We start from the raw sequence: 72,089 nt of genomic DNA, 5'->3' as shown, positions 1-72,089 counted from the left end.
GACCCTATGGCTGGCAGCAGATGAAAGTGTGAAGTCCAGAGTTTCAAATCATGTCAGATGAAGAATCAACAGTGCAAGCTTTTGTAGAATGGGTGATAACTTTCAGGTACTCTTCCTTAAAAATTACAGTAAAAGAAACCTGATTATCATTGGATATTCAAGTAAGGTTGTATAAGAAATATTTGTGTTTGTTTCTGCTTACTGAAACTTAAAACACCAGGGATTTCATTATAATTTGCCTAATTCCTCATTCTGTTTGATAATAATACCCAGAAACAACTTTTGTTAATATTTCTGTCAATTATGCAGACAGTGGTAACCATGTATTATCATATTTCTCCAGTTAATTCACTTTATGAGAGAGAAAACATCCACTAGACATTTAATTTTCAGAAGTTCTTCCCAGTTAATATTGAAGGTTCTTATACTAATTAAATGCTGAACATATACCATGGTAGTTCTTTTATGCCAAAGGCACGAAAATTCTCAAAAGCTACCAGGATGTTAAAACTGTTTATTTTTTTTTCCAATACTTGTATTTTGTAGATCAGGACAAGCCACCACCTTTAGTACGTGTTACCTGACACTTAAAAAATGTCCCTCAGTGCTCTGGGAAAATAATAACTAAATATTTTTAAAAATCTTAAAACCTCCCCCAAAATCTTCTTGTGGCCCATCTTATTAATTTTTTAAATAGATGATCATACTATCCTGAGGCAAAATATTTTCTAGTTTTTTTTTGCTAAAGTGCATACTGTTTAAATAGTATGCACTTCCTAAAAACACAGCAAGCAGATTGTTGTTTCTATAGCAGTAACAGTACTATTACAAGTAAAATAAAAACTAAATGTGTCTAAATGATAGGGCACAACTTTCTTTTAAGTGGCTTGACTCTCAAGGTGTATGATGAGACTCATTAAGGCTAGGCTTCCAAAGATACAGTTATTTAAAGGAAACTGGTTAGATGGAGACAATGTTCAAAAAAGCTCAGCATTATGTACTCATTCACTCATTCCTTCATTCATTCAATCAGTTAGGCCTTCAGTTATTCTTCTAAGAGTGGGTGGAGGCTTTTTCTTCTTGATTCTTACATTCTAGTAAGGAAGACAGAAAAAATAAAAAGTCCAAGAAACAAATTCATAAATATATAATGCCAAGTAGCAATAAATAGTAGGAAGAACAGATAATGAATAAGAAGAGTGAATAGAGATTAAACATAAGTGACTATTTGTGACCAAATGGATAAGGAAAGAAGTCGCTATGTGAGCAGAGACATACATGTGGCAAGAAGGTGAAACATGTTTCTCTAAGGAAAAATAAGTTGAAAATATGCTTAACATATTTGAGAAAAAGCAAAGAGGCCAACATGGTTAAAACATGTCAAGAAAAAAGAGAAAAATAAGGCATAAAGTTTGAAGGGAGCAAAAACCAGATCATATAGAAGAGAGTAGTTCATGGAAAGGAGTTGGAACAATTTAAGAGATTTAGAAACAAGACTTTTATATTAAAATAATCACACTGACTATTGTATGGAAGAATATACTGTGGGTAGAAACAAATATGGCAGAAGTGGGACAAACTAGGAGATGATTACATAATCAAGGCAAGAGATGAGGGATGGTGGCTTGATCAGAGGTAGTAGTAGTGAAGTAAAGAAAATATATTTAGGATATGTTTTCAATGCAGTGTCATTTTCTAAAATTGAAAACACTTGGAAAATAACAGAGATGAGTGCAAATGTCAAACTTTAGGCAAAAGCCATCTTAAGGTTATGATAGTTAAGATAGATGCCTATTAGACATTTGAGCAAGAATGTAAATAGATGGATAGATATGTAAGTATAGAAGATAATTCCATGCAATAAATTAAAATTTTGAAGTCTTGGATATTTTTAAAGCCACACATCTCAGGAAAATGAATGAAAAGAGACAGAAAGATGTCTAAGTTGTGAGCCCTGGAGCACTGCAACATTCAAAGGCTGCAGAGAGAAGGAGGGCTCTTCAAAGGATATTGATACAGAGGAGTCAGTGAGATTGGAGGAAAGCTATGAGAATGTGGTGAACCTAAAGTCAAGTTTAAAAAAGTCAGTGTTTAAAGAAGGATAGCCTGATTAACTGCTGAAGAAATGTCAAGTAACATGTCCTGTGAATTGGTCCCTGGGTCACTGGGCTTGGCAGCATGGAGGCACCATAAACATTAATAAGGTGATTTTTCTTGGAGTTTAGTGGTAAGAAAAATCAGACGTAAGCAGACATTAAAAAAGCTGAAGAGTGAAACATTCAAAGTTCATTTGTATTTTGAAACATTAGACTGTTCAAAGTATGTCTGAAACACAGCAATTACAAATAGTATGTTATCATTAAAAACATAAGCCTTTAATATTGCATAAAACAGTTTGTGTTTTTTAAGTTTTCAGTAGTGAACCAGAAAATGGATTATACTATTAAATACATTATGATGATTTTGACCAAGAAAAATAAGCTCATATGAAATTGTAATTGATTTTAGGAATGCCAAATTCGATTTTTAATCATGAAATAAGATAACACAGAGATGAAAGTTTAATTTAAGAATATTTTGAATAACTTTTATACATCATACATGACCAGATCCTTTAGGGAATGAACTATATGAACAGCCTCTTTCCTTTTTCAATAATGTCTTCACTGCCTTCAAAAGTTCAGTCTTTATGTTTCTTGTGGTTGAAATATAAAGACTTTTAAATTTAAAATTACTTAGGCTTGGACTTGGCTTTTTTCATGGCCTAACCCAACAAAGGTTTTAATATTTTTCTCAAAATGTATATACTTCTTGATCAAACTAGCCCTTCTTTCTGGGCTAGTGTGAGTGTCTTTCCTACCATAATATTCGTGGGGACATGGATTTTGTCTGCAGAATTCAAACTCAGATTTCTTCTTCCTGAAAGTTTCCCTAACATTCATAGTCAGGAGCTTGTGCTTCTGTTCTATTGAGCTTCACAGTACCGTTCTTCGTATTGTCCTGCCACATTGCTCTATCTACATGCCAGCATGCCTTGCTTCCCACCAGGGTGACAGTCCTTCACTATAGAAGTCTACGTTCTGTTCAACCTTGTAACTTGATATTACTGCTGACCCAATAGCCTACTTAGTACATAAGTACCTGAAAATGTTGTAAGAAGTATTTAATTAGTTATTTATCTTGTGAATTCCTCAAGTGGCAGAAAAATCAATGTGCCTATTCATAATTTATTTGTTTCAATGGTCATAATAAATTTAGTAGTTTATTTTCAATTTAATACTATTTAATTGTTATTTATATATTTTTGGAGTATTTCTATAATAGCCCAGAACAATATTGATAAAGTTTATTAAATGGAGAAATTGTGGAGTCTCTGCTTTTGCTGATTTTCTTAGTATTTAAATATTTGTTGTTTCTTAATCTATATTTTCACATGTAGTTTTCTTATTTTCTCAGATAGATATTAAAACGTTTAAGATATCTGTTTATTCAATAGCAATAGTAGTGATTAAAAACAGATTATTTCCAATTTAATATCTGTCAGATAAATTAAGAATCATGTAAGGAAATAGCTGAAGTCACAATTAAACTACTCTGCCATAGGTTTGTACAAATGCAATTCCAAAAAACATGTATGCCTGCCCTCACAAAGCATACATTTATGTTGGAAAATTAAAATTTATACTGTAGTTGGACAGCAAATTTGTTCATAAAACTCAGATAAACAATTAAAATACAACATTTTTATCTTCAGTAATTTAATCTTCCTAATTGCTGGGAGGCAGTAAGCTAGAATAATATTTTAAGAATCAATTAATGATATCTCAATTTTTCCTGATTTACATAGCATCATTTGAATAAATGTCCTGTCTCTTCAAAGGCAAATTTCATGATGTGGCTGAAGCTGTCCCCTGCTTTCTCTTTTCTTCTGGAAGATGGATTCTGGACCCAAGAGAAAATATGGTTGTCAGGGATTTAAAGAGCAGAGTTCAGGGGATGGAGGAGAGGCCTCTTTCTGATACTAGCCCTTATGTGAGCCAGTCAGCTCTTCAGTGAAACTCTTTTGATCCTCCTATGCGTGTGTGAGATAACTCCCAGAGTCTGTCACTGGCCTTCTTGATGGCTGACGCGCTGACGTTCACTCTGGTGACATGCAACCCATGATCTTCATGGGGAGAGAACGACCCAGTGCAGGTCCCACCTCCCCTTGCTGACTGATTTCATCTCAGCTCTCGCTGGCACTGTATCACTTCAAGGTCTGACCGTGGTTCCCATTAAATCTTAAACCTTGATGGCTCACCCTACAGCTTTAGGACAAAAGCTTGCTTTGTCTCTCTGCAAACATTTTCCTTCTGGACACCGACACCTCTCAACTACTCATTAATCAGTTACTTTACACTTTCCCCATCTCTCTGCAAACTTATCCCTTCCGAACCCCCACACCCCTCAACTACCCATTAATCAGCTACTTTACACTTCCCCCACGGGGAATGTGGATATTGTGGTTTCCTTCCACGCACATAGGAACCATCGTAGGGCAAGAAATGGTACCTCAGTCTATCTCATCACTCAAACATGCCTGCACTCTTTGTGCTGGTAGGTTGCCGCACAGCTTCCCATAGAGCGGGATTATCTTCAGATTTCAAAATAGAACTCGGGGCAAAATCTCCCATGTTTTTCAAACAACAGAGCTAACACATCTCTTCTTCAGAAGTTTAAAACCAAAGAAGTGAAATCAAATGTGCCTCACGGTTGCTTCTTCAACCTCTATTCTATTTGTTTCTCACTGTTCGCTGTGGCTGGAGGGCAGGCTTTATATATTTTCCCTGATCTGGAAGAAAATTTTGATACATTATACTCATTCACCCTTTCCTGGGTGGCCTTTACTTTCTTCTCCTGTAGGAATGCTGGTCAGGATGCTGGAGAAATACAAGCTCCCCAAATGAAGAAAAAACAAAAGCAATGTTTCTCTATATAACAAGACTATATGATTAGAATGAATTCAAGAACATAACATATCTTCAGGGTATGATATTCCGAATTGAATATATTTATATATCGTTTATTATGCTTAAATTTTTATTATATTTTATTTGTTTACATTTGCTATTTCTTGCCATACATCTGGATTTTACCTTTTTTTTTTTTTTTTTTTTTTTTTGAGGCGGAGTCTTGCTCTGTCGCCCAGGCTGGAGTGCAGTGGCGCGATCTGAGCTCACTGCAAGCTCCGCCTCCTGGGTTCACGCCATTCTCCTGCCTCAGCCTCCCGAGTGGCTGGGACTACAGGCGCCAGCCACCATACCCAGCTAATTTTTTTGTATTTTTAGTAGAGACGGGATTTCACCATGTTAGCCAGGATGGTCTCGATCTCCTGACCTCGTGATCCGCCCACCTCGGTCTCCCAAAGTGCTGGGATTACAGGTGTGAGCCACCGTACCCGGCCTTTTTTTTTTTTTTCCTTTTCGTTTAATCTCTGATTGCTAGGATATCTTTCTGAAAAAAAAAAAAAAAACAAATAGAGTCAAACCAAAAGACTTCAAGGTTCTTTTATAGACCTGTTAATCTAAAGCTATACTGTGAATAATTTTATGGCTATAGTACTATTTTCCTAGGTGTGTTCTATGGACCTATCTGTTATAAATATTTAATTTGAGATTAATTTTAGCCACCTTTGACAAGGCCATGGTATTTACGTTTTCCACTAGGAATTATTAAGATTTATATACATAGAGTAACAACTATTATATTTTAGCTTGTTTTATAGACTAATTAGAGGGTGGAAGCAACATCATTTTAAAATGGAATATTGGCAGGTTAATATTTTTATTCTGTTATTAAATACTTATTGTACTTAATTTAAACAGTATGTTTAAAAATACTGAGTAGAGCTGCTGAACTGTGCATCATACAGAAAAGAAAAATTTGCTAGTTTTTCTTCTAAATTCAACATAATTATGTCTTTACTCATCATTCAGCTACAAAGCTAAATGTCAGGTTTCCAAAAGACAAAAATAGCTAATTTATTCTGCACTTAAAAGTTTTGGATTTTTCTGAAATATGAAAAAAGTATATTAATTATTAGAATTACTTGAAGGTGAAGGAATTGAATTCTTTCCAGTTTTATGATTTTATGAGATTGCAAAATCATTTGATTGACTGTGGTTTCTTTAAGAGTTTGTAATATCCAAAGTCATTCATATCCATAGAGTATCTTCTATTTAGGAGGAGGGCATTATTTTTCATATCATTATTACCATCTGTAATACTACACTGCCATTTTTTTTCAGTTCTCTGCTAGGCATTGTATTAAGGTTATTATATCAAGTTCTAGCAACATCCTTATCAAGGTTTTAAAAATGTATCTTCCAGTTCTATAGATTAGAAAAGTGAATCTCAGAGAAATTAAATGATATAAGATTCTTAATTTAGTAAACAACAACTAGTTAAGATTTCAATCTACATGCCTGACTTGAAAACCTATGTTCTCCTAGATATACGTTGTCATATGGCTAGAATAATCCACGAAAACATTTTTCAAGGGTATATGATAACGTTTTAGACATTCTATATTAAACCAGTTAATAGGCCTAGTCTATAAAAATGAACTTCTCCATTGAAAAAGTTTGGGAACGTATGTGTATTTCAAAGACAACAAACCAAGAGGACCCTTGGTAGGTTGAGGGTTTAAATAAATCCAAACAAAGAGTGATGAAATCAGCAGATCTTACTGGGCATTCACTCTTGGTCTAGGAAGCCTTCTCTGAACACTACCTCCTCCCTTAACCCCATGAACAGCTGATCCCCCTTTAGTGTGTGCCAATTATTTGTTTCTCTTTTTTCACTTTTGTTTAGCTCTTGTCTCTCTCCATTGCAGTTCCTTGTGTTGTAATAACATAACTAAATTATTAGGCAATTGCTATTTACTTCTCCTACTATTTACTTTTATTTCTTGGCCCTGCCCTTTATCCTTCAACCCTAATTAAAAGCTAGTTTCTTTCTGGAGTTTGAGTATCATAAACCAAATCCTAAATGTGCCCAAGAGGAACATATAATGAGCAGAGAAAGATGCTTTATCAAATTTGGGCCATTGAAAACAAGAAAGGTGTGCAATTTAATAAAATCTGTGTTGATGAATTTTCATACTGGATAGGAATAAATGTTTCCTCAATGACCTGTGGGGCTAGATGAACAACAGAGTAATTGATTAATCTGCCTCCTTCCAACCTATTAGCACTGTTTAAGTTTCCCAAAGCAAGACAGTCACAACTCCAGGTAAAGCTATGATTTGGTGGAGCTAGGTAAATAAGCACTATTGATACAGAGCAGGTTCTTGGCTTCACTCAGGAAGGAATTCAAAACTAAGCCAGTGGTGGACGAAAGCAGTTTTATTAAAGTGGCATAGTTACAGTTCTGTGACTGCTCCTTGCAGAGCAGGGTTAGCCTATAGTCAGTGCACTGAGGGTAGCAGCCCATGGGTTATTGGGTAGCTGGATTTATATCCACTTGCAATTACATCTAAATTAAGGGGCAGATTATTCAGAAATCTCTAGAAAATGGGCAGTAACTTCCACATGTTGCATGGTATTTGTAAACTGTCCTGATGCTGGTGGGAATGTCTTATGCTGATTGGTGGTGAGAGCAACTAGAGATTGCTTTCAGCACCACTTGCCAGTTCTGGCTGGTTTCCAATCTGGTAGGGAGCTGAGTCCTGCCAGTCTCAGACCTCATTCCCCACTCAGAAATTGGATACACCTCCTTAATTTTAAAGGGGTTGGAAAAAGATGGAGGTCCATCTTCTGTAACTGCTTCCTAATGATTTTATGGCTGTAGGCTCTGCCTAGCATTAGATGAGTAAAAATCTCTGGACATCTGATCCAAGGGAGTCAAATACAGGATGCTTTTTATTCTCCAGATCAGAAGGTAGGATGGGTTGGAAGGCTTCTACCACTATTGTTTTTACATGGAATTATATTATATGGAAGACACAAACTTTACTAAGAAGTTAAACAGGCAAGGGCCAAAAATTAATAGTAATAAGATATATAGTAAAGGTACTAGGAAAGGTTAAAAACCAGGTGAGACTTAGGACAGCATTTATAATAGTCGATCAGATATAGTTGGGATCAGTGACCTGGTTATATCTATGTAAACAGGTAGCTTGTTTGTATATTTTTTGGATATTAATCTCAACTTACCCAGAAATACTAATAAATAAGCATCAAATTTTATTAATAACTGCACAGACTCCACCTTATTCAGCTAGTAAGTAATCCAATGCTAGTCTGTTATCAAGGATTACATTTGCCAGCAGGTGTAGGGACTCTTGAATTCTTTTTAATGCCTGATCTGTGTTGGTAGTCAATGATTCTAGGATTTGAATCAAGTTTTTTAATGTTTACTCATGGATAGCAAATCTACCCCAAGGAGGTTGCTAGTACTATTGCCACCCAGATTCCCGTCAGAATTAATTATGACAAGACTGGGTGTGCTCAGGGTGGGATGGCCATAGACCTGCCAGAATGAATTATATTGCTTAATTTTTTCTGATACTCCTGGGTCTTATGGGGTTATAGAGGGTGAATTCCAATGGAGCAAAGGTGGCCAATGTACATTCACTCCTGTTCCGATTTTGATATGCAAGGGAAAGCTATCCCTAAAAGAATAGGTGGTTCCTCAGGAATTCAGTAGTAGTTATAGAGTGGGACTTCTTCCCACTCATGGCCACAAACAAAAATGAGCCCTATTAGGGCACAAATTGAGGCCCTACAGAAATGTGATGTCCATCCTTTGCTACCAAGTTGGGTCTATAGAAGTATTTTTTCCTTGCTCCAATGAGGTGGTTAAACAGTCCTTGTTTTCCAGAGAGGGCTGTATTCTCACATTGCCAGATTAGGCGGTTGTTTTGTTCTTGAACTTTCTGATGCAGCAGAAGGCATCACATATAGTTTCCTCTCTTACAAATGGAATCCCATTTACCTCACTGTGGTTTGGGAACTTGTTGACTAGAGCTGGATCACAGCATCACAGGGAAAACTTCCTTTTTGCATTATCAGCACAATAATGGGTGCAAAAAATTGTATCATTAGTACACTGGAGGTATGGATACCCAACTTCTCATGTGGAATCCATTAAGTTGGAGAGAGCTCCACCTAACAAGTAGTGGGGTCTAAATACTTTGAGATCACTATGGTTTGTTAGGAAGTCTGGACACATGACTGTAGACTTTTTCTGGATGTGCCAGATGGTGGAACTCTCTATCCTGGGGATGTTGATGACAAATACAGCAACCATTAAGGTGATTCCCTGACACTATAATTTTTGAAATATTTACTATGAAGTTTTGTTTTCACTTACACTGGATTATGTTAATCAGGGGAACAAACAGTAGTCACAAGTGGCAGCATGGTGTCTGGTTGGGCCTTAAAGTGGCCTCTATACCCAACAAAGATAAAGGAGGTTTTTCCAAGGAGAAAGCACTTGGCCAAAGCTATAGAAAAGAAGTATTAGGGAGAAGAGAAAATTCACATTTCACAGCACCAGGTTACCACTTCTGGCTGAATGTTCTTTCTTTTAAATGAGTAGCGGTGGCCCTCCAAAAGTTTACAGGTGTAGGTCATAGGTCCTCCTTTTGTGCCTGCAGGTACTCAGAAGGAACAGGTTGAATCCTGGAGAGGGGTATCCAGCTAGTAATTTCCTGGAGTTTAACAGCAGTGGGGGTGCTCAACAACATTCAATAAGGGCCCTTCCATTTTGGTTGTAATTGTTCGTCAGAGAATACATTTTTCCACGTTTTTAGTAAAACTAAGTCTCCTGCTTGAACAAGGGAGCTATTCTGTCCCTTTGAGTGAGGAAGTAACACTTCATTTCCATATGCCTGAAAGGCCTCTTGAAGCTGGCCTGAATTGATAATATGAGTGAGTATTCTGTGGGTGTCTTCATCAAGTAGCAGGTCTAAAGTTAAAAAGGGTCTTCCATAAGTCATTTCAATGGATGAAGCTTTAAGTTTCCCTTTGAAGCCATCTTCTTCCTCAAAAGTGCTATGGGTAGGAGGAAACGTCAGGCCTCTGACATCTTTTGCCGGAGTTTTGCTAATGTCCTTTTTAGAACATGAATGGCTTTTTCTACCTTACCTAAGGATTGAGACCTCCAGAAGGAGTGAAGATGGTAGGTAATGCCTAAGGCTGAGGAATCCCGCTGGGTCACGTCAGCTGTGAAGGAGCGTTCCTTATCACTTTGCAAACTTTTTGGTAATCCTAAACTTGAGACAATTTTTTTAAAGTAAGAATTTGGATACTTCCAGTGTTTTTTCCGCCCCTATGGGGAAAGCTTCTAGCCACCCAGTGACAGTGTCTATAAATACTAGCAAATATTTTAGTCCACTGTAAGGTGGCATTTGAGTGAAATCTATTTGCCAGTCTTCTCCAGGATACGTTCCTTGGTGTGTAAGTTTGAGTAGTAGGGGGTGGGGTATGGGGTGGCTTCCTTGCTTGTTATAGGCACAGGGTTCACAGGCCTTGGTGAACCTTCTTATAGTCTGGAATAGTTACTTCTCCAAGAATATTTGAGAATCTCATCCCAAATATGAAGAATCGTGAAAATGCCTAATTATTTCCCACTGCTCAGCTTTGGGGAGAGTTTGTTGTTTCTAGCAACCACTCTGAGGGATCATTTTGTAAGCCTTTCTGTTCTGCCCGTTTAATTTCCTCAAGTGTATAGCATGGTGCCACTGGCGTGGTCGGAGTTCCTGGTGTTAGTGCAGTAGCCTGGAATGCCAGTGTTTCTTCAGCTGTGGCCTTGGCTGCCAGGACAATTATTGGAGGACAATTCCTCTAATAATAGAGGGGTCTCCCTGTTAGTGTTCCCTGCAGCGAATAATTGCTACCTCCTTTTGGAGTTGGAAATGTCTAAAAGTTACAACATCTTAGAGTGATGTTGTATGAGGGATCTGTTGGCTGTTAATAATCCCCTTTTCTTCCATATCACTGCTTGAACATGGAGCACCAGGAATCCATATTTGGAGTTAGTAAATATATTGACTCTTAAATCTTGTCCCAGTTGGAGGGCCCTAATTAGAGCAATTTTTCTACTTTTTGGGCAGAAGTCTGGGTAGGTAAAGTGTTGGCCTCAGTGACTTCTTACTGGCTAACCACAGCATAACCTGCCTTTCTAACGCCCTCATGAATAAAGCTACTTCTGTCTGTAAACCACTCAACACCAGGGTTAGGCAGGGGTTAATCTTTGAGGTCAGGCCTGCTAGAGGAGGAGGTCCATTCTATGGTTTCCACACAAGAGTGAATGAATTGAGGATCTGTTTCTTGGGATGTGAAATCTGGCAGCAGGGTAGCAGAGTAGACATACTTTAAGAATAACATCTGGGGTGTTAAGCAGAATGGCTTGATATTTGAGTAACCGGCCCCCTGTTAGACATTGATGTCCTTTTGCCTCTAGGATACCATGTACTTGATTTTCCAGGCTACTGCACAATTTAAATTGTTGTCCCAAGATAAACTTACAGGCTACTTCTACTAATAAAGCAGTGGTGGCCACAACTCACAAGCATCCTGGCCATCTAGCCACCACTTGGTTTAGCTGTTTAGAAAAGTAAGCCACTTGTCTGGGATTATACCTGAGTCTTTGAGCTATAATATCCAAAGCTCTCCCTTGTTTTTCAGCCACATAGAGGGTGAAAGGCTTTTCTAAATTTGGAAGTCCCAAAGCAGGGGCTGTTCCCAACTTTTCTTTTAGGGTTAAAAATACCTATTGACAGGTATTATCCCAATTCAAAGGCTCGTGATCACTGCTTTGTAGAGCTTCATAGAGTGGTTTTGGCATGAGCCCAAACCCAGGAATTCAAATTCATTGAATACAGTCATTTCCAAAAAGGCTCTTAACTATTTCTTCATCTGAAGGGGCTAGAGTGCCAGGACAGTCTCTTTTCATTTTTGGGCCAAGGTCCTTGTCCCAGGAATGAGCATAAACCCCAAATATTTAACTTTCTTTATAGAAATTTGAGTCTTGTGTGGGGATAATTAATACCCTTATTTTCCAAGAACATTAAGGACCTGCACTGTGTTCCTGTCACAGTCTTCCCTAATAGTGCTGGAAATTAATAGGTCATTCACATATTGCAACAGGGATCCATTACTTAACAGTAGTTCCCTCAACCCTTTTGCCAATGCATTGCCAAAGAGTTGGAAACTGTCCCTAAAACCCTGGGGAAGGACTGTCAAGGTATGCTGAGATGCAGCATGAATGTCTGGATCAGTCCATTCAAAAACAAAAATATCCTGGGATTCTGGAAGTAAGAGTATGCAAAAGAATGTGTCCTTCAAGTCTAATACTGAGAACCAATTAGCGTCTTCAAGGACTTGGGTCAATATTGTGTAAGGATTAGGAACTATTGGGTGGACTAGCACTGCTGCCTCCTTAACTTCCCTCAGATCTTGAACAAATCTATAATCCCAATATGGTTTCTTTACAAAAAAAAAATGGGAGTGATACATGGGGGCTGACAGGATTGTAGTAATCTGTACTTTAGAAAATTTGTTATTGGGGGCTGGATATCCTCTTTGTCTCAGGTCTCAAAGGATTTTTTTTTCATGGATAATTAACATTGAGTTTTAAAATAATCTGGACTGGGGGTACATTAACAGCTCTACCAGTACCTTTCATATTCCAAACAGAGCTGTTTAGTTGAGAAGCAATATGTCATGGGAGAGTCTTTGTGTGTGTATATGTGTGTGTGTTAAGGCAAGCACTTAGAGCTAGAAGAAGTGCCACTTCCTGCCCTGTTGTCTTCTCATGAGGCTCTCCAGATCGAACTATGACCTGTAATTGGGAAAATAAGTCTGTTTTCAGAAAGGGGATAGGTCACTCAGGCATAAGCAGAAAACTATGAGAAAATGTATGGTCATCCATGGTGAAATGAAGGGGATAAGCGAATGTCCTAAATTTTGGCTGGCCATCAATCCCTGTTATGGTCAAGGACTGGGAAGACAGTGGCCCTAAGTAGTGGGTTAGAACTGTGAAGCCTGCTCCCATATTCAATAACTCAGTATTTTTGCCTCCCATGTCAAGTGTCACTTGAGGCTCCTCTGTGGAGATGGTAATGTGTACAGTGAGAGGTGTAGAGGACCTCAGGCTCTGTCAGTCCTCTGTTCTCTTGGTTATTATGGATCTGGGTGGCTCAGACTCCCTTTTAAGCCAGGGATAGTCCTTCCTCCAGTGGCCTTCTTCCTCACAGAAGGCACATTGATTTTGGCCCAGGGCCCGGTGAGTCAGGGGCTCTTGTCTGGGCATTCCAGATGCCAATCTCGAAACATATCCTCAGTATAGGTAAATTTGAGGTAGCAGAGCGCTTAAAGCAACTGCTAACAATTGCACTTTTGGGTTATTTATTTTGGTTTTTATCTCTTCCTCCCCCCTACCCCTATTGTTGTAAACTCCAAAGGCCATGCTTAAGAGTTGGCTCATGGGGGTTTGGGGATCCACTGCTGCCTTTTGTAATTTCCTCCTAATGTCAGGGGCAGATTGAGTATTAAAATATGTGTCCAGGAGAGCTCATCCCTCTGGGCAGTCAAGGTCTACATTAGAATACTTCCTGAGTGCCTTAACCAAGCAGCCCAGAAACACAGCAGGATTTTCATTTCTCCCCTGACTTCTCTAACTGTCATAATTAATTGCTTATCCACACAATTTTTCATACATTCTACTAAACAAGTTAGCATGTAATTTCTGTGGTTTGAGATCTTGGGAAACCCTCTGGTAATCCCACTGACCTACATCTCCCCAGTATGATAAATGTCATGGCCTTGGTTGTGAGTGGCCACTCCATCTGCACTTTTATGGCCAGTACCTAGAATTTTTTTTTTTCTCTTCTTGGTACAGCAGGTGGATAATAATATTTGCAACCCATGCCAAGGTAAATCAAAGGACATGGTCAACTTAATAAACTCCTCTGTAAATTTCCCTGAATCCTTTGAAAACCAGCCAAATTTCCCCTTGCATAAAGCCAAATTGGACATGGAAAAAGATGCGTACACTCTGTGTTCCCCCATCTCCACTGGCTACCTCCCACAATGAACACAACTTCAATTTTAAGGGCTGATATGGGACCCACTCCTGGTGGTACTGGTTGGGCTGATTTCCTCAGGCAGTGGGAGCTATAGGCTAGGGCTAGTTATATAAGGGAGATGGGTGCCTGATCACCTTGGGTTGGAATCCTGTGCAAGATAACCTGTGGGTCCTCTCTCAGAACTAGGGGACTGAGGAAGCTTTGAAGGGAGTGTAGACCTTCTGGGGAAGCAGCTAGGAGACAGTCATCTAGGATATCTGAGACAAATTCTAGGTGCCTGGGAGTACCATGAGCCAGACACATCATACAGCTATCCTGTAAGTCAGAATCCCAGTAGAAAGTCATTAAAGCCTGCACATAAGGAACTTCTCCCAATTTTCCTTATCCTTTTACAGAGTAAGTCTAATTGTAAAATAGCATTATAACTTTAAAAACCTTGTTTAGGCCAACCTCTTGTGCTCTAATTTGTATTGGACCCAAACAGTGTTGCAATAGAAAATGTTTTTGTTTTTTTTTCCTCTTTAGACCATCTAATTTGAATTTGCTCCAGTTGCCTCAAAGACTCACTAGTGGCAAATCCTCTAAGATGCTCGCTGTTGTATCCATATGAAATAAGGTTCTCTACAGAAATTGTTTTTAGTTTGCCTAAGTCTAATGAAAGCCTAGTTATTTTCCATTTTAAATTCCCATCTTCTGCAAAGAAAGTGTAAGTATAAGTAACAAAGCTTTACAAAAATGGATTATGCACTATGAGTGGGCAGTAGAATGATGAATCTAAATGCTGCAGAGAGAAAAGCAAGCATCTTAGTTTTCACAAAGAGGGACCAAAAGAAACAGAAGATGATTGTGGAAGGCAGAAAGGGAAGGGGTGAACAACATTATTCAAGGGGAGACGTTGAAGACCCTGACTTGCCATGGAATTCTCCCAGTAGCAGAGAAACTGAAAAGAAAACCAAAAACCCTGGCCCCTTTAACCAAGATGGGCTTGAACAAGGCAGTTTATTGGACAGAAAGGAAGACAGCACAAGGGAGGGGCCCACAACTGGCTATTAGAGAAAATAACAACTTCTAACTTCAGGCCAAAAAAGGTGACACCAAGATTCCCCAAAGGGAATGGGGAAATTCCCCTCAATTCTAGAGGGAATGTCAGTGCTGAAAATCCTGGAGCATCCAGCAGGGTGGACAACAGTACCACTGTCAAAAAACCCAGAGCAACCAAGTAAGAGCCAATGAGTGTCTCCTCACCAAAGGCTGAAAACTCCAGAACATCCAGTGGGGGCTAACAGTGAGCCCCAAATGCCAAGTTGGGGTCACAAAACAACATAACTCCAGTGTCCTGGAGTCAATAAACTGGGGCACCTCTCACAAATAAAGGTCCTGCCTTAAACGTTTGTCAAAATATAGCTTGCAGGGGGTGAAAACAAAATTACTGCAAATGAAATACATATCCAGGGCAGAAAATAAAATGGCTGGCGGAATAATAAAATGGCATTAGAGAATAAAGGATTGAGGGATGGGGCAAAATATGCCTCTGTCCAGGGCACCCAAATGATGGGGGACTTTAAATTGATCACCTAGACAGAGGTTCTGTTTCCTGGTTCACCTGATATTGAAGGGGGTGGCAGAGAGGACACTCACCTGCAAGAGCCAAAATTGTGTCAACCAGTCTCCAACATGAGAACTGGGTGATGGTCTCCTCAGGTACCCCCCAGCTTGGATAGGCTCAGCTGCCACGGGTAGACCACAGTGCAGACCCATCACTCACCAGCCAGAACAGTGAGTCCTCCACAAGGCAGCAGTAGTGTGGCCACTTGCCCTTTAGCTTGGCTCCACCACCTGCCAGGAAAGATGACAGCCCTGAAAAGAGCCTTTGGTTAGTGTTCCAGCTCTTCAGTATTAGCAGCTCTTTGATGTTACAGACTCAATACTACAACCCTCAGAGCTTGGGTTGCCAGTTGCCTTCCTGCTTTGCTGACCATCTCCTATTGCTGACATCTCATCATTTGTCCACTCTCCCTACCTCGCTGCCTTTCGCCACCTCTTCTCAAGCTACTGGTTGACATGCCAGTGATGTAGGGCAGCTTCTTGGCTTCACTTGGGAGTGAATTCAAGAGCAAGCTCGTGGTAGAAGTAAGCAGCTTTATTGAAGTGGCAGTGTTACAGTTCTGTGACTGCTCATTGCAGAACAGGGCTAGCTCATAGGCACTGCACTGAGAAAAGGAGCCTAGGGGTACTTCTATGGCTTTTCGGTAGCTGTAATTATGCCCACTTTTATTTACATGCAAATTAAGACATGGGTTATTCAGAAATCTCTAGAAAATGGCCGGTAACTTCTGGGTGTTGCCATGGAATTTGTCAACTGTTGCGGCGCTGGTGGGAAGGTCTTATGCTGATGGGCAGCAACAAGAAGCAGGCGTTGCTTTCAGGGCCCCTTGTCAGTTTTAGCCAGTTTTCAATCTGGTCCGGGAGTTAAGTCCTACTGGTCCCCTACCTCACTATGACATCACCATCGCCACAGAGGAAATAAATGTTAAATTACATTTTAATTAAAATCAGAAAAATATATTTTATGGTGTGTGACTGGCCAGAAAATGTCATAACGGCATTTGCTTACATCTCTATCCCATTCTATAGCCTGAAATCTACTCTAAAACAGGCACTGAAGCAATCCCAGCACTTACCATTTGCCCTACATCAGGGTAAGGGCCCATTAACTATTTTAGAATAAATATGTAGCCAACCTACTGTCTTATCCCCACATTTACTAAAGAATCATAGTTTTCTGCTTTTATTTAAAAAATTCAAATGAAGTCTCACTCAGAATAATAAAAGGCTGAGAAGAGTGAGTTATTTATTTTGGGGATAAGCACACAACTTCTTTTTTTTCAACAATTTTTTGGGAGGACTTTCTCGTAAAAAACAGAAAGCCCACTAGACAAATTATAAAAGAGCTATAACACTCAAAATTTCTTTCAAATTTTCATTGACCTGTAAAAGCAAATGAATGTATGCTTTTTTTCTACTATCACATGCATCTTTGTTTTAATAGAACAATTTTCAAATACTTTTCAATAATTTTTTCACAATGAAATCCTGGAATGAAATTCTAATATGTATAAGTAATGAAAGCAATTCAGAAACTCAACAGAGAATTTGATTTACTGAGGGAAAATACTTCTTTATTTGCAGAAGGCTTGGAGTAAATATTTAAAAGTACAAAAGTTTTAGTGAGTATTGTTTGAAAATAAATGCTTTTATCTGAAAAAACGATTGGATAATATTTATTGTAGAAAATGTAATGCCTCAGGAGAATAGCATTTTTCTATTATGCCTCAATCTTTCCTTTGGCTCATTTTACCATGAAGGTAGAAAGAAATAGATAATATTTTACCCAGACCCCAGTTTGAAGAGCAAGAAAAGGTAATAATGATCTGTTTAGTCTAAATCATCAGTTCATCAGTACCATGAGTGATGCATAGTGTGCTTGATTTCCCATGAATGTATTGCCAGAAATAATAAATCAAGTACTCAGTACAGTAAACATACTCATTTTTGGCAGAAATAATAATAATTTTAATAATATTCTATTAGGTAGTCTATTTTGTAATATATATACTATAAAAATATTCTGGTATATACTATAGTGTATATACTATAAAATATACTAGTTATAAGTTTCTCTCAAGACTTTTCACCCATGTTCTTAATGAACATACATATAAGCTGTTGTCCATTTCTTTATCACTGGGGGGAAGCAAATACGGCAACTCTAGAAACAAGACCCAGTAAGAGAAAGCATTTGCTTTTTGCAACAATTGTGTAGCCCTGTCTAGATTAAACACTCAACATTTTCCCATTCAATCTCTTCAAAGCTACTTGCTCTCTTGTTTCCTCAGGTTAAGTGTGATGAGAAACAGACCCATGGGTTGTGACCTTTTCTGGGATGAAAGATGCCATGTGACTAAAATATTCTGTGATTAATGTACATTCATTTTGCTTTTGATAGTACTCAGTGTTGATTCACGTTTTTGAGATAATTAAAAAACCTGACTTGGTGAGTTACTGCTATGTGTAGCTTGAACTGCTGTGATCTCTGGAATATTTTGTGCCCATATGAATTATGGAGTTGGCTTGAGGTACATGACTTCAGCTCTTTTTCTGTCTCTTATTCCAAAGTTCAGCTAATAAAGAACACCCTGTTTGAGCTTAAGCATAAGACTTTTCTATTCAGGGACTTCTTAAAAAGACATAAGGCAAGAACAGATGGAGACTAGCTGTTGCCTGGGAGAGGGAGCAGCTCCAATGGTCATCACATGGGTGCAAGGACTTATTTGAGCTCTTACTGTGTGTGCACATCAGAGCCCATCTCTGTGTGGGTGTAAGTTCCCTCACACCTGTCTTTAAAATCCCTACCTCTGCTCTCCATCCCCAACCCTCCTAGCACCTCCACATGTTCTGCAACCCATAAGCTCTCTACACTCCCTTCAACTTACAGATTTTCATGGAGACTTCATCACATAGGCATAATCTATTATTAACTAAATCTCCAGCCTCTCTCTTCTTCCAAAAGCGCATGAAAAGTGGGGCTGAAAATTCCCAACTTCTAATTATGGCTTGGCCTTTCTGGTGATGAGCTCCCATCTAAGAGCCCACCAAGAGTCATCAAGAACCATTAGAACAAAAGACACTCCTATCAATCCAGAAATTCAAAAAAATTCTGTAACTCTGTAACAGAAACCCAGGATCAAAGATGAAAAATTTTATCAATGGATTCTTCCCACACCACTATCTGGAAGAGTTTTAAAAGCTATGTTTCAGGAAGCAAGGGCAAAGATCTATCTATCTGCCTATTTATCTATCTATCATCTATTATCTCTCTCTCTCTCTAAAGAATATATATATATATATATATAATTTCACAGTTACATAGTTTGATATTAATGTAGCCACTCCAGCATGATTTTAATTTATTTTAATTAGTATTAGCTACGGTATATATATTTAAATTCCTTTACCATTTACTTATTTTATCTTTATATTTAAAATGGATTTCTTTTAGGCAGCATATAGTTAGGTTTTTCTTTTGTATTCAATCTAAAATTATCTTCCTTTTAATCATGACACACTATTTTCACTTACTGTCAAGATTAATATGGTTAAGCATAAAACTGCTATCTTACTATTTGGTTTTTACTTGTCCCACATAATCTTTTTAAAATGTTTTAAATTTTTTGGCAATGCTCGGTGGCTCACGCCTGTAATCCCAGCACTTTGGGAGGCCAAGGCAGGCGGATCATGAGATCAAGAGATCGAGACCATCTTGCCCAACATGGTGTAACCCCGTCTCTACTAAAAATACAAAAATTAGCTGGGTGTAATGGTGGGCGCCTGTAGTCCCAGCTACTCAGGAGGCTGAGATAGGAGAATCGACTGAACCTGGAGGCAGAGGTTGCAGTGAGCCAAGATCACGCCACTGCACTCCAGCCTGGGTGACAGACCGAGACTCTGTCTCAAAAAAAAAAACAATGTTTAAAATTTTTTAAACATAAACTTTATTGTGTATGTTAAGGTGTACAACAAGATGTTACAAGAGACAGATAGACAGTAAAATGATTACTAAAATGAAGCAGATTAACATATCCATTATCTCACATAGCTGTCCTTTTTTGTGGGAAGAGCAGCTAAAATCTACTTATTTAGCAGAAATTGCTAGTACAGTACAATTTTATTAACTATTGTCCTCATGTTACGCATTAGATCTCTAGACTTGGTGACCCTATATGATTTTTGTTCCTTTGTTTTTCTCTACTTCTGTCACCTTTAGGATTAATTAAATATTTTTATGATTCAATATTTTCTTCTACTAGTTAGTAGTTGTAAATTTTTGTCATGGTACTTTAGTGTTGCTTCATGGTTTATAGTATATCTCTTGAATTCATCACAATCTCCTTTTACAGAATTTTGCATCTTTTTATATAGAGTGTAAAAAACTTACAACGGGACAAGTTGTAGTCCCCTTTATGACATCTGTGCTATTTTTCTCACAATTTTACTTCTACGTGTCTTACAAACATTACAATACATTCCTATTTTCTCTTTCAACAGTTAGTTATTACATAGAAATTAAAATTTTATGTCTGTATCTGTATCTATCATTTCTGGTGTTCTTTAATCTTTTATGCAGATTCAGATTTCCATTTGATATTATTTTTTCTTCTAAATAGACTTTCTTAATATTGCTTATAATTGATACTATTAAATATTAATCTTTAATATTAATAATAACATTAAATTATTTCAGCTTTGATACGATTACATTATTTCAGTTTTTTAAATATGTTTTTTCTTTCTACCTTTACTTTTGAAAGCTATTTTTACTGGGTATAGGATTCTACATTGTCAGTTTTGCTCTCTCATTACTTTAAAGATGTTTCTCCATTGTATTCTAGCTTATATTGTTTCTGCCAAGAAGTATGCTATCATTCTTATCTTTGATACTCTAGATAATGTATTTTTTCCTGTTTGTTTTTAAGATTTTTTCTTCATTACTGGTTTTAAGTAACTTCATTAGGGTTGCTTTGTGGTTTTCTTCTTGTTTTACAGACTTGGAGATCATTGAGCTTAAATCTGTGGGTTTATGGTTTTCATCAAATTTGGGAAATTTTCGGTGAGTGTATCTTCGTATTTTTTTCTGTTCCTCTTCTCTCTTACCTCCTTCGGGGATTCCAATTACTATATTAGCTTAATTAAAGTTTTCCTAGAACTTACTAATATTCAATTTATTTTTCTGTTTTATTTTGCATAATATCTGGCATGTTTTCAATTTCAATAACCTTTTCTTTTCCAGTGCTTCATCAGGTGTGATTCTATTCAATATATTTTCCATCTCATATATTTTAGGTTTCATCCTAGAAGCTTAATTTTTATGTTTTATGTCTTCCATTCCTCTGCTTAAACTTTTCTTTATATTCTTGAACATATCTTACATACTTCTAATAAATATTTTAGTGCCCTTGCCTATTAATGATATTGCCTATAAAATTCATGTCTGTTTCTATTAATTGCTATATTTTTTCTCATAGTGAGCTGTATTTCCTGCTTCTTTGCACTCCTGGCAATTTTTGTATTTGATGACAGACATTGGAATCTTACATCGTTGGCTGTTAGATATTTTTCTTTTCTATAAATATTCTTGAACTCTATTCTGGGATAGAGTTAAGTTATTTGGGAACACTTTGATCCTTTTAATGCTTGATATAAGCTTTCTTAGGTAGACTCAGAGTAGCCCTTACCCTAAGGCTATTTTTCTGCTCTAATGAGGCTATACCCATCTGAGTATTCTTACTAACATCTCAGGAATTCACAGGTATTTTTACACCTATGGCAGGTGAGAACACAGACTACTCTCAGTCCAGTGTTCTTTCTGTGGAATTGGGCCTCTCATCCTTTCAGTTGTTTCATTTTCTGAACTCAGTCTCCATATATCCATCTATTAATCTGTATTCAGCCAAAGACTAATGAGGATCACTCTGAAGATTTCTATAACATTCTCTTTGCGGAATGTTTTCTGCAATACTCTATCTTATGAATTCTACCTGCCTTGACCTCCCAGGACTTAAAACTCTATCTTATTCACTTTGGGTAACTGCTAGGACCTCTCTCTCTCTCTCTCTCTCTCTCTCTCTCTGTGTGTGTGTGTGTGTGTGTGTGTGTGTGTGTGTGTTGTGTGTTGTGTGTTTCCTCTCTCTGAACTGTGAATTGAAAACACTTTCTAGCCATTAGCCTAGGATAAATGATCCACATAACTTAATTTCCCTTCTCTTGGGAATTATTATCTTGCACCAGTTATTTTCACATGTATAAAAACCATTGTTTCATAATTTCTTCTGTATCGTTTTTTAGTTTTTTATTTCAGGCAAAGAGGTAAATTTGTTTCCTGTTACTCCAGCTTGCTTGGATGTGTAAGTTTAATTATTTTTTAAGATCAGAAGCATATTTTTGGGAAATAATTCAATAAGAAATGCATATTAAAGTTTTTTCCTTTATCTATTTGTTATAATACTAGATCTTTATTCTAATAGAGAATGCAATATGTTTCATAAATCCCCACTTTTTATCTTGCACTATGGGGGTTGTCATGGAAACAACAATGAAAAATTGTAAAACATGACTACTAGTCCCAAGCTGCTTGCAGATTTTATATAGATACATGGGGAATAATTAGTTACTGTAAAGTCTTCACAAATTAGTCATTAATTTAAAAATTCTAACCCATCTATGGGTCAGCAGTAAAACACGATATCATTTCTGCCTCTAAAGCTAAAAATCTATTATAAAGTATTGCCTGAATGATAAGAATTATAACTATTAAAAATCATGTGCTATGGACCAAATATTTGTGTCCCCACAAAATTCCTATATTGAAATAATAACTCCCATTGTGATGAATTAGGAAATGGGGACTTTGAGAGGTGATTACGTCATAGGGACAGAGCCCTCAACAATGAGTTTAGTGCCCTTATGAAGAGAAACATGAGAGAGATGATAACTTTCTAGACAAAATGGGAATACAAGGTGAAGATAGCCACCTGCAAACTATGATGTAGGCCCTCACCAGACACTGAATCTTCCTGGCCTTGATTTTGGACTTCCTAGCCTCTAGAATTGTGAGAAACAATTTTATATTGTTTAAGTCACTGTTCTATTGTTAATCTATGGTATTCTGTCATAGCAGCCCAGAATAACATATATGATTATATACTTGTAAAGGCTGTTATTGACTTCCAAATGGCAACTAATAGCTTATTAGAACAGTCTAGAAAAGAAAAAGAAGAAAATTTGTTAAACTGAAGTTCTGATGATAATTAATGCTTAATCTCATTTTTTTTCTGAAATAAGATATATCTCTTCATGTATCTAATAGTAGATACATGAGTTACATAGCATTAACAAATGAAACTGTGAATGTTGTTTGGTCTCTGTGCCATGTACATTCAGGTTTGATTTTTTTCTGGGGTTCCTGATTTCCTAAGGTTCAATGATTACTGAACTTCTCATCCTTTTCCTTTGATCTGATTTTCCTTCTCCACCCCTTTCTTTTTGTAATATACAGGAAAGACTCAAGCTTTTGAAATCATTAGTTCTGTTTCACAGAATATCAAAATGGAGCAATTTCAGTGATGTCTCAGTGTCTAGGATTATGGGTTTTCTTCCATAAAAAGTGCTAATTTTTTAAAAATTTGCTCTTACTTGGTTCAAATCTTTTATCCACTAAACTTTACAGAGCCAATGCTCTTAGGTAACTTATTCTCTCTTATCTCTTCCTTCTCTCTCTTTCTCTCTTTCTCTTTCTCTTTCACACACATACACACACACTCACACACACACTTTCTTACTCTCATTCTCTCCTCTATTTCTTACTTTAATTTAGGCTAATATATAAAATGTTATCTTTTCTTAAATTTCTGCCTATTTTGTGCATCTAACACAAATCTGTTACATGTTATTTATACTGCCAAAATGGATCCTTTGCAAAGGGACTAATTTAACCTCAATTCTATTTCATTTTAATTACTTTACATACAGACTCTGGCATGTTTGAGTTATAGGTCACAAATAGAAATAAAAGAATTGGATACTGGATTATTGAATGTTGTGTGGAGAAGAATTTGTTTCATCACTTGGAGAAGGACTGCCTAGTGCATATACCTGATGTGAACTGGTGTTATTTATAAGTGCAGAGCAATCTGAAAATGTCATTATGGTAGGAATGTACTCCTGCTTTAAGGGAGGCAAAGCCTAATTTTCTCTTTCACCTTTAAGTCAGTCAGTTCAATGTCTGCTATTCCCCAACTACAGGAGGACATTATAAATGTGATTAAAATATGATTTTGTTGGATGTCTGACAGAAGAGTTCCTACTGAGAAGGCAGGCACAGTAAAAAGAAAAGGAGTTAAAGATACATCATATTAATGGAAAATACACTTAGAAAGAAGTCTCTTGAATCATTTTGAGAATCATGAACAAACTGGAAACCTGCGTTGCTGTGAACTGAAAACACTCTTGAAACTGCATGGTGATGGCAATTGGGGCTAACAGCTAAGAAGGTTACATGGCAATCAGATTCTCATAATTTTTCTCACCACTACTGAGTTACTGAATACTGGTAATCCCCCAGAGGAGGGTGTTCTTGGTTCATTTCCAAAATAAAGAAGTTAGAATAAGCATACAAGATCTTGCATACTTACTTATGCTAAGCTTCGGACCTGTTGTGGCTCATCCATTCTATTATTACTAAATTTTGCTCATGCTGAGAAGCTCCCTAGCACTAAGAGTCTCACACTTTATTTTAAACCTCAGAGCTTTAAATCAAATACATGATTTAGTATATTCATGGCCCCTCAAAAATAAAAAAGTCTCAGCTGTCCAAGCCCCAGACAACCCCTGGGGAAGGTAAAAGTTCAAAATGCCTGAAACTTCATCCACGTTAGTGAATAGCAAAGCAAAATTGTCAAAAGATGTTGGATTAAAGTATTTTTTTAAGCATATAAAAATTTAAAAGTATAAAAATGATATAAAGTTGTAGCATCACATCCTAACACCTGTAAAATCACAGCACTGGAGGTAAATATTTGTGTGCCAGAGCTATCAGCCTTTTCAGCTACATAATTTATATTGGAATCACATGATCATAAGAAAAATATTAACCCAAATATTTAATAGTTCTATTGAACCATTAGACTTGTACACCAGCAAAATTTTAACTATTCTTAAATGTTATCAATTATTTCCTTCCTAAGGCATTTACTTTTTGGTACAATATAGGAAAACAACTAGTGTTAGGTGGAGTCATGCCAACAACGCTTGTAAAGAGGAAACATTTAGTCTAATTTCTCACTTGCAGGGAAGGACAATTTTATTAATATATTTTGTTCCATTTCTTTCTTTATCCAGAGAATGTTCCCTACGTTTGGCTTCTGTTGTTCTCAGGAATATTTTTACGTGCCGTTTAATAGCTATCTATGATTTTAGTTATTCTACTCCATAGAGGCTAAAAAGGAAATCATAGATAGCCACGCCTTATTTTGTTCTTATTCAACCTTGAACCAACTACTTAACTACTGTTTTTAAATTAATCTTTAGGTATTGCTTCTTGAGAAGAAAAAAATAAATTCCTTTAGCTATTTCGTCAATAACAGCGTACCATATATTTCAAGAGTGATCTTATCTCTTGACTATTTGTTATATTTTGTAATATAATTTTGTAACAGAACATCAGATAACTATTAGTATATATAATATACTAATATCATATGTTATATACCATAATAGATTTTCAATGTGTGATTTTTGAGTGATTAATTAAACTTATGCTATAGGTAGTGTATATAGGCATGAGTAAGTAAGCCTGACTAATCTTTAAGACTTGGTCAACCTGCCGGGCTTCAGTGTGGATGGAATAGCCCGGTGAACACATGCCGTGTAGTATAGTTTAGATATGTATCCCCCGCCAAATCTCATGTCAAATTGTAATCTCCAATGTAAGAGGTGGGGGCTGGTGGGAGGTGATTGGGTCATGTGGGTGGCTTTTCATGAATGGTTTAGTACCATCCTTTTGGTGCTGTTCTCACAATAGTGAGAGAATTCTCATGGGATATGGTCATTTAAAAGTTGGTGGCATCTCCCTTTTTGCTCTCTTGCTCCTGTTCTGGCCAGGTGACTGTGCCTTCTACCCTTTTGCTTTCCACCATGATTGTAAGTTTGCTGAAACCTCCCCAGAAGGTGCACAGATGCCAGCATCATGCTTTAGTAGAGCCTGCAGAACTATGAGCCAATTAAAACCTCTTTGCATTTTAAATTACACAATCTCATGTATTTCTTTCTTTTTTTAAAAACAGGGTCTTGCTCTGTCGTCCAGGCTGAAGTGCACTGGCATGATCTCAGCTCATTGCAACCTCCACCTTCTGGGCTCAAGCAATCCTCTTACCTTAGCCTCCTGAGTAACTGAGACCACAAGCATGCACCACCATACCAGGTTAATTTTTAATTTGTCTTTTGTAGAGATGAGTTCTCACTATGTTGCTCAGGTTGTTCTCAAACTCCTGTGCCAAGCAATCCCCCTGCCTTGGCCTCCAACAATGCAAGAAGAACCTAACACACCATGGCACGTCAAGCAGCTTCCTTCAACATGAATTTGAGCAAAATACTCTACACAGATTATAGATACTATATCTTAGTGTTTTATAGAAATTTTCTTTTATTCCTCATTAGAGAATTAGTAAATTCTAAGCCAGATATGGCTGGGAATTTTTTACACTAATTTCAGCATTTGTACGTAAGATTAGAGTAAATGTAGTTTCCAGGAGAAACAGTATTGTTGTTGCTTTAATGTAGACTTCTAGATTCGGCTTTGAAAGGAGGCTGATTTACTAGGTCTGCAAAGAGTTCTAAGCATCTTTAATTTTAATCGTCAGTCCAGATGATTTTGATATAGGGGGCCATGGCCTGTGATCCCCACTGATTTTGATGGCTATTACTTATGTTGAAGACCTTGTTATCAGCTGCCGAAATTTCTCAATTTCAGTCATTTTAGGCTCACTTATTTTTTTCTATCATTACAAGATTATCAGACACTGAATTTCAAAAAGCACATTGTACAAAAGTCTCTCTTGACTCTTCTCTAGGTAAGAAGAAAAAGTTAGCACTACAATGCTATAGTCACATTTATGTTTTTGTTTTCACACGCACTTCATATCTAAGACTCAGTGGGCCTCACCAAGAAACAAAGGTAAGTTACATAAAAACTATTTCTTAGAAAAATAAAAATAATTCAAACATTCTTTTATGGTCTAATAAAATATACATGTTATATATTTATAATATATATATGTAATGACTAGTTTTAACTGGAATGGATTATGTTTTTTGGAAAGGCTTAAATTACTCAAAATCATCTCATATTATTAATCATGCCTTTCAATAGAAATAATATTTCCCCCAGGGGGACAAAAATTGGTTTATGAGAATTAAAAATATCTTACTATTTTTATAAACTGTATATAAATATATATACACATATATTTATATACATATATATTTATACACATATATTTATATACATATATATTTATATACATATATATTTATATACATATGTATATATACACACATATTACATGGTTTGGCTCTGTGGCCCCACTCAAATCTCATCTCAAATTGAAATCTCCACATGTCAAGGGAGGGACCTGGTGGGAGGTGATTGGATCACGGGAGCTGTTTCCTCCTTGCTGTTCTTGTAATAGTGAATGTGTTGTCACTATAAAACTAGAGCTGATGGTTTTAAAGTGTGGCACTACTTTCTCACTCTCTCTCTCCTGCCACCATGTAAAACATGCTTGCTTCTCCTTTGCCTTCTGCCATGTTAAAAGTTTTCTGTGGCCTCCCAGCCATGTAGAACTGTGAGTCAATTAAACTCTTACTTATACATTACCGAGTCTCAGGTAGTATTTTTATAGTAGAGTGAAAGCAAACTAATAGAGAAAATTGGTACCACAAATGGGGTGCTGATCTATAGGTAACCTGAATAAGTGGAAGTGACTTTGGAACTAAGTAATGGGCAGGGATTGCAAGAGGTTGGAGGGCTTAAACAAGACAAGAAGATGTGGCAAAGTTTGGAACTTTCTAGACACTTGTTGAATACTTCTGACCAAAATTCTAACAGTGATATGGACAATGAACTCCAGGCTGAGGAGGTCTCAGATGGAGATGAGAAACTTACTGGGAACTCGAGCAAAGGTGATCCTTGCCATAATTTAGCAAGGAGATCGGTGGCCTTTTTATCCTGTCCTAGAGATCTGTGGAACTTTGAACTTGAGAGAGATGATTTAGGGTATCTGGCATGATATGGTTTTGCTGTGTCCCCACCCAAGTGTCATCTCAAATTGTACTCCCATAATTCCCACATGTTGTGGGAGGAGGAACCTGGTGGGAACAGTATGATGGTTTCACCCATACTGTCCTCATAGTGAATCAGTCTCACGAGATCTGATGGTTTTATCAGGGGTTTCTGCTTTTGTATCTCTCTCATTTTTCTCTTGCTTCCACCATGTACGAAGTGCTTTTCACCTCCCACCGTAATTCTGAGGCCTCCCAGCCATGTGGAACTGTAAGTCCAATAAAACCTCTTTTTCTTCCCAGTCTCGGATGTGTATTTATCAGCAGCATGAAAACAGACTAATGCAGTAAATTGGTACCAGTACAGTAGGGCATTGCTGGAAAGATACCTGAAAATGTGGAAGCAACTTTAGAACTGGGTAACAGGCAGAGGTTGGAACAGTTTGGAGGGCTCAGAAGAAGACAGAAAATGTGGGAAAGTTTGGTACTTCCTAGAGACTTCTTGAATGGCTTTGACCAAAAGCCTGATAGCAATATGTACAATAAATCCAGGCTGCGGTGGTCTCAGATGGAGATGAGGAACTTGCTTGGGAACTGAAGCAAAAGTGACTCTTGTTATGTTTTAGTAAAGAGATTAGCTGCATGTTGCCCTGTCCTAGAGATGTGTGGAACTTTGAACTTGAGAGAGATGATTTAGTGTATCTGGTGAAAGAAATTTCTAAGCAGCAAAGCATTCAAGAGGTGACTTGGGTACTGTTAAAGGTATTCAGTTTTATGAGGGAAGCAGAGCACAAAAGTTTGGGAAATTTGCAGCCTGATAATGTCATAGAAAAGAAAAAACCATTTTCTGAGGAGAAATTCAAGCCACCATCTGCAGAAATTTACACAAGTAACAAGGAGCCAAATGTTAATCCCCAAAACATTGAGAAAAATATCAGAGGTCTTCACAGCAGCCCCTCCCATCACAGGCCTGGAGGCCTAGGAAAAAATGGTTTCATGGACGGGGCCCAGGGTCCCTATGCTGTGTGCAGCCTAGGGACTTGTTGCCCTGCATCCCAGCCACTCCAGCCATGGCTAAAAGGGGCCAACCTAGAGCTCAGGCTGTGGCTTCAGAGGATGCAAGTCTATTTTCTTTTTTAACTTTACTTTCTATTACTACCTTTTTAATTGCTTTTTAGATTTGTAAGTTCAGGGTTTTTTTTTTTAATTTATTTAATTAGAAAATCACGTATATTTTCACAGGTTTTTAAGTATACTATTTATTGAGATTATTTTGATCTAATTACTTTCTAAGCTCTAGAACAGCAACAATATTTGGCTTCCTGTAAATATACTACTGAGATAGGCAGCATGCTTTGGCATCAGGGCAATTTCAAACTCATTAATAGGTTGATAAACCTCTCCTCTTCTATATTTAAAAAGATACCATGTAGGATTAGCATTATTTCTTCCATAAATCTGAAAGAATTAATGAGTGAAGTCATCTGGGCCTAAAATCTTTGTGGGAATGTTGAAATTAAACATTCACATTTTTCATTTGATACAACTCTATTCAAATTTTTCATTTCTTTTTGAGTCACTTTTGGTAATTTATGGTTGTCATAAAATATGAAAATTTCATCTAACTTTATTAGCATACAGTTGCTCATGATAGTCCCCTATAACCCTTTAATATCTTAGAAATCTATCATGGTGTCTTCTTCTCATGCCTAATATTGGTAATTTGTATTCTTTTTTAACCCATATGGCTAGAGGTGTACTAATGCTATTTGCTTATTTAAAAAAAATCTTTTGCTTCACTGATATTTTTCTGTAGTTAGTTTATTTCCTATTCTATTGATTTACACTCTAATCTTTATGATTCTTTTCTTTCTACTTGTATTATATTTATTTGTCCAGCTTTGTCTATTTTCTTTAGATGTACACTTAGATAATTTTTTTAGAAATTTAAAAAAAATATTTAGTGCTATATATTTTCTTCTAATCACTGTTTTAACTGTGCCACAGAAATTTTTACATTTTATGTATTAATTTTTATTCACTTCAAAACAATTTCTAATTTTCTTTTTGCTTTTTTTTGAGCCATGAGTTATTAAGAAATGTGTCATTTGATTTCTAAATATTTTGCGTTTTTCAGATTATTTTTTCTTTATTTATAATTTATGTCTATTCTGCTTAGAGAGTATACTAATATACTCTGTAAGATATCCATCATTTTTTATGTATTTAACTTGTTTTATGGCTGTGATGCTTAATTTTATCTGTCAATGTGGCTAGACCATAACACCCAAATATTTGGTCAAACATTATCCTTTATGTTTCTGTGAAGGTATTTTTTTTTTCTAGATGTGATTAACATTTAAATCAGCACACTTTCAGTAATGCAGATTACCCTCCATAAAGTGAACGAGACCCATCCAATTAGCGGAAGGCCTTCAAGCAAAAAAAAATATACTGGCCTCTCCTAAAGAAGAAGAAATTCTGCCAGCTGCCTGTCTTTATACTACTGGAGCTGCAACAGTAGCTCTTCCCTGAATACCCAGCATGTGAACCTATTCTGCAGATTTTGGACTTGCTATCCTCCACAATATTGTATGAGTCAATTTCTTAAAATAAATGTCTCCCTTTCTCTCCACACACAAATACACACATACACAGAGACACATGCACACACAGAGAGAACCTATTACTTCTATTTCTCTGAAGAACTCTAATACAAAAACCCAGCATATGTTCTATTTTGGTGAATATTTCATGTGCCCTTCAAAAGAATGTGAACTTTTCTTGTGTATGAATGTGTCTATAATTGCAAATTATTTAGCTAGTTGTTAATTTTTTTCAGGCCAACTTGTTCTATTAAATAATAAAAGAGAAGTGTGAAAGTTCTCAAATATAATTAGTGGGTGTATGTATTTCTATTTGCAGTTTTTCAGTTTTTGCTATACGTTTTCTGAAGCCCTGTCACTAGAGACATATACTTTCAGGGTTATGTCTGTCTTCTCGATGAATTTACCATTTTATTTTTATGAAATGTCCCTTATAACTTCTGGTAATATTCATTCTTTTAAATTCTGTTTTTTCTAATGATAATTTAGTAACTCCAGCCTTCTTATTATCAGTGTACACATTGGATACTTTTCCTCTTCTTTTAGTCTTAATGTTTCATATTTAATCGAGTTCTTTAGGTATAGTATATAATTTGGCCTTGGGTTTTTATTCAGTCTAAAAATATTTTCCATTTAATTGGAATGGTTAGATTATTTGAATCTAATGCAATTATGAATATATTTTTAAAAGTATTAATAGATTTAATACTTTTAAATCTATAATTTTGCTATTACTATCTATTAACTTATTTTGTTCCTCTTTCCTGCCTTCTTTTGGATTGAGACTTTTGAAGATTTCATTTTATTTTTACTAAATTTTATTTGCTCCTAAGGTTTTAATTAGAAACTGCCTTGGTTTTTGTTTTTTTGGTTTGTTTGCTCATTTGTTTTTGTCTACTTGGGCTACTTGGAGTTTCTTAGGGCTATGGGTCTAGTGTTTCCATCAAATTTCAAGATAAATAAATTTCAGAATATATATTTAAAATACACATATTTCAAAATATATAAAGTATATATTTCATACATATATACTTATATATGTATAAAAGTATATATTTTGTACATATGCACAAATATATATACACAAATATATATGTACAAAATATATATGTATGTATATACAAATACATATGTGTATATATACAAAATACATAAAGTACATATATGTGTGTGTATATACAAGTATACATAAATTATAGTGGGTATATGTTAACCTGCTGGCTCACAACTACCCATTGATTGTTTGGATTTTTTGTTTGTTTTTTAATCTTTTTATTTCCCTTATGCTTTCCTTTGGCTACTTTTCGCTGCTATGTCTTCAAGTTTTCTGATTTTGGCGCTTCTTAATCATCTGCTAATTCCATCCAGTTAAGTTTTAAATGATAATGCATTTTACATCTCTAGAAGTTCTTTTGTTGTTTTAAGTATTTCATTTCTCTTCTTATATGTTCATATATTCTTTTAAATATGGGATTATAATAATAACAGTTGTTTTAACACTTTGCATCCTTATTCCGTTACTTTATCATTCCCAAAACTATTTTGATTGATTGATTTTTCCCTTGTTTTATGAATCCTGGACATTGTGGATTTTATGCTATTGTATATTAAATTTTTCTGTCTCCTTCTAAATAAAAAAATGCCATTGTTTTTCTGGTAATATGTGAAGTTACTTGTGGTTCAATTTGTTCTTCTGAGGCATGATTTTGAGTGTTGATAGCCAGGTCTTATATATTCACCCCAGGGATAGGCAAGCCACAGTAGGATTTGGCCCTTCCAGGATCTCTACTAAATTATCTGAGTGATCGATGAAGACTCTCCACGTGATCAGAACTTAAATGCCTTATTACCTGCATAAACTGGGAATCATTGAAGTCTCAGCAGTCTGGCATTTCTTAGGTCAATATCATGGCTTTTTGCCTTACACATGAAGGTTTTAGTATTCAGCAAAACTCAAGGTGAATCCTATACAGATTTCTGCGTGGCTTCCTGAGGTCTGATCATTGTCTTTAAAACTCAGCAAGATCCCTATGGGTACCCCTATCTGAAATGTATCTACACATTGATAGTTGGGGTGATCCTGTGACTCACCTGATTTTACATCCTTATTTCAAGAGTCACAGTCCTGTAACACATGTAACCCGATGTCTGAAAAGAATTACTTCATATATTTTGTTCAATGTTTCATTTGTTTACAGGATAAATGTAAATCTGCCTCTCTTATTCCATCATGCTTGGAAGAGGAAATTCTTTTTATTGGTAAAATATAATTTGAGCTATTTTCTAAACCTTATCTTCTTTAATCTTTACATAAAATGGATTTTGTATCTTTTTTTAACAAACGTATATTTTAATTCCTAAGAACCTACTCTCGTTTTCTTTTATCCTCTTTCATCACAGCATGCTACTGATTTTAGTACAAGAAAACTATCATCTTCAATAAACTATCATCTTCAATCTCTCATAGGATACTCATTAGATTTTTTAAAAATATCCTCCAGTTGTTCAATTACCTTTGGTTTCTGTAGCTAATTATTCTATTAGTTTATTGTGGTCTTTCACGCAGACCCAGACACACACATACATACACACAGACACACACGCAGACACACACACACACACACACACATTCCACACTTGCTAACATGAGTTTGGAGCCTAATAAACAGGACTGTTTTGGACAGTGAAGAAATTTTCTAAGAATTTTCTTGGCTGTTATTTCCACTGCTCAGTTAATCATTACTGAAACGCTGTCGTTTTTCTGCTAGTGGTTTCTGCTTTCCTTCTGCACATTACACTCGATATACACTCTTTAACATATATTTACTGTGATTTCTGTTGGGAGCAAGGAAAGTTAATTATGCATGCTCAGCCTATTGTCTTGAAGTTGATGATCAAACTTCCAATTTTTAAATAGATTTTAAAAATATATTATATATGAAGAAGATGTAAAAGAAGTAAAAGAGGTTTTACTTTTGTTTGAGTAAACATTGTGATAATTTCCACAGTGGGTGTGAACTAAAAGTGATTTCCTATTTTATCAGCATGGACATCTCTCTGCAAAACTTTGTAAAAAATATTCTTTCTGGTTATAACACTAAGTCTTAAGGCTTAAGCATTTTGTGCCATTGTTAATGCAGGCTGTTATGTCTATTTCTATTGTTTTTTACATCACTAAATGTGATGTTCCTATTAATTGGTGTGGCTTATATTTTCAACAATGTGTAAAGTTGAAAAACTATTTTAAAAAATAAATAGTAACTAATAAGCTAAACATTCCTATTTGTGAAACTATGAGATTGCATGATTTCCTTTTAAAAGTGGCTTACAGCATGTTATTTTGACCCAGTAAAATCGCTTTTATCCTCAAAAATACTCACTTTTATTCTTCAAGTTGAACAGCTTTAGATTAAAATAAACTATAAGATAAAGTTTACCCTGCTATCATTTTTTTCTTTTATATTTATACCTATTTAATTATGTTGTCTGTGTCATCTGTAAAAACTTTTTCATTGGAATCATGGAGGGAGAATTATATATGTGGTAAGTGAAACATATGGTCAAAGGCTGTGGAATAAATGTTTTCTCTTGTTTCAGAACAGCAAAAATAAATTATTTGTTGCTGATAAAATATATACAGAAGCAGATATGATTATAAAACACAACAACTAAAGGGTGAACTTTATCTTAATCCCAACACGTCAGGTTCTAACTGCAGAATATATTGATTAAATATATTAAAACTCTTTAGATTGATTACTAGAGGAAAGTGATTAAAACTCTTTAGATTGATTACTACAGGATTGATTAAAACTCTTTAGACTGATTACTAGAGGAAAGTATTACTATCCTTGAAATCTGCATCAATGTTCCTATCACTAAGAAGTGGCACAACATATTGTGTGAGTTATGTAAAATATGCTGCATACAATGCTAGAGAACATCCAGTTAGGAACAATCAAGTTTAACGAGAAACACAGACTTTAACTTAATATGTGTCTTCCTTTGTAACCTTTATGCCACTGCTGGTCTAGTATGCAAATGACTGTAAAACCCTAACTGTGGTAATTGATTATCTCCTAATGAACACTTGTGCAGCTAATAATTATTGTGCGTTTTCATCTGCTATACATACATCACATACCTCTAGGGAAAATCCTAGGGTTTTGGCTGTGTCTTATACTGAACCACTTATACATCATACTATTCTTTTGACATAGTGTCAGTTTTACTGCCTAACTAACATAATAACTCCAAATATACACATCATGTCCTTCTTAGCAATTATAACATTACACAAATAAGGTAAACATTTCCTGTGGCAACCACTTATGAATTTTATGTTTACACTTATTTGTTGAGTCTTCTAAAATTCAGTTGATTATTTAATAATATTAATGAACAATAAATGATTATTAAATGATTTATGCATTTTTATTAATATTATTTCAAAAAGCAATTCAGTTGCCTGTAATGTATTAAGAAATAAATGCCATTTAAATAAAAACTTCAATAAGAAATATCTTCTTCTGCTCTTTATAAAACGAAATTTAATAAAATGCGATATTCAACAGTTACATAATTTGCTATTGATAATTAAGTTGAATTAACATGTTTCTGTAAAAGTGTTACTCTGCAATAGTGATATAAGTGTTACTTTTCAATGTGTTCTACTATTAGTCACAATTTCAGCATTATTGATCAGTTTATCTCTGCTTAAATGAAAGTATGCTACCTATTCCCTTACCGTTGATAGGTTAAAATTAAGTTTTAACCTATCAACTTAAAACTTACTAAGTTTTAACCTAGGTTAAAATTAAGTTTCAAGCCAATTTGACTCCAGCACATGTACCATTTCACCTCATTAAAATAAACATGTTTTTCAATAATCATGTTACCATTTAGTTGTTCTGTGGTTCTTTGTAGAAACAATGGTTTAATTTGCTAGTAGAAACATCTTTTTGGTTCTTAGGATCCAGTCCAAATACATTTTTATATCAATCATGAATTCTTAAAATGCCTATGAATTCTAAAATTAGGAAGCGACTGTGGCTCAGGCAAAGAAACTCAATGACTCCTTTTTGAAATGGTCTCAATAAGGATACATTTTTATTAAACACATGCATCCAGAAGCCACTCTTTCTTGATGGTTTAAATAAATCATCCCAACCTCCAGTCCTTATTCCTATAAATTTTTCTGCCCAAATTCTACTATTCGTATGTCCATTGTTTATCTTTGGCTGGAAAATATTGTTTTTCCTTCCTAAGCACAAGTCTCCAATTTCATCAGTAGGTAAGATTTCTCAATAAATTTGAGTTGTGACGTTATTCTTTATTTCATTGACTTTTTTTTCACCATCCATTAACAGATGCTGAGAGGTATACACGCAAAATCACTGGTACATATCTGTAGGTCAGATTTTCATCAACCCTCAAACATACTGTGTAATTTTCCTATGCAAGGTAGGAAATAGATAATATATATACTGTATAGTTTATATATACTGTGTATATGTACTGAATATATATACTGTATAATTTATATATACTGTGTGTATATACTGAATATATATACTGTGTATATACTGTATAATATATAATATAGTGTATAATGTTCATATGCAAGGTAGTCCTATGGTAGCTTCAATATAAATATTTCCTGTGATTACAGAATTGTTTAATGTTGAAGCTAAAAAAGAGAACCTAAATTACCTATATATTAAAACAAAAACTAATTAAATTCATGAGCTTATTATATGCAAAAACTTCTGAGATCTTGAAAGAAGTATTTCAGAAAGCAGAGACTTCAGTAGTGGTATGGAAAGTGGTCATGTGATAGGAGTGGAAGGTGTTAGTGACATCAGATACACTCTGAGCACCCGCCACCAGCAAGTGAACTCGGTCAAGATGATGCACTAGCAACAAGATTAAACATATTTTATTTAAACACAATTTTTGTAGTATTTTTTTCATTCTATTTCCCTTTATTCTTATCTCATTGAGCCAATTTAAGGACCAAGATATTAGTTCAAGATCAGAATATTATCTCAGAATACATTTTGTAAGAAAGTTAGCTCATATAGATATATATAGGCAGAAAACATGTCCCCTTATTGTAGTAGCTCATAAAATAGACATAATTAAACCAAAACCTGAGTCATTCTCACAAGTAAGCAATGAAAATTAATGCTAACAAATCATAAGAGAAATGGTTTGTATTTTTTCCTAATCAAACACAGCTTTCCCTTTACACCATTTACAACACACTGGGGCCTAAAGTGTAGGCACAGATAGAGTACTAAAAAGAAAATGGGCCACAGAAGATTAAAAAACATAATCAATAGTAAATCCCCAGGCTGTAGAGTCACGTATTTTGAGTATTCTTGTCTAACCCCAGAAGATTATAGTTATTAAAGATAATATTTTTGGACCTGACACATTTGCTTTCTGCTTAAAAGCATCGCCTTGTGGGTGAATGTCAGTATTATCATTATTATTACTAGTACTATGACTACGTGGACGGCTGCTGCTGTTACGAAGTGTAGATCATGTGTCTATTTTCAGGTCCAAAGAACTGTTCACTACTCACTCATTTTAAGAGATTAATTGCCTTTGGCCATGACTTAGTTACAATGACTGACATCTGGAATCCACTTAGGAGAGATTTATTATTAGTAGCTCAAACTCTTGATCTTATTTTTGCAGCCATTGTTACTTTGAACAAAATTGGCTTCTTTTTCCAGGTTTCAATCAGTAAAATATCTGGGTATACCTATAATTTTTTTGACTGTTGAATGAGTTATTATTATTATTATTTGACATTCTGAGTAGTTTGTGTATAAGTTATGGATCTGTACAGAGTTTTCAAAACTTTGTCGTTTTGTTATTTACCTTGTAGACCTTCTCCATACCAACTTTACTTTCCAAGATCTCAATAAACAGCATAGCTTAAATTAGATAATACTCAATTTTAATGAAGAAATCAAGCCCTGAGGAAAACTTTGTAGTAGTCTTGAGGGGAAGCTAAGTATGTGTGCAGTAAGATTTCTTTTAGTGATATCATTATTATGCATCCATTATCAAAGTATAGATTTTGAAACTAAGAGTCACTTTTAATGGTGATTAATATTCATAGAGACAATGGGAAAGAAAATCCATTGTCTCCAAGTTTGTTTGTCTTTTTTACTGTTTTTAATTGTCCAAGAAAACTAAGCCTTAACTATGTTCATTTGGGGATTGTCTTTATGGATGATGCTCCTGACAAATGCCCATAATATTGGGACTATTATAATTCTTTTACCAGGGATTCACTCAGAATTGTGTTACTTTTGGCCAATGATTGCTGTGATATTTGCAGAGCAAGTCTCCCTGTAAAACAATATCAAAATCAATTGTAAAGAAGAAAGCTGAGACACGAATATAATTTCCATTTAAGATTATGTTATATTGCCATTTTTCTCACTGAGCCATCACACATTTCCATCAGCACAATTTTCTAGCAGTGTCTATAATTTTGCCTCTAATTGCTACAGTGATCGGTGAAAATACTTTCTAAGTGTCACCTAATTCTTTAAATAGAACATAGGGTAGCTTGTCTTTTCTGCTCTTGCATCATTGACTAAAACAGGATGTACAATAGCAAGTTAGGGCTTAGCATCAGAAAGACATGGGTTCTAATTCCTACTCTGAGCCACAACAGCTACGCCATCTTGGGAATGTGCTCACCTCTTTCATTTCTTCCTTGAATTGAAACAACTGTATATACCTGGGAAATGTATAAGGATGCAATAAGTTAAGAAGTGAAATGCACTTAGAATAGTGCTCAATGAGTTGTAGCCACTATTGTTATTATAATTCCCACTTAAGTTGTGGAATGATTCCAGTATGAGGCAGGTTATGAAATAATATGGTTTATCTTCTAGGCCAGTGGCCCTATAAATTTCCATTGTTATCTGCTAATGAATATTTTGAGAGCAGACTTTCATAAAGATAAATTAAGCTTAGGAAAATAAAGAATTATGAAAAAAGTTTTATCAAAACTCTGCCAAAATATCATAGGCTATCAAAAATGTTTAATCAAAAAAAGGCTACTTTTAATGATACAATCAGCCATTTTATTTTGTGTAATATCCGTACATGTATTGTTTATGTTCAACTTGTAGTCATGTAAAAAATTAACACGTATTTCACGTTCATGGAGATTGTTTTAGCATATGCTTTACCTGGTGTGTTTTCCTTTTAAGATAAGAGAAACAAAGACAAAAATGGTGTAGCTTACTTCTAATGGCCTTCTAACAGTGATAAAAGATGTGCTGCGGATGTGGGGCACTGATCCCACTGTCTGTGATTTTCTATTAATTGTCCAAGAACACTCATATTCTATACGTTAATTTTAACCTTCAAGATTATGTAAGAAAAGAAAGCACTTCTGACTCTATGTGTCTTTTGCTGCTTTGCTTTGTTTTGCCTTGCTTTGCTTCCTAGTCTCTCAACTATTTTCTCAAAGTTCGTCCTGGAAAAATGTTGTGTTTTGTGAACACCTCTGCCTTGAGTGCGTTCAATGGATGGATCCTCAAAAAAGAAATTGTATTCACTTGCGTACGACCCACTCCATATTGACGGTCTCTTCTCTGAATATTTGTTCTATAATTTTGCTGTACCTGAAACAGCCATCCCCTAACACGGCTGCTTCCCCAGGCGGGGACTGCTTTTTGTTTTCCCCCCACCGCCTCATACTCTGTGTATCTCATAATTGGGGAAAGGTTGTTTTCTCAGGTACTGATTTCTCACCACAAAGCATTTATTCTCCCCATTCAATACAAAAGTCTTCCTCTTCTAATGCTACCATCTTTTCTGGCACCAGGCCAATCTCTTCAAGGAAGCTGAAAGGACCTGCCTACACATGTGTCAAGTTTTTTTACCCTAATATTTCTTTCATAATGAATTATTTTCAAATATACAATAAAAGTAGAGCATAGTAGAATTATATATTAAAAATAAACAGAACTTCAGGTACACAAATATCTAGTTTTAACAGCTCAACATTTTTTTATTTTTTCATTCTTCCTCCATTTCTTTCTCTCTTCCTCTTTCTTGCTCCTTTCCTCTCTCTTCCTTGTCTTTCTTTCTTCCTTTTTTTCTCTTCTTTCTTTCTCTTTCTTCCTTTCTTTCTCTCTCTTTCTTTCTTTCTTTTTCTTTCTTCTTTCTTTCTTCTCTTTCTCTCTCTTTCTCTCTTTCTTTCCCTTCCTTCCCTCCCTCCTTCCCTCCCTCCTTCCCTCCCTCCTTCCCTCCCCTCCCTGCCTGCCTGCCTGCCTGCCTGCCTGCCTTCCTTCCTTCTTTCCGTTCTTCTTTTTTTCGTTCTTTCTTTTGAAATAAAACATTGCAGATAGTAAAATCTTTTGCTCCTTTGGTTCCCCTCTCAGATATCCTCTTTATTCCCTCTCTTAATATTACTATATTTATACATCTTTTTAAGCTTTCACTATATGTGAATCTATTTTGTGTATTTTTAAAACTTCGTGTAAAAATAAAACTCTGCATCTTGCCTTTTATAGTGATTAGCATGTTTTAAGATGTATTTTTCTTAATATATGTATACTAAAATTTCTTCAATTAATTTGTTTGTATGTCTCCTTGTGTACACGTTTAAGAGTTTTCTGAAATTTTTATTCTGAAGTAGAATATTTGAACTTAAAATATGCGTAGCATTAACCCGATTAGATAGTATACAATTTCTCATTAATCGTTGGTCCAATTTATACTCCTGATATCAGTGTAGGAAAATTCCAGTGTGTCTACATCTTCATCAATAGTTGGATTTTCTTTTCTTAACATTTTTTTCCAATCTGATAGATGTGTAATGATATCTCATTGGTCTTCAAAACATGTAATTCCAATGTGGTTCCAATCTCCACAGGACAAATTATTTCCTTTCTGTAAGATTATCAGTAGCCTCTAAAGTGTTACATAAAATAGACATATTTCAATCTTCAGCTCTCTCAGTAGAACTTGAAATAGTTAACCACTTCTTTTTCTGTTAATATTAAGTGATTAATATTTACTAAATGAATGACTCAATAAATGAATGGAAACTACTCAGTATTTGTTGAAGGAAGTAATCTCTCAACCAACAAAGCAAAATAAGTTTTTTTTTCCTTTTTTTCAAACTGAATAAAATTTATTTCCTAAGATATTCATTAAATGCCTAGTAAGTTAAAGTATGTATACTAGACGTGAAAGATTCAAAGATGCAATTCTTATCCTTTTAGTATGGAACCATGTCTGGGGTAATATACACTTAATAAATATGTGTCTAGTAAATAACATCATCAACATGATCTCTTTTTCTCAAAGTATCTTTTATATTGCAAAATTCACAATGTTTGAATACTTCATTTTCTGACTTCTGTAGAAAGTTTGTGCCAAAAAGCATGAGCTATGTCTTTTTTCTTTATGTACTGAGGGCATAGAATAGTGCCTGATACATGGCAAATAGTATAAAGTCAATTTGTATTTGTTGAGAATATTAAAAAATTGGAAGATAAAAAAATTCCATAGAATTTTTATTTTAGTAAGGGTTCAAATGAAATTTAAGGTGTGTTATTCTTTATCCAGTATCTCTCAATGACAGAGAGATGATCTGGTTAGAACTTAAATCATGGAGAGAAGAATGGTAGGATAATATGATCAAAATACAGACATTTCTATGAGAATGGATGGGCAAAAGAGAATGTAGAAAAACCTCGTACCTCTTCATCTGGGTTTTAATATGAGTGTTGAGACTTCCCTGGGTTGATCTTGCAGGATTTATCTTAATGCTGTATTGGTGCATTTGTAGATTGGTTTTCAAACTCCTCTGCCTCACAATTCATACGATTTCTGAATCAATAGCCATAGCAGTCCTTGTTACACAAAACATTTTTTTAAATGGCATGTGAGTTCCTAAAATGCAGCAATTTAAATATCATCACTTGGACTTCAGTAAAATTTGGTCTATGGCCCTATTTAAGTGCAAATTATTACAAAAATGTTGTAATTTAAGCCATGTTGTATTCAAATACAAGAGATATTTCCCGGCACCACTCTCACATAGTAGGTTTTCAATAAATGTCTATGGTATTATTAAGCTAAATGTTCCTAGCATGCTGTTCAAAGAGGAGTTTTTGGTCAAAGGGAGAATCTAAAATAATCTATGGGCTTCTAAAATTGGGAGATGTCTTAGTTAGTTTTGGCAGTTACAACACAAAATACTGTAGAATTAAACAACAAACATTTATTCACTACAGTTCTGAAGGCTGCAAAGTACAAAATCAAGGTGCCAGATAATTCAGTTTCTGGGGAGGGCAGTCTTTCTGGTTTGCAGAGGAAAAACTTGTTGTATCCTTACATGGTGGCAAAATTATCTCTCTTACGTCTTTCTTTAAAGGGTATTAATCCCATTCGTAAGGATCTACCATCATGACGTAATTACTTTCTTAAAGACCCACCTCAAAACACTGTCACATTGGGGATTAGCACTTCAACATATGAATTTGAGGAAACACAAACTTTCAGTCCACTGCAGGGAATAATGTTGAACTGGCAGAGGTGGGAAAGAAAGGAGGTTCTAAATGCTACATAATTGATAGTCTTGCCTACATCAGAATGATCTAGAAGGTTTTTATAGAAGTAAATCTCAAATGATTGTATTGATATTTAATGTGTCAGTTTTACCTGGTGTCAAAATACTTTATAAAAGAAACAAACGTAACAACAGAAACCATGCTGAAACCAGGATTTTGTTTTTTCCCACAGAATTATAAAAAAATAAACCTGTCAATCAAAGCTACCTCCCAGATTCAGGGCTCTGGTCCCCTAGACACAACAAACTCCTCCTTGTGCTCACAAGCCCCAGAGACGTCCACTTGTGAGCTCTCGAAGCATCTAAAATGAATCCTCATAATCTGGTCTTTAATAACAGCAGACCACCCAAAGTTGGCAGACATAATAGTAATTTATTTTCAGAACAAACTGCCTTTATTTTTGACAGGAAAAATCTTCCTCCACAAAGTCTCAGAGAGAGGATTACTACATTCTGCACACTCAGTGAACGTTTATTATTGAGTCAACAGAAATGAACAAAATATAAAAGCCTTAGAACAAACTTAACAAAACAGCCTGGAGATTTAAGGGGGGAAATATTAAAGAAATACGTATGGGAAACAGTCTACAGAAAACGATGAGTTAGTTAAGACTTTGCAATTGTCAAACATTCTCTAGGCACATCTATTCACCTAAAATGTATAATCATATAAAGACTTGTGAATGGGTGTCTCACTTGAAGATTCTAAACTCTTTCTTTAAGACAGATATTGATCTTTAATGCTTTTCTCCTGCCTAGCTCGTAGTAATGTTTAGCTCTTAAGAAACTTGTGTATTGCTACAAGCACATCAAAAGAATGGCATTAGAGAAGTGTGAGTCATGAAAGCCACAATATCTAAGTGAAATTCATCTCCTAAATTGCATGGTGTGTGAGATTGCAATAATAATTTTCTGAAAACCTTCATTAATATCTTATAGAGCACCCTAGTCAGTATGAAGATGAAATATGCAAAATATCTACCTCTGGACTAACAACTTAACATGCAGAATTAAAAAAACAAACAAAAAAATGAAATATATGAGAGATGATGGATCAGAAAGTTTTTGTTTGCCTATTTTTTTTTAACTGACTGCTGGGAAGGATTAGATTTACAAGTGGTGATAAAAGGTGTATAAGTTAAGTAGATTTTCTATATGTGAGATGTTGAAATAAGGAGGCTGGCAAATTCTTTGCTTGGAATAGGCAAAGATAATTAAAACCTTTTGTATCTCTACCTTCAATCTAAACTAGACAGAAAGAAAAATCTCAAACTTAGGGACCAATTAAAAATGGCAGATGAATTCCACAGGTTTGAGAAAACACTATTCATATAACAAGATAAAAATAATTTTTGGAGAAATTTCAGATCCAAGAATCGAAACAGTAGAATCCTATATAGATTGAAATTAGTAGAAAAAAATCTTGTTCCTAAGAAGAGATGTTTTTTTTTTCTTAATAATTTCAATTTTTGTTTTATATTTAGCAGGGGGTACGTGTGCAGTTTTGTTACATGGGTGCATTGTAAAATGCTGAGGTTTGGGATATGCCTGATCCTGCTACTGAGGTACTGAGCATAGTACCCAATAAATTTTTTAACCCTTTCCTCCCTCCCATCCCCCTCTAGAAGTCCTCAGTATCTATTGTTGCTATCTTTATAAAGACCCAATGTTTACCTCCCACTTATAAGTGAGAACATGTGGTATTTAGTTTTCTGCTCTCCTGCATTAACTTGCTTAGGATAATGGCCCCCAGCTGCATCCATTGTTGCTGCAAAGGATGTGATTTCATTCTTTTTTTTACAGCTGCGTTGTATTTCATGGTGTATAAGTACCACATTTTCTTATCCAATCCACCATTGATGGGCACCTAGATTGATTCTATGGCTTTATTATTGTGAAGAGAGCAGTGTTGAGCATATGAATGCATGTGTCTTTTTGGTAGCATGATATATTATCTTTTGATATAACCCCATGAATGGGATTGCTGGGATGAATGGTAGATCTGTTTTACGTTCTTTGAGAAATCTCCAAAATGCTCTCTACAGTAGCTGAAGTAATTTACATTTCCACCAACAGTGTATAAGCATTTCCTTTTCTCCACAGCCTTGCCAGCATCTATTGCTTTTTCACTTTTTAGTACTAGCCATTCTGACTGGTGTGTGATGATATCGCATTGCAATTTTAATTTGCATTTCTCTGATGGTTAATGATGTTGAGCATTGCTTTTCATATGTTTGTTGGCTGCTTGTATGTCTTCTTTTGAGAAATGTCTTTGCTTGTTAAATTAAAGTTTCTTATAGATTCTGGATATTAGACCTTTGTTGGATGCATAGTTTGAATATATTTTCTGTCATTCTGCAGGTTGTATGTTTACTCTGTTGAGAGTTTCTTTTGCTGTGCAGAATCTCTTTAGTTTGAGTCCTAGTTGTCAGTTTTTGTTTTTGTTGCAATTGCTTTTGAAGACAGTCATTAATTTTTTTCCCAAGGCAGATATCTAGAATGGTGTTTCCTATGTTTTGTTCAAGGATATTTATGATTTGATTAAATCTCTAATCCCTCTTTAGTTAATTTTTGTATGTGGTCAAAGGTAGGCATACAATTTCATTGTTTTGTATGTGGTTGGTCAGCTCTCCCAGCACAATTTATTGAATAGGGAATCCTTTCTTTATAGTTTATTTTTGTTGACTTTGTCAAAGATCAAATGGCTATAGGTGCACAGCTTTATTTCTATGTTCTCTAACCTGTTTCATTAGTCTATTTGTCTGTATTTGTATCAGTACCATCCTGTTTTGGTTATTGTAGCCATATGGTATGGTTTGAAGTCAGGTAACATGATGCCTCTGGCTTTGTTTTTGCTTAGGATTGTTTTGCCTACTCAGGCTCTTCATTGGTTCCATGTGAATTTTAAAATAGTTTTTCTAATTCTGTGAAAAAAATGACATTGATATTTTGACAGAAATTTTATTGAATCTATAGATAGCTTTGAGTAGCATGGTCATTTTAATGATATTGATTCCTCCAGTCCATGAGCATGTAATGTTTTTCATCTGTTTGTGTCATATATTATTTCTTTCAGCAGTGTTTTGTAGTTCTTCCTGTAGAAATCTTTCACTTCCTTCATTAGCTGTATTCGTAGGTGTGTGTGTGTGTGTGTGTGTGTGTGTGTGTCTATTGTAAATGGGATTGCATTCTTGGTTTCGCTCTCAGCTTGAATGTTATTGGTGTATAGAAATGACACTGATTTCTGTACCTTGATTTTGTGTCCTGACACTTTACTGAAGTCGTTTATCAGTTCCAGGAGCCTTTTGGTGGAGTCTGTAGGATTTTCTAGGTCTAGACTCTGATAGTGAAGAGAGTGACTTTTTTATTTATGTTTATTTTTCCTATTTGAATGCCTTTTATTTATTTCTCTTGCCAGATTGCTGTGGCTAGGACTTTCAGTACTATGCTGAATAGGAGAAGTGAGAGTGGGCATGCTTGTTTTGTTCCATTTCTCAAGGGGAATTCTTCTAGCTTTTGTCATTTGGTATGAAATTGGCTGTGAGTTTGTATAAATGGCTCTTATTATTTTGAGGTATGTCCCTTTGGTGCCTAGTTTCTTGAGGATTTTTATCATGAATAAATTTGATCAAAAGCTTTTTCTTTGTATATTGAGATGATCATATGTTTTTTGTTTTTAAATCTGCTCATGTGGTGAATCATATTTATTGATTTGTGTATGTTGAACCAAACTTGCCTCCCAGGAATGAAGCCTATTTGATTGTGCTAAATTAACTTGTTGATATGCTGCTTGATTTGGTTCAATAGTATTTGGTTAAAAATTGTTGCATCTATGTTCTTCAGGGATGTTGGCCTGTAGTTCTCTTTTTTCGTTGTGACTTTCTTAGGTTTTGTGGGGTTTTTTTTTAAATAATCAAAAAAGGAGCAGTTGGAAAAACACTGGACAAGCTGGCTGAATGAAGAATGAATGTGTGTGCTGTATTTAGGAGGGTTAGAGAGTGTGGAGAACAAAAGGGAGTGCAGAAAAGGGTAAGGAGCCCCAAAGGATGGAGAAATAGAAAAGAGAACTTACATGTAGACTTCATCTACTTTACTAATTTATAATGTGCTCTTTTGTGCCAAGATATAGAAGGAAATAAAACATTAAATTAATATGCATAAATTATAATAACTACTTCTATAATTAAATGAGAAATTTGAATACATATTTCTCTGATAATATAAGAAGAGAAACATTTTAAACAACTACTTGGTAATTGAGATCCTCGGGGCAAGGGTTGGGTGGAGACAGCAAATGGCTCTAGTATTAGGGTTGTTGTACTTAACAGATAAAAATAGAGGATTCTCAATTCATTAGAATTTCAAGTAAATAAATATTATTCACACAAGCATGTCCCATGTAATAACTTGGACATGCTTTAACTACAAAGTTATCTGTTATTTATTTGAATTCACATTTTACCCAACACCCTTTAATTATCTGGTAACTTCCTCTGCATTAAAATGTGGGTAGGAGAAAGCACAGATGACTTAGTGAAGAAGAAAATACATGGTAGTAGGCCATGCAGGACATAAAAATTAAAAAGCCCACAAACACACAAAACAATGAGGTTTACTGTACAGTTTTAAATTAAATGGTATATGGTGCCATAATATATCCCTTCTCAATTTTAGACTCACACTCCATTAAAAGGCCAATACATAAAGCTTGTATAAGTTGTTTGATGAGGAAAAGGGCTAACATAAAATTATATTAGAGGAGGGAGGGTGGCAAAGTCTGGCATAAAGTGATAATTAAAGAATCATGTGTAGTTCTGAACTTAACATGACTAAAATATGAACCTTATTTCTCTCTTTCCATTTCTCCAGAATTTGCTCTATCCTCAACGTTGCAAAATGTCTGGGCATAGGCTGTGTTGCATTTCTCACGTACAGTATGAGCAGAGAAGCTTACCCATTCTGTTGCAGCAGGTCCAGAGAAGTCTCACTGAAGTGCTTTGGTTTTTATTGAATTGCATGCTTATTATGTCTGGACAAGAAGATGTGTACATGAAGAGGATGTTTTGATAGGCCTGACCTGAGAGCTGTATGCTCACAATAAAAGCTAGAGACACAGTCATTTGACATTAAAACAACTGAGAAAAGATGATGAATCTTGAGAAGAAATTGGGATATTATGTACAAAAGAGGCGTTATAATACTTTATGGCCAAAACGAAAACAAAAGAAAAAAAAAGCAAGAAAACAAACAAAATCAAAAAACAAAAAAACTAGCAATGTTCCACCATAAAGTTTAAATGGATCTTACTTTGGTTCAGACTTTAGAAACGATTGACATCTGGGTTATGTATATTTCACTTCCCACGTTCTGCACGGTAATCTTCTAAACTTTAGCAACTTATCTTATTAATTCCTTTAGGCTTGATATGAAGCCTGCCCCAGATAAGTGCCTCATAAAAGAAGAATAAACAAATGAATGAATAAAAGCAAATGCCATACTATAGACTTTTGAGTAAAAAGATTTTCTCTACAACATATTAAAAGAATGAACCAGCAGAACAAACTTCAAACTTTAAAACAATGTTGTTTAAGTTAGTCATGTCTGAGATGATAAATAAATCAACAGGAGAAAAGTGAACTTCAAAACATGTATCTTTAGGAGGATTTGAATTGGAAAACCACTGACACTTAATTGCTAAAGTGACTTTGACTAGTTATTCATCTATGGAATAGGAAGAAAACTTACTTGATCGTGTTGGCATGATGATTAAACATGACTTATGTACATGCAAGTGCTGAGCACTAGTCTATAACCTCTATGGGCATTGCGATCACTATGACATATCCAGAGACTAGCTCAATTTCTAGTACATTGGAGGCACTTGATAAATGTTTCCTTAATTTGAAATCTGAGAACAGGACATTAAGGTGAGTTATCCTGTTTTCTTTCTTTTCTCCCCACTTCACCTCTAGAGTGTGTGTGTGTGTGCACGTGTGTGTGTGTGCACGTATGTGTGTGTTTGAGAGAGAGAGAGTGAGAGAGAAAGAGGTGGGGGTGGGGTGTTATTTAGGGTCAAAATACAAAGTAGTAACAATTCGTTGTCCTTTCAAAGAAAATATTATTCAAACTTCATTCTGATTTATAAATAAGCACATGTCACGTATGTCAGGAATCCATCACATTTTACTGAGTATTTAAAATTTCATTTGTTTTCCCTCTTAGTTCTTTCACATTAGATCCAGCAGTTGAGATACATTTTGCTTGTGCTGCAGTTTTCTATTATGGATATGTAATGTGTCTAATAAAGAAATGAGAAACTAAAATTGTTGCTTTTTCCTCCTGCCCCTCATTTCTTTTTCTCATGCTGTGAGAAAGGTCTTCTGTTTATTATATAATTCTTCAAAGGAAAAAGTTGTCTATGTATTAATTATGCAGTAACATAAGAGGAATTTTTTATGATTTTTAAAAATTTCCTTAGGTTTTGGGGAAACAGGTGGTGTTTGGTTCATGAGTAAGTTCTTCAGTGGTGATTTGTGAGATTTTGGTGCACCCATCACCCGAGAAGTGTTCACTGTACCTAATTTGTAGTCTTTTACCCCTCACACCCCTCCCAACATTTCCCCCAAGTTCCCAAAGTCCATTGTATCATTTTTATGCTTTTGCATCCTCATTGCTTAGCTCCCACTTATGAGTGAGAACATATGATATTTGGTTTTCCATTTCTGGGTTACTTTACTTAAAATAATGGTCTCCAATTCCATTCAGGTTGCTGTGAATGCCATAATTTCATATATATATATGATAATTATATATGCACATGAAATTATATATATATACATATATATATATACATATATATATATATATATATATATATATATATCACTATTTCATTATCCACTCATTGATTGATGGGCTTTTGGGCTGATTCCATATTTTTGCAACTGTGAATTGTGCTGCTATAATCATTTGTGCAAGTATCTTTTTTTGTATAATGAATTCTTTTCCTCTGGGTAGGCACACAATAGTAGGATTGCTGGATCAAATGGTAGTTCTACTTTTAGTTCTTTAAGGAATCTCCACACTGTTTTCCATAGTGATTGCACTAGTTTACATTCTAACCAGCAGTGTAAAAGTGTTCCCTTTTCACCGCAACCAGAAAACTTTGTTGAATAATGTGATATGACAGAATATCTACAGGTTTTATTTAATTTTAAATGTTCTATGTCAGTTAATATTTATGTCATCATCTATAGTAAGCTCCACATAGGTACATAAAACCATGAAATAGACCTCACTGAAATTTCAAATATATGTTTACATTTGTAATGAGTTTTAAGATACCATGAACTTAACTGATTTAAGTTAATATTTAAGTTTAAAATTTAGGTCAGAAGAAATTATAAAGGGATGATTTTGTAGTTAACATAATGAAGGAAAAACATTTCTACCATTTACTTAGAGTGACTGGAATTTGTATGGCTTATCAACATTAACTTATTAACTTCTACTCTGTGCGTATCATTGAACTTTATAATAGTTGAGAAATATAAATAATAATAATGTCATAGTATATATCTAATTACTGCTGATTCAGGTGTAGACAATATATTTGAAACATTTGTTGTATTTTCCATTATTGTTATAAACTTTAAAATAAAATGAGTTTTAACTGATGATAAAGGTAATTTATACTTATAACACATATCAGACATATGGGAAGCTTGGAACTCCAATTATACATTGTGAACAAACCCACTACACAGATAATCTCTAGCATTTTTGAACATATTATTCTAAACCACTTTCTCTGTACAAACACCAGATACATATATTTCAGCATTATTGACTGTACTCTGAGGAGTTTGGAGGTGAGGAAGTTTGAGCAATAGGGAGATATTAGCAATTGCTGTCCCATGGAATTAATATTTGAGAGGCTAAGAGCCAGCAGTTGCCCTGAGAAAGCCGGCATGTGTGTCAAATACACATAAAAAATGGGAAATATGACATGAAATGAGGCTGGAGAGATGGAAAAGGGAAGATCAACAAGGAGATAAGAACTTTGGTCTTTATCATGAGAACAATGTTGTAAATGAATCCTAGGAATGACACCCAATGACCCTCTCTGTTGTTAACTCCCTCTCACTTGAGTGTCTGAGGAGCCTCTAAACATGATGAGATATCACTTCCCCAGAATTATGTTACTTAACTTGGCAAAAAGGTGAACCAAACTTAATCACATTAGGGCTTTTAGAGTTTTTTCTAGCTGGTAGTAGAAAAAAAAGAGAGATTTGCAGCATGAGAGTGACTCAATGCATCATTCCTTCTTTCAAAGGTGAAAGGGTCCTCATCCTAGAGTCTAGGTGGTCTCTGGAAGCTAAAAGCAACCCCTGGCTGACAGCCAGCAAAGCAGCAGGGACTTTAGTCCTAAACCTGATGAAATGAAATTCTGCCCCAAACAGAAATGAGCCTGGAAATGAATTCTTTCCCAGAGTCTCCAGATAAGATTTTAGCTGGAAGACTCCTTTGTTTTGGCCTCCTGAGATATTGAGCAGAAAACTCAGTTGAGTTTACTTGGACTACTGACCTATAAAACTCTAAGATAATAAATTGGTGTCATTTTAAGTCATAAAGTTTTTGGTAATCGCCTGCAGTAATAGAAAACTAAAAGCAATGGAAAATATTAGACAAAGAGGTATCAAAATTTGATTTGCATTTTGAAAATGTCACTCCCTGGGGAAGAGGAGAGAGAGAGAGAGAGAGACAGAGACAGAGACAGAGTGCAGAAAGAAAGAATTCCCGAGTACATGCAGGAACAGCAGAAAGATCTGTTAGGAAGCATTTGAAATAATCAAGGACAAAGCAGATAGTATCTTGAACAAAGAGTAAAAGATGCAGTAATGGAGATTTTAAAAAAGAAAATTAGTGTCCATAAGGAATGTGCTACTTCTTTTACTCATTCAACTGAAAATGTTTTTGGAAGTGTGTTCGGTAATAGGGACATGAGGATTGTGCTAAAAACATATACTTTTTTCTATATCAATTTCCACCCTCTCTCTCCCTTCCTGCTCCCCTGGAGGTTGTTCTGTAGAGACTACAGAAATAAATTATCCTGCCCTCTTGTTTTGATTTGAATTTAACCAATGAGAAGCACTGGTAGGGGACTGCAGGGAGGGAAGAGAGTGAGGCCAGAGCATTCATTTTTTTCCTTTTATAATTCATTTTCATTATATTCATTATATTTCATTCATATTCATTATTCTTATTTGCATTTTACTCAATTTTCTCCCCATAGGTGATTGTGAACCGACTGACTGCATCACTTAACCAAACGTCATAATGCCTATTGGTGGCCCTCTCCCCTTCCCTTCTTCTGGATCTGGCACATGCTCTTTTCTATTACCCCCTTTAGGCCTAGGGGTGATATACTAGGTCTCGGAATTGCATTATCCCAGTCTATGGCCATTTCATTGTAAATAGTTTCACCTTGAATTATTTTCAACTTACTCTCTCTGAGGATGCCATCAATTCCATGTATGGATTTCAAATCTAATCCAAGTGCTTAGCCCTTTTGCACTGTTGCATGTAGTGAATTCAAGTGTCTCTCACACAAATGGTGATCATATGCACTGTGATAGATCAACCTAGAAAAGAATCATATATGGGAAGGGCTGGCTGAGGACAGAGAGTAGATTTTGTTCAGATTGGATAGGTAGCCCTTGAAGTATCATCCCAACAAGCAAGTGGAAACATTAAGTAGGAGGTTGGATATGTGAGTACATTAGTTTCTTTTCATTCTGCTGATAAAGACATACCTGTGGCTGGAGAGGTCTCACAATCATAGTGGAAGGCAAGGAGGAGCAAGTCACATTTTACATGGATAGCAGCAGGCAAAGAGAGAGCTTGTGCAGGGAAATTCCCCCTTATAAAACCATCAGGTCTCCTGAGACTTACTCACTATCTTGGAAACAGCACGGGAAAGATCTACCTCCATGACTCAATTACCTCCCCTCGAGTCCCTTCTATAACTCGCCTAGAGATAGAAATAGTTCAAGTATGCAAAACCCGAATTCATAAATATGATGAGATTTTACAGGAGGTAAAGTATACAAAGAGAAAAAGGCCTAAAATTTTCTTAGAAAGTTCATACACCTTAATATTTGAAATACTGATAATATAGCTTATATTTATGAAGCCAGGCACTTCTATACACTTTTTGCAATGTAGAAATTATGCCTCAGAGGGGCATGAGTGTTTTGCTGAAGATCATGTGTCTAGAAAGTGGAAGAGCAGATAGTCTGGCTCCAGAGCCTCTCAACTGGATAAAGATTACCCACAAAGGAGACAGAAAGAGTAGCCAAAGAGGGTGGTGGGATAACACAATTAAAGTAACCATTTTGATGACAACAGTGTTGAACACCTCTGAGGAGTCAAGTATGATGAGCGCATAATGATATTCATTGGATTTGGTAACATGGAGACTGCTTTTCCTTCCTTTTGTTTTCCAGTCACAAAAAATGATGCAATAAATTTCTTGCTTGTACCCATTATGCTTTTATCTTTTTCTAGAAGTGGAATTGCTAGATCAACGAGTATGTCCATTGTAACATTGATAAATAATTTCAGATTACTACTCAGAAAAGGTAGACATTTTTACTCCTACCAGTAGTAAATGAAAATGTATGTTCCATCAAGTCTTTCCAACACCGCTGTCAACTTGATGCCCGTCAGCCTAAAATAAATTCCAATGTTGTTTAGTTTGTGTATATTTGACTAGTAGAGAGGGAGAAACATCTTGCATATAACAGTTGTGAAGTTATTATGTTTATGGGTGTGACTCTTACAAAAGACAATGACAAAGAAAAGTCTGTAAATTATGCCTTCTTAATGTCTGACAAAACCTAAGTCATTGATGTCCATTAGAATATATTATTTTAGATTAATATTAGATAAAATTAATTCAAGAAAAAAATGCTTCTGTAATCCCTTTACCTTACTGCATTTTTATTCCCATTTAGCAACCTGAAGCATCTGACATTTGTCATGTAGCCAAATGCATACTCATTGAGCAAGATGACTGATGATGATTGGTCATGATGATGACAGCAATGATGATAATGATGACGATAGTGAGGACGACAAACTCATGCCTTGATGTACTTTTTCAAGAGTTAGGTGTTTTCCTTTTAATATTTTTCAGAATTTTTTTAACACAATTGCACTCAGGAATTGGAATATCATTTGTATTTCATTTTTTAAATCAGTGAGCAAAATGAGCAGGAATAAAGGGAGTTAAAATAGGAAACAGAATGAAATGTGATTTTGCTCACTTATAGATGTGTGGGCGTGTGTATCTCTTTGCTGTCACCTGCAGCTCTGCCTAGCTTTGTATAGTTCTCTCTATGATATTCTATTTAATTTATATTCTGCTTCTTTAAGACTACTAAATTATTGGTGTAGTATAAGCAATACATCTTTTAAATTATAATCTCCTCCCACAATTATCACATAACTTCCTGTCTCCAACCTAAACACTTCTCTGGCATTTTATGAGTTATCCATCTAGATCTGCTATTTGGTCCACATATTTACAATCAGAAATTTCCAGGGAAAACAGACTTAACACATACTTATAGTACTGGTGGCTCATACATACAAGGAGTATAGGAAAGTTTGGGTCTCATATTTGGCTCACAATTAAAGCAGATTGTTTTGCACATTTGAGTGACAATAAGTATTTTCCTTCAAAAGACAACAATACGAAGTACAGTAAATTAACTTTCTCCAGGACAGAATATTTTTAATAACTGTAGATTCATGTGATAGGTAGCAAAAGGAGTTTTATAGCAAGTTTGATGATAATTTATCATTTTCCTAAAGAAATATAATAATTTAACAAGTTAAGTAATAATAAAATAATACAATGATAAATAGAATAAATATATCAACCTAAATTTGAACAAAATGCTTAGAAATGTCCAATTTTAGTGTTTTCATTTTTGAAATGCCGCTGCTCATTATATGAATATTTTCCTCTCTAAAATTTATCCAAAATAACAAATTTAATTGGGTAACTCCCATCACTTAATCATAGCATTCTATTGATCATTCAAAAAAGTTATCTTCTGGCTATAACATCCAGCACAATCATTTTGATGCATAAAGGAGGGTCTCAAAGATATGTGAGAGTCCTTGCTTATTAAAATATACAGATTTTCTAATGGCATGTATATGATGACGGGTAATATAATCCAAGAACTCTGATATAAAGGGTAAGAACTCTAAAAGGACTATTTAGAAGGTACTTTACATGTAAGTATTGCTAGTTTTCCTGTTTTAAAATGTTTTGCCTCATTATTCTGTGCTTTGTATTTCAAGTGATTTATTCTAAATGTACACATTAGCAGTTGTACAGCTAGGCACTTTTATTTGTGAGTGACAAAAAGTAATTAGTTGAAGGCTGAAGGAAGGTAGTTCTTGTGAGGTATGGCATGATACAGAGGTTCAAACAACATCTTTGAAACTCGATCTCCTGGCTATACCCTCTGCCCAAGATTGTCTTTGTGTTGGTGCAGGCTCTCTCATGGTGTCAATACAAGCACTATCCATTACGTATGTCTCTCATTTGATCAACTCCAACAAGAGAGAGCATTTATTTTGAAACAGTTCCCAGCAAAATCCCAGGGCTGGACTGGCCCTCATTGGTATAGCTTCTGTATTAGTTCATTTTCATGATGCTGCTAAAGACATACCTGAGACTGGGCAATTTACAAAAGAAAGAGGTTTAATGGACTTACAGTCGATGTGGATGGAGAGGCCTCAAAATCATGGTGGAAGGCAAGGAGGAAGAAGTCACATGGATGGCAGCAGGCAAAGAGAGAGATTGTGCAGGGAAACTTTCCCTTATAAAACCATCAGATCTTGTGAGACTTATTCACTGTCATGAGAACAGCATGGGAAAGACCTGCCCCCATGATTCTATTACCTCCCACCAGGTCCTTCCCACAACATGTGGGAATTCAAGATGAGATTTGTGGGTGGGGACACAGCCAAACTATATGATTCCATCCCTGGCCCCACAAATTTTATGTTCTCACATTTCAAAACCAATCATGCCTTCCCAACAGTCCCCCAAAGTCTTAACTCATTTCAGCATTCACTCAAAAAAGTCCAACATCTCATCTGAGACAAGGCAAATCCCTTGTCTGTAAAATCAAAAGCAAGTTAGTTACTTAATAGACACCATGGGGATACAGGCATTGGGTAAATACAATGATTCCAAATGGGAGAACTTGGCTAAAATAAAGGGGCTACTGGCCCCTTACAAGTCCTAAATCTAGCAGGACAGTCAAATCTTAAAGCTCCAAAATGATCTCCTTTGACTCATGTATCATACCCAGGTCATGCTGATGTAAGAGGGAGTTCCCATGGTCCTGGGCAACTCTGCCCCTGTGGCTCTTCAGGGTACAGCCTCCCTCCCAGCTGCTTTCATGGGCCACTGTTGAGTGTCTGTGGCTTTTCCAGGCACACAGTGCAAGCTATAGGTGGATCTACCATTCTGGGGTCTGGAGAACAGTGGCCCTCTTCTCACAGCTCCACTAGGCAGTACCCAAGTAGAGACTCTGATCTCACATTTCCCTTCTGCACTGCCCTAGCAGAGGTTCTCCATGAGGGCCCTGCCTCTGCAGCAAACTTCTGCCTCTGCATCCAGTCATATCCATACATCCTCTGAAATCTAGGCAGAGGTTCCCAAACCTCAATTCTTGACGTCCATGCACCCACAAGCTCAATACCACATGGAAGCTTCCAAGGCTTGGGGCTTGCACCCTCTGAAGCAAGAGCCCAAGCTGTGCCTTGGACCCTTTTAGTCACAGGTGAAGTTGCTGGGACACAAGGCACCAAGTTCCTAGGCTGCACACAGCACAGGGACGCTAGGTCCAGCCCACAAAACCATTTTTTCCTCCTGGGCCTCTGTGCTTGTGATGGGAGGGGCTGCAATGGAGACATCTAATATGCCCTGGAGACATTTTTCCCATTGTCTTGGAAATTAACATCCAGCTATGCAAATTTCTGCAGCCTGCTTGAATTTCTCCTCAGAAAATGGAATTTTCTTTTCTATCACACTGTCAGGCTGCAAATTTTCTGAACTTTTATGCTGTCCTTCCCTTATAAAACTGAATGCCTTCAACAGCACCAAAGTCACCTCTTGAATACTTTGCTGCTTAGAGATTTCTTCCTCCATATACCCTGAATCTTCTCTCTCAAATTCAAAGTTCCACAAATCCCTAGGACAGGGGCAAAATGCTACCAGTCTCTGCATTAAAACGTAGTCAGAATCACCTTTGCTCCAGTTCCCAACAAGTTCTTCATTTCCATCTGAGACCATCTCAGCCTGGATTCCACTGTCCATATAATTATCAGCATTTTGGTCAAAGCCATTCAACAAGTCTCTATGGAGTTCCAAACTTTCCCATATTTTCCAATCTTCTTCTGAGTCCTCCAAACTATTCCTATCTCTGCCTGTTACCCAGTTCCAAAGTCGCTTCCACATTTGTGGGTATCTTTAAAGTAGCACCCAACTCTACTGGTACCAATTTACTGTATTAGTCTGCTTCACACTCCTGATAAAGACATACCTGAAACTGGATGATTCACAAAATAAAGAGAGGTTTAATGGACTTACAGTTCCAAATGGCTGGGAAGGCCTCTGGAAGGCAAGGAGGAGCAAGTCACATTTTACATGGATGGCAGTAGGCAAAGAAAGAGCTTGTGCAGGGAGAGTCCTTCTTATAAAATCATCAGATCTCATGAGACTTATTCACTATCAGGGAACAACATGGGAAAGACCTGCCCCATGATTCAATTACCTCTGACTAGGTCCCTCCCACAACACATGGGAATTCAAGATGAGATTTGAGTGGGGACACAGCTAAACCATTCAGCTTCCACCATATTTAACCATTCCAGGCCAGACTTGGTGGCTCACACCTGTAACCCTAGCACTTTGGGAGGCCAAGGCAGGCAGATCACTTGAGGTCATGGGTTCAAAACTAGCCTGGCCAACATGGTGAAACCCCATCTCTACTAAAAATACAAAAAAAAAAAAAAATAGCCGAGTGTGGTGGCGGGCACCTGTAATTCCAGCTACTTGGGAGGTTGAGGCAGGAGAATCACTTGAACCTGGGAGGTGGAGGTTGCAGCTAGCTGAGGTCACACCACTGCACTCAAGCCTGGGTGACAGAGTGAGATTCCATCTCAAAAACAAAACAAACCAAAAAAAAAATTCCAGTACACACTAGTGTAATTGGGAGGTTGGGAGGGTACAAAGTTATGTTTTGGCTGTCTGTGTTACATACCCAAGTAGCTACCCCATCTAAACCAAATGAACTTAGATTAGGAGAGAGAAAAACCTTGCATTCCAAAATACCTAATAAATGAGTACATTTTAGCTATTTCTATCTGATTCATAAATAAGAAATGCTGAAACTGCTGAAAATTATTTCAAAAAACCAATAGTATTTGCTTTTTCTTCTCTTGAGGCACAAGTAGCTCATTCATCTCAGAAAAGCACTTAGTATTTAGCTGTATTTTAATGTGAACATTTCCTGGTTAACCATTACTAAGCCAAAGTGATTAAGTAGTGAAGCACTAATTGCCTCCAACTCTCCTTCATCTCAGAGTTAGACACAAGTGAGACACGAACAGGCAAAAAATTAGCTGAAGAGAGATGGTGTAAGTGTGTGGCATGTAAAGTGGCACCTGTTCTGTGCTAGGATGTTCATCTGGAAAAGCAGTGATGAGACTGAATATTACTGTAATCCATGGAACCAGTGGAGACAACATAATGAGTGCATGGCACTATGGTTTGAATGTTTGCCCCCTTCAAATCTCATATTAAACTTAGTCCCCAGTGTGGCAGTACTGTAAGGTGGGGGCCTTTAAAAGGTGACTGGATTGGCTGGGTGTGGTGGCTCATGCCTATAATCCAGTGCTTTGGGAGGCTGAGGCGGGCGGATGACAAGGTCAGGAGATCGAGACCATTCTGGCTAACACGAAACCCCGTCTCTACTAAAAACACAAAAAATTAGCTGGGTGTGGTGGAGGGCGCCTGTAGTCCCAGCTACTCAGGAGGCTGAGTCAGGAGAATGGCATGAACCCAGGAGGTGGAGCTTGCAGTGAGCTGAGATGGTGCCACTGCACCAGCCTGGGTGACAGAGGACAGAGCGAGACTCCATCTCAAAAAAAAAAACAAAGTGACTGGATCATGAGGGCTGTGGTCATAGGGATTACTGTATTAATGGATTAATGAATGAATCAACTAATGAGTTAATGAATTAATGTGTTTTCATGGAGTGGAACTGTTGGCCTTATAAGAGGAGGAAGAGAGGCCTGAGCTAACAAGCTCAACCTCCTCGCCATGTGATGTCCTGTGCTGCCTTGGGACTCTGCAAAGAGTCCCCACCATCAAGAAGTCCCTCAACAAATGCAATCACTAGACCTTGGACTTCTGAGCCTCCATAACTATGAGAAATAAATTACTTTCATTTATAAATTACCAGTTACAGGTGTGCTATTATAAACAGAAAACAGACTTAAGACGTGTACTGAAATCAAATCATAATGAGCACAAGTTGGCAAAAGACAAATAAAAAAGTAACCTATAGACTGTGTGAGGTTAAGATTCACAAGAGTGATTAGAGAACAGAGCAATTTTAATCAAAATGAAAGGGTACCTTAAGACTGTATATTTCCAACTATATTTCTTAGAACCACAGTTCCACAGAATATTGGTGAAAAATGCAAAGAGGATTCATAGGTGAGATAAGATTTGAAAAATCTGAGAAAAATGAAGTTAAAACCTTTCTTTCTTCCGAGGCATCTGTAACCAGGTGCTAAGCATTAGCTGTCCTTGGCTTCTTGGCTACTGGCCCAGAGGCTCAGGGAATAGCTGGTGTCAACATTTGCTTGGGCTGGGATCAGGTAGAAGTAGGTATTAGAAAGCAGGTATTGAGATTATCTGAGGTCAGCCCACACTAAAGCTAAACTAGATGCTGTGTTATCAGCTGCATTTTACTTCTGAGAGATTAGGCCTTGAGCAGTCAGGAGTGGCAGATTAGATATAGACATAGACATAAGCCAGGCCTTGACTTAATAGGTCAGGAAAAGTTTTGGGCAGAGGCCTGGATAGATTCAAAATTCTCACTAAGATCATTATTCCATATCACTCTGGTTTACTTGTCTCTGCCTTTTCTCTAGTCCTCTCTGATGGCTTGATTCATTTTAAGAGGGTTTAATCCTTTTTATCAGGGAACAATAGAGTAATGATGTAATTTATGGAGTGTTGACTCTAGGGAAAACACCACTCTAAACTTTCCATGCTTATTTAATTGCCAAACCACTTTATAAAGTAGGACATTTTATAGTATATTGGAGGAAACTGAGTCCCAGAGAAATTAACTAAATTGCGTGGGAAACAACTGGATGTTGAAACCTCCAAAGCACATACCCAACCACCTTGCTTTCTCACCTCATTCACATCAGGGTTTTCAATACCTGCTTCACATTTTAAAAAAATGGCAACTTCTAACTGGACTCAGGAGTCTACTCTCTTCCTATTGCTCACAGGGATGTTACAGGAAGCTTGTCTTTCTTAAAATCCATTGTTGGGCAGGAGGGAGGTAACTTGCTTGTCTCCAAGGACAGAGATGGAACATTCAGAAATATGAAATCAACAATTTCCTCAGGACCACATATGGCCTTTGGAATCACAGATATCTGCTCCTCTTTCAAATTTACCAGTTATACGTATTATGTTCTTTGTATTTTTCCGTCATTTCCACTCTAAAGCAATGATCATGTCCCTCATAATTTATTGCTCCAAGATCGTCAGCACTATGTAAAATGAAGATGCTTGCTTTCAGCTGCCCTTATCCCTAATTTCTAAGTCTATATTTATTGCCAAGATTAGGCAAGCAAAGTGTTTAGGAAGAGGTAGGAGAAGGTCAGGTCTTTGAGAGATGGATGAGGAGAAAGAGATTTTTGTGGTTGAGGAGGTTAGCAGTTTACTCAACTAATAGATTCCTTGTCTGCTTTGTGGCAGAGACCTGGGAAGGTGCAGTGGTCAGAGAATAATAGCTGTGGAGTAAGACTGGGGAGAATGGCCCTAGGCATGGGGTATCCCAGCTGCGACAGAGCTTGCTCTGTCCCCCGCATGGCCTAAAAGCAGTCATTTAACTTTAAGGGGGTCATGCAAATGTCTTAGAAATAACCACCTAAGACTATGGATATCTTTCCAAATGGCTTACTCTCGTATGTTTTGGTGGCCTTTCCATAACACTACAGGAGATGCAAGGGAAATCAGATAATGATAGGGACCTGACATTTCTATCAGCCTAGCACAGTTTTCCTCAATTCAAAATGATTTTGTTGCCAGCAGACATTTGGCATTTTCTGAAGTCATTTTTTGTTGTGGCAAATGGGGGTGGGGTGTTGTTACAGGTGTCTAGTTGCAGAGATCAAGCATGCTGTGAAATATCATACAGCACACAAGAAAGCCACCACCACACACAAAAATTACTGGCCTCATGTCAGTAGCATTGAGATATGTCAACAATATATCAATCATTCATAAAGATTGACGTTGAGAAATCCTGGTGATACGGTTTGGCTCTTTGTTCCCACACAACTCTCATCTGGAATTGTAATCCCCATGTGTCAAGGGAGGGAGGTGATTGGATTATGGGAGTGGTTTCCCCCATGCTGTTCTCTTGATAGTGAGTGAATTCTCATGAGATCTGATGATCTGATACATGGTAGTCACTTCTCTCTCATTCCTCTCTCACCTGCTGTCACTTCTCTCTCACCTGCTGCTATATAAGATATGCCTGCTTCCCCTTCCACCATGATTGTAAGTCTCCTGAAGCCTCCCTAGCAAAGTGGAACTGTGAGTCAATTAAACCTCCTTTTTTTTTTCATAAGTTACCAAGTTTTGGGTAGTATCTTTGTGGCAATGTAAGAATAGGTTAATACAACTGGTGATCTAACAACAAAGCATTCTAATTTTGATTTAATTTAAGGGGGGATAAAAAGTAAAAGAAACATCTGATTTCTTCCATACTCAAGATTGTGGCTGTAAGGAGATTCCTGCTAAGATGGCTTATAGACACTCACATTGAATTGTTTTACCTTTGAACTAAGAGAGTTAGGATTTAAAATAAATCATTTTTTAAATTCATATAATTATGGTAATAAACCTCTTATTTTGTTCATAGAATAAATGAAAAAAATGTTATCAGCAACAAAGAACATTTATAGTCAATTAAACATTTTATTTTATTCACTTTATATCAAAGAGAGACCTACCTTAATATATCAATTTAGGTAGCTAGATGCCATAATCACAGGTGGGTACCCCACGTGTGCTCCAGACCACCTCCAGACAGCTCGGTGATTACCTATGCACAAGTCCAGATATCATTAGCTAATACTCACAGACTTTTTAACAATGTATCAATCATTCATAAAGATAGAGGTTGAGAAATTGTTCCTTTTCTAAAATGGGACAGTTCAAAGTCTCTTCTCCTCAACCTTATTTTCCATAGTCTCAACTCTGTTCTGCATTGGGCAGTTTGCACAGCAGTAAGATCTGCCATTCATCATTCCGTGTTGAGGCTCTTGAGGATCATTTTTATAACAAAAGCGTATCAGTATTTTTGTAAATCCAAAAATGGACAATGGAATTAATTGCAGTGTCAAGGATAGAATGAGTTGACAGGTAAGATTTTAGGATAAAATATTGAATCATATTTGAAGGACATTTATGTTTTACCTTTTATCCTTTTATAAAGGGAAGAGATTTTATTAAACACAGCACTAAGCTAAGTAACAGGAATACGAGATAGTATTGAGCTAAAATCTTATATTGATATGACAATTCTATGCACAAATATAAAAACGTGATCTATTGCTCTGTAGAGATACTTGGGTGAGAAATTAAATAAGCTATGATAGCAATGCTTAAAATTAACATCCCCAGGTTTTAAGAGATTTTAAGAGTTTGATAATAATTGCTCTTTTAAAAATCTTAAATCTATGGGAATTTACACTGTTAAAGTGCATCTTAAAAAATAATATTTTCGGCCGGGCGCGGTGGCTCACGCCTGTAATCCCAGCACTTTGGGAGGCCGAGGCGGGCGGATCACGAGGTCAGGAGATCGAGACCATCCCGGCTAAAACGGTGAAACCCCGTCTCTACTAAAAATACAAAAAATTAGCCGGGCGTAGTGGCGGGCGCCTGTAGTCCCAGCTACTTGGGAGGCTGAGGCAGGAGAATGGCGTGAACCCGGGAGGAGGAGCTTGCAGTGAGCCGAGATCCCGCCACTGCACTCCAGCCTGAGCGACAGAGCGAGACTCCGTCTCAAAAAAAAAAAAATAAAAAAAAATAATAATAATATTTTCTATTTAATATATAAATGCAGGTGCTGTAGACAGGGCTGACAACGTGTGTACTCAGAGCCACAAATTACTCTTTTGAGGTGAGCCTATAATATTGCCAAAATGCATAAGATTCAAAGAAAATTTCAGCAATTTCTACAATAAATGGCCACAGGGCAAGCAGGAAGGGAATTTAATCTATGTAATTCTAAACATGTAGCCCTTTTGATACATTCAGAGAAACTAAATTTGTTTTATATTCAGATATTTGCAATTGTGTATTGCGGTTTTCTTGACTATGTTAGAAACATTACTTATAGACCAACAATTCATTTTGGAAATTCCAATCCCAGGTCTTTAAAATAAAAAGGTGATCCAAGGTTGAGGTATATGGACAGGTTTGGAGCAGTTATCAATCAATCAGCCATTCACCAGGGTCTAGCTAGTTGTGCCCTGCTATTGATAAGAACTACTTAAAATCTAAAAGACCAATTGTGATTCTACATGCCATGTCATGAGGAAGCACGGTCCCTCTTCTCATAACATGCAAATCAGTGGTTCTAGAAGCATGTTTGTCTTCCAATAACAGTAACTAGGTTATGTCCTTTGGATTTAGGTCTTCTAATTGTCTAGGCAGTGTAAAATCCTCACCCATTTCTCTCCACTTTTCTGAAGAAAAACAAAGACAAACAGCTACAATGTGAAACCGGCCAAAAAATTCTCTAGGTATTTTTGTGGTTGATCATTCAGAATCCAGCATACAAAGACAGAATTTCTCCTTTCATTATAGTTACACTATTTTTTCTTTTTTATTTTTCATATCACTTTTCCCTCTAAAATATAAACATGCCCAGGGTCCAGTTGTTGCCTTATTCAACTCTCCATTTCTATATCCTTACGGCCAGGCACATAGTAGGGACTCAAAAACTGTCGACTGAGTAAAATAACGATAGTTCTCATTTTTATGTAATTTTAACTAATATGCAAAAGGCCACAGTAATGAAAGAATGATAAAGCATTCTACCTCATCCTTTGCCCATGGAAATCTCTCTGACAAAACCACAGTTTCTAAGGCAAAATAATATCATTATGATAGAGGAGGAACAGGCAACCCAAGCTGTATAGCAAAGGAAAGGGCAAGGACTTTAATAAATTACTTCTCATGTGAAAGATGGTTAGAGGTGGAATTAAGTGTGTTTCTTATAGCCTGGCAGCGGATGTTTAAGCCAACATAGTGTTATATATTTTATGTACTGAGAGGCAAGCTTGGCCCCTAGGAACCATCAACTACTGAATTAAATTTAATCACCTATGTTCATTTATTATAGATCCCCAAAAGGGTTTTCTCCATGCTTCTAGGCAGCTGTGTTGGTGTCCCTTCAGCTTTTTTCTAACTTTTTAACCTTGTGACTATTTTTCTTCTTTCCAATTTTATACATTTCTGCCTAAATGTTCTTGCTTTTTCCCTAAAAAGTGACCACAAGCATTTAGAAAACAGAAAAATACAAGTACTGAGGATACATGTATTTTTTAAATTTAGTGCCTTACTTTTTAAATTGAATATTTATTTGGGTAAAAAATCTGGTATTTTCATAAGATATTTTGTCTCTAATGAGCATTGTTTCTGGTTGAAAATGCAATTCGCTTGAGCCTGGAGAATTGGAATGTTTAGATACATTCAGGTAGTAGCTGTAGGTCGTGATTTCTCATTAACCTCTTGAAAACCAGCACATTCACCATTGCCTTGTTTCTGCCCCTTATACAAGAGTCACTGTATTATAGCTCTCTTATAAACCCAAATGCATGTATTAAATCACATTCACATTGTTCAAATAATTGTCCTTTATTTTTCTTTAACTCAATCTAGTGTGGGGTTTTTTTAAATCGTTTTCTCCATCTAGAGGTAAAAGGTTTTTGTTCTGTATCTTAAATATATACATTGATCACATTAACTTATTTACTCATCCAGTAAAAACCCTATGTCCTACTGCAAAGTCTGATGCACAGTAAGTTAGGCAAAGTCCTTACCCCCCAAAAGCACGAATTATGAAGTGGCTAAACTTTGTGGTGATTAATATCATATAAACATATCTCCAAAGAAAAAATTGCCCCTCTTGCCTGGGGCATTTGGGCAGCATAGCCATGCCTGAGAAGATAATACAGAGTTTGAACTCCAATGAATGATTTAGCACATTTCACTAAATAGAAACATAATCTTGTATATGAGTGCATATATGTGTATGTGCATTGGAAAAGGAAAGTTTGGGAAGAGCACAAGGTCAAGGATTTTTGTGATGAAACACTTTGATTTTGAGGAATCTATAGCAATATGAAAATACATTGCATGTTTAGAGAATCTTGAGTAGTTTCATACCACTGAAAGTTAAAGGGCATTGTACTTTTTCTCTGAGAAACATCCAACAGGCAAGAAGGAACCACCACAGAACATTTAAACAGCGAAACCACTTATTAGACAATATAATATATGAATGCTCTAATTTACAAAGAACATGAGGCATATAGAGAAGTGTGTTACATCAGGTCTGTGTTTCAGGATATATATATATTATATAAAATGTATAACATATATGGTTACTGTATAGAAGAAGAGAGAAAGTAATTAGAAAAAAACTAGTCTCAGTAAATGCGAGTATACCTCCTTTTATCACACTTTGCTGTATTGTGCTTCGGCGATATTTTGCTTTTTACAAATAGAAATTTTGTGGCAATCCTGCATCAAGCAAGTTATCAACACCATTATTCCAACAGCATGTGCTAATTTTGTGTCTCTCTGTCACATTTTGGTAGTTCTTACAAGATTTTAAGCTTTTAATTAATATTATATCTATTATGGAGATCTGTGATCAGGGACCTTTGATGTTAATAATATAATTGCTTTGGGACACCACAAACTGCACCCATATAAGATGGAGAACTTAATCAATAAATGCTGTGTGTGTTCTGATTGCTCCACCTACTGGCCACTCCCCTATCTCTCTCTTCCTTGGGCCTCTCTTTTCCCTGAGATGCCATTGAAATTAAGCCAATTAATAACCCTACAATGGTTTCCAAGTGTTCAAGTGAAAGGAAGAGTCACCCCATCTCTGATGTTAAATCAAAAGCTAGAAATAATTAAGCTTAGTGAGGAAAGCATGTCAAAAGCCCAAATAGACTGAAAGCTAGGACTCTTGTGCCAAACAGTTAGCCAAATTGTGAGGACAAAGGAAAAAGTTCTTGAAGGAAATTAAAAGTGCCACTTCAATGAACACATGAATGATAAGAAAGCAAAAAAGCTTAATTGCTGATGTGAAAAATGTTTTAAGTGATCTGGATAGAAGATCAAACCAGCCACAACATTCCCTTAAGCCAAATTCTAATTTAGAGCAAGGCCCTAACTCTCTTCAAGTCTATGAAAGTGAAGAGAAATGATGGACCTGCAAAAGAAAACTTGGAAGCCAGCAGAATTTGGTTCATGAGGTTTGAGGAACTACGTCTTTTTTTTCCCCCGAGACTGAGTCTTGCTCTGTTACCCATGCTAGAGTGCAGTGGCATGATCTCGGCTCACTGCAACCTCCACCTCCCAGGTTCAAGTGATTCTCCTGCCTCAGCTTCCAAAGTATCTGGGACTATAGGCATGCACCACCATGCCCAGATAATTTTTGTATTTTTGGTAGAGACAGTTTCACCATGTTGGCCAGGCTGATGTTGAACCACTGACCTCAAGAGATCTGCCCACCTTTGCCTCCCAAAGTGCTGGGATTACAGGTGTTAGCCACCGCACTCTGTCTAAGACATTTTTATAAAATAAAAGTGCAGAGTGAAGCATCAAGTTCTGATGTAGAAGCTGCAGCGAGTTATCCAGAAGATCTAAGACAATTGATGAAAGGTGGCTACACTCGACAACAGATTTTCAATGTAGACAAAACAACCTTATATTGAAAGAAAGTGCCATCTAGAATTTTCATAGCTAGAGAGAAATCAATGTCTGTCTTCAAAACATCAAAGGACAGGCTGATAGGACTTCAAAACATCAAAGGACAGCCCCTTTTGTTAGGGGCTAATTGTAGCTGGTGACATTTAGTTGAAGCCAATGCTCATTTACCAATTCAAAAATTCTAAGTCCTTAAGAATTATGCTAAATCTACTATACCTGTACAATATAAAGGAAAATACAAGGCCTAGATGACAGCACTCCTGTTTACAGCATGGTTTACTGAATATTTCAAGCCTAGTTTCAAGACCTACTGCTCAGAAAAAAAAAGTTTATTTTAAAATATTACTGCTTATTGACAATGTACCTGGTCACTCAACAGCTCTGATGAAATGAATGAGGAGATGAATGTATTCATGCTTGCTACCACAACATCTATTCTGTGACCCATGGATCAAAGAATAAATTTGACTTTCATATCTTATTATTTTGAAAATACATTTTATAAAGCCATAACTGACATAGGTATTGATTCCTCTGATATATCTGGGAAAGTCAATTGGAAACCTCCTGGATCTTTCATCATTCTAGCTGCTATTAAGATTATTTGTTCCCAACACAAAGAAATAATAAATACCTCACATTATGAATATGTTAATTACCCAAATCTGGTCACTATATATGTTTTAAAATATCACTATTTACCCCATGAATATGTACAATTATAACTTGTCAATCTTAAAAAAGAGTAATCATGGTTCATGGGAGGAGGTCAAAATATCAACCTTAACAGGATTTTAGAAAAAGTTGACCCCAAACTTCATGGATGACTTTGAAGAGCTCAAGACTTCAGTAGAGGAAGTAGCTGCAGATGTGATGGAAATAGCAGGAGAACAAGAATTAGAAGCGGAGCCTAAAGATGTGACTGAATTGAGGTTATCTCATGATAAAACTTAAATGAATGAAGAGTTACTTGTTATGGATGAACAAAGAAAGTAGTTTCTTGAGGACAATCTACTCCTGGTGACAATGCTGTGAACATTGTTGAAATGGCAACAAAGCATTTATAATATCACATAAACTTCATTGATAAAGCAGTGGCAGGGTTAGAGAGGACTGACACCAATTTTGAGAGAAGTTCTACTGTGAGTAAAATGCCAAATAATAAACAGCATTGCATGCTATGGAGAAATCTTTCATGAAAAGAAGAGTCAATTAATTAAGAGGCAAACTTTATTGTTGTCTTATTTTAAGTAATTGTCACAGCCACTCCAGTCTTCAGCAACCATCACCCTGATCAGTCACCAGCCTTTAACATGGAGGCAAGACCTGCTGTCAGCAAAAAGATTATAACCCACTAAAGGGTCACATGATTGTTAGCATTTTTTAGCAATACAGTATTTTGTAATTAAGGTATATACACTGTTTTTTAGATATGCTATTGAACACTTATCAGACTACAGTATAAACACAACATTTATATGCACTGGAAAACAAAAAATTGTGTGACTTGCTTTATTGTAATATTTGCTTTGTTGCAGTGGTCTGGAAATGAAACTGCAGTATTTCCAAGGTATGCCTGTAGAGTAGCAACAGGTGCAATATATCCTCCACCTGAATTATTTTAAATTTTATATTTAATTTAGTAGTAGCTCAAGATTATCACTGTTACAAGTGAGTTAAATTCACATTTATGAAAAATGTGCAGCATTAATGTGTATATTCATATAAGTGATATATTTGATAAACTTTACCTTGACTCAAAACAAGGCAAAATACTTATGATCACAACTTGGAACATCAGTAAATCAATATCATTATTTTTAGAACTAAGAAAAAAAGTAAACTTTAAAAAATAATTTTAAGTATATAATCTAAAATACATATAAAGTAAAAAGAAGTCATGAAATCTGTATATACTAAGATCTTAACTAATTTATTTCTTTATATTTCTGTACTCAACAAGCATTTACAATACAAAGAACATTTTGAAAGTAACTATATTAGAATATTATCTGTTATTGTCCCTGAGAAATGAGGCTATAGGTACTTATTTAATCATCCTAGCCTTTCAATAATTGTGGAATTATGTTACAATTACAAAAATCAGAAGAAAGGGAAGGTAGGAAGAAGAAAAGAAAGAAGGTATGAATATAGAAAGGAAAGAACTTAAGTTTTAAAAAAAGAGAAAATGGCAATAAAAGGATGCATTGTTTTACGATTTGCCTCAGTAGAAAAGAAGATTTGAGAAAGAAAAACAATAAACTACAGAAAAAACTACACAAGTGGTTGAAACACAGTGATTGCTTGTTGAATGTAAAAACTAACCTTTTGTGAATATTTTGACCACTTTACAAGACCTTGGACTTTGAGTATGAATTGTTGATCTGTTACAGTTGTGTGCTGCAATTTGTCTTTTTCTCACTCTTGCCAGTTAATTCCTTTCATGTCAATGGAAATGAGATTTAGTGATACAAAATGCATTTTTGTCAGCAATTCACACTTAGGATCCACACACAGTAAGGCATGCAGATAACACACACCGCTCTTAATATCCCAACAATTCAACCTCCATTTCTGACCTTTCCCGCTTATGGTATATTGAAATATAAAAGTCCCAGTGTAGGCAAACTTAAGGAAATTTAAACATTTGTCCCAGGAAGGATGTAATTTGGTTTAACAACTATGCTCACTACCTCTGAGTGTTAAATCCTAGCAGAGGGACTGGGTGGGGTTTACATGACACTATTAAATTCAGTAAAGAGAAGAAAGGGTCTATTCATTCACCCATTCAAACTAATTTTTTCGGTGTACTTTTTATTGTTTGTTATCCCTAAAAGAATGAAAGTCAGTAAGTAAAATATGTTTTTTTAAAGAGATGAATCAGCTCTAATGCCAAATTCGATAAACTCAGCTGCTAAATTCACATTTCGTTATTATAAGAGGGGTAAAAATAAATGATGCCCCAAATTTTAACTATTTTTCTCAGAAGCTCCAATCTGGAAATTAAGGGTAAGTTATTGGAGTGCTTAGAAACCAAACTGATATTTGGAAAATAAAACTCACATAATGATTTTTCCAGCCAGTGTATTTATTTTTTCTGAATCCAGTAGCCATTAATACACTTTAAACTCCAGGGAACAGAAGGAACCAATGTGAGTTACTTTATTATCTCATTTATAGAGGCTATATGACTTTAGAAAGAACTGTGATTACAGTAAATTTGGCTTTACCCCTTCATTGCCTGATACTTAATGTATTTATTCAGGAGATCCTATCTTCTCTAGCATAGAAATACCACACACATCTCATGCAGTTACATGAAATTCTCTCTTTCAATGCCTTTGAAACTTGCAAAGAAGAAAATCATCCTCCAAACAGTCAGTAGTAAAACCTTCTGACAATAAGAAGCCCTAATAAAAGATCATGGGGCTATGTAAGTGATTAACAACTTTAATATTTATGTTGCCATACAGCTAATTCATGGCTTAAGTAAGGGAGGGCTGCATTGATTTTAGCCTTCTAGCTTGTGTTAAGATCACAGCTTGCTAGATACAAACCTCTCTGAGTTAGATATTCATTTCAAGAAAAGCAACATATTGATGGATCTCTTCTATTTGGCTCTTTGAACAATTGTCTTGTTATTCCTATCACAGAAAGGGTATACTATAACATGGAATAATTAACAGAGCAAGGAATCTGGATTCAGGAGGCTTGGGTTCTAGGTCTGTATCTATCTTATAAAAAGTGACTCAAAGCAAGTTCTAAGCATCTCTGGACCACAGTTTTCTCCTGGACAGCATGAGGATTGACCACTGTACTATAATATCAACTGACCTTGCAGCCTTAAAAATCCATCTTCTATGAACAAAGATGTGAACCTGAAGTAAAGGGACCAAATCATTTCACAAAATAAAACTCATTCTGAAAAAAAATTGAAGTGCTAGAGATGAATTACGTTACTACAAAAGTGCCAAGACCAGCTCGGTCAGGGAGACCCTAACCCAGCGGCGCTACAGAAATTAAAGACACACACACAGAAATATAGAGGTGTGGAGTGGGAAATCAGGGGTCTCACAGCCTTCAAAGCTGAGATCCTCGAACAGAGATTTACCCAGATATTTATTGACAGCAAGCCAGTGATAAGCATTGTTTCTATAGATTAAGTATTCCTTATGGGAAACAAAGGGATGGGCCGAAATAAAGGGACGGATCTGGCTAGTTATCTGTAGCAGGAGCATGTCTTTAAGGCGCAGATCACTCATGGGTTTTGTTTGTTTGTTTGTGGTTTAAGGACGCCTTTAAGTGGTTTTCCGCCCTGGGTGGGCCAGGTGTTCCTTGCCCTCATTCTGGTAAACCCACAACCTTCCAGCGTGGGCATCATGGCCATCGCGAACATGTCACAGTGCTGAAGAGATTTTGTTTATGGACAGTTTTGGGGCCAGTTTATGGCCAGATTTTGGGGGACCTGTTCCCAACACAAAAGAGTCATTGTTTTGCTTTGCACTTCAAATGTAGACACTGATATAGCTAAAGAGGTTGATCAAAACTAGATTCATAGGGTATACATTTAAATTAATTATCAGGACATTAAAAACTGCTCTAAATAAGTAATCAAACTACATTGGTTGGTTTGTTTTGTATTGTTGGTTGGTCCTAGTTCAAAAATGCTTGTATGTTTAGAGAAAATACTGAACAATACAGATGATACTTTATGTATAAAAAATGTGTGTGTGTTCTTAAAAACAGTCTTACAGGACATTTTATTAACTGTGTTTTACAAAACCCATAATAATTTTCTAATTATGTTTCACAATACATTTAGAAGGAAATTTGTAATCCATAGGAGAAAGTAAGAAAAAGTACCATCGTTTTCAATTAAAATGGACCTTTAAATTTCATAATGGACGAAAATCAACTCAATGCTTACAATGTTAATATAGATAAAAATAATGATGATTGTATCCTGGCTAACACGGTGAAACCCCGTCTCTACTAAAAATACAAAAAATTAGCCTGGCGTGGTGGCGGGCATCTGTAGTCCTAGCTACTGGGGAGGCTGAGGCAGGGCAGGAGAATGGCGTGAACCCGGGAGGCGGAGCTTGCAGTGAGCCGAGATTGCGCCACTGCACTCCAGCCTGAGCGACAGAGCGAGACTCCATCTCAAAAAATAATAATAATAATAATAATAATCATGATTGTAATAATAGCAATAATATTTAGCATATGTGAGTGCTACAATATGTGGAAAGCACTGTGATAAGCACTTGCATTGCAGTATATCATTAAATTTCCCTAAAAATCCTATAAAACAGATAATATTAGGTGACTTTACAGAGCAGGAAACTTGCTGATGTTCAATGTGAAAGTTGAACACTGAGTACACATAGGTACTAAGAAAGGAACAACAGACATCAGGGCCTACTGGAGGGTGGGAGGTGGGAGGAGGGTGAGGATCAAAAAACTACCTATCAGGTACTATGCTCATTACTTGAATGATGAAATAATCTGTACACCAAACCCCCATGTCAG

The 72,089-nt window shown here is 36.1% G+C and overlaps 1 long non-coding RNA gene and 1 pseudogene across 2 annotated transcripts; one reads left to right on the top strand and one right to left on the bottom strand.

Annotated features, from left to right (window-relative positions):
- RNU7-51P (RNA, U7 small nuclear 51 pseudogene) lies at nt 16,977–17,035 on the bottom strand (annotated as a pseudogene).
- Nucleotides 25,970–53,495, top strand: LOC105370600 (uncharacterized). 2 transcript variants are annotated; one of them, XR_944089.3, is made up of 4 exons: nt 25,970–26,108; nt 26,758–26,861; nt 47,063–48,120; nt 53,212–53,495. It is a non-coding gene; the product is annotated as an uncharacterized LOC105370600 (long non-coding RNA). The 2 variants fall into 2 exon arrangements; XR_002957602.2 differs by lacking the exon at nt 26,758–26,861 and having other exon boundaries at nt 25,972–26,108; nt 53,212–53,409.
- The last annotated feature ends 18,594 nt before the right edge of the window (nt 53,496–72,089 follow it).

This window comes from Homo sapiens, chromosome 14 (genome assembly GCF_000001405.40).
Source record: "Homo sapiens chromosome 14, GRCh38.p14 Primary Assembly".
NCBI classification, from domain to species: Eukaryota; Metazoa; Chordata; class Mammalia; order Primates; family Hominidae; genus Homo; species Homo sapiens.
This window is presented reverse-complemented; position numbering and strand designations above follow the sequence as displayed.